The 72,089-nt window shown below is 35.5% G+C and overlaps 1 long non-coding RNA gene across 1 annotated transcript; it reads left to right on the top strand.

Moving 5' to 3' along the window:
- Nucleotides 1-11,896: 11,896 nt before the first annotated feature.
- Nucleotides 11,897-40,756, top strand: Gm32455 (predicted gene, 32455). The gene is made up of 4 exons (NR_153783.1): nucleotides 11,897-12,066; nucleotides 12,606-12,732; nucleotides 19,286-19,380; nucleotides 38,889-40,756. It is a non-coding gene; the product is annotated as a predicted gene, 32455 (long non-coding RNA).
- Nucleotides 40,757-72,089: the final 31,333 nt, after the last annotated feature.

Raw genomic sequence — 72,089 nt, 5'->3', positions numbered from 1 at the left:
TTTATATTAATATCTTGTTATATATACATGGTATATGCTCACTGACAGTGGAAATTAGCCAAAAATTCACAAGATCTATGATACAACTCACAGACCTAGGTGGGAGAGGGCATGAGGGGGAAAAAAAAAGGGAAGCAGGATCAGGTATGAAGGGAGACAGAAGAGAAGCCCAGGGGGCCATGAGAATGAATAGAAAAATGCAGCAGTGTTGGGTGGAATAAGGCCAAAGCACTAGAAAGTCCCAGACACAAGGAATGTGAGAGACTTCCAGGGCCTAATGGCGATTACCTTAGCTGAAATTCCCAACAGTGTGGAGACAGAACCTGAAGAGACAACATACAGTAGATAAACAGACTCCCAGTTGAAGGATGGGGCCACCTACTCATCTTAAAAATTTTTGACCTGGAATTGGTCCTGTCTCAAGAAAATGCAGGCAGAGGTGGGGGGGGGGAGCAAAGATTGAAGACCACCCCACTTAGGGATCCATCCCATCTGCAGATATCAAACCTTGACACTATTGCTGATGCCAAGATATGCTTGTGGACAGAAGACTGGCATGGCTGTCAGATACAGATACTCACAGCCAACAATTGGACTGAGCCTGGGGACCCCAATAGAAGACTTAGGGACAGTCCTGAAGGAGCTGAAGGGGATTGCAACCTTATATGAAGAACAGCAGTATCAACTAACTGGACCCCTCAGAGTGCCCAGGAACTAAGCCACCTATCAAAGACCATGAATGGGCTGGTCTGTGGACCCTGCTACTGCCTTGTCTGGCCTCATTGGAAGAGAGATGCACTTGGTCCTGTGGAGGCTTGACACTCCAAGAGAAGAGGAATGATGTACGGGAAGGTGGGAGTGGGTAGGAGAACACCATCTTAGAGGCAAAAGGGAGGGGGGATGGTGTGTGTGTGTGTGGGGGGGGTTGTGCGGGCATCAGGAAGGAAGACAATTGAAAGGTAAATATACAAAGTAACTAATAAAAAAGAACACTTCACATGGGTTCTCCTAAAGAATTAAAAAAGAGTAACCCAATATGTCTATTCTCTCTTATTAACATAAACCACATTTTTTATATACTGTAATATTTACCTAAAATAGACTTGTGATTATTTAATTAGTTAAAACATATTAAGAATTGAAAAACATACTTGAATAAAGTACAGGACACCTTATTTTATTCCTTTGTTTGATTGCTTGTTTGCTTGTTTTTACCTTTAACAGTTTAAATTATTGGATGTTGACATCCAGGAAAGCTTTAGAAGTTGAACCAATTAATTCTGAGCAGCATATTCTCTTTATTGGTTAACTGACATTCTTTGAGAATGTGGATCATTACCCATACCATTAAAAAATCTGAGCTCAAGCTCCAACATCAGCCTTTTGGGCTAGCCCTCTGCCCATTCACACACCAAATGCAGATTTGAGAAGCACTTCAGCTATCCCCTGTGCCTTTCAGAGCTTCTTGCTCGATTTTCAGCTTATTCCGGTGACCTCTTTGATGCTTTTTGAAACCTTCATCTTCTTTCAGACTTGATCTCTTGCTTCATATTCTTGATTCTGGTATCTTCCTCTAGCCCTTGATTTCTTCTTGACTTTGTTCTCTCTAGGCTGGGTTTTCAATGTATTAACCCCAGATTTTCTGTTAAATGGCATGTTTTCTCATAGCCTTTGATTTCAAATTCCTAAAGTCTTTTGTCTTGCTGAGCTAAATCTCTCAGAAAACTGAACCATGTACATTCTTCTCCCAGGATCAAGTTTTAAAATGTAGAAAGAAAGTGCAAATATATATATTTTTTTCTTAACAAAATGTGAGCTATGCTTAACTTACATGATATAAAAATAGTATTTAGGAGACCTATCTACAGTTGTCATGGTTTAGATGGGAACTATCTCCTATAGGCTTAGGAACTTGAATGTCTTGTACCTAATTGTATTTCTGCTTAGGGGAGTTTAGGAGCTGCTGACTTGATGCAGGAGGTGTGTCCCTGGGGAGGGCTTTGAAGTTCATAGTATCTCCCTGTTTCAAGTTCTCTCTCTCTCTCTCTCTCTCTCTCTCTCTCTCTCTCTCTCTCTCTCTCTCTTTCTCCCTCTCCCCCCCTCTCTCTCCTCCGGACCCTCTCCCTCTGTGTGTGTGTGTGTGTGTGTGTGTGTGTGTGTGCTCTGTGGTAATAGTTAAAGATGTGATCTCTTGTAGTTGCTTGCATTAGGAATGCTAATTATGCTCCCACAAAAACGGCTTGGCTTACCTGAGTGTATCTGCACAAAGCTTCTGGGAACTTGCTTTCTGTTGGTTCTGATTGGTAAATAAAGATGTCAATAGTTGGGCAGGGCAGACAGAGGCAGGATTTTAGGATTTCCCAGGCTTGGTATAAGCAGGAAAAGGAAGGAGAGTTCTGCCATGATGTGCAAGTATGGAGGGAAGAAGAGACACCATGCCTGAGAAGAGTGCTGGACACAGAGGCATGGCCACCACTTGAAGGAGCTGAGAGAGATTGGCCCAGACTGCGACCCAGATAAGCAGTCCTCTAGGTCCAGAATAACTAAGATAGAACACAGAATTAGTAAGCAATAACTGGGGATGAACCACATGGAGGTTAGGCAGTGGCCCAGCTATTAAACTGATTAAGGTATATTAAAATATAAAGGCTGTGTGAATGTCTTTCATTTGGGAACATAAAGCAAGTAGTGCATCCACAGCCAGGATTTATTAATAAAAAGTTCAATAATCTCTTGGCTTCCTGTTCCTGCTGCCGTGCCATCTCCGAGTTGCTGAGCCTTCACAGCATGATAGACACCTATCCTTCCAGAACTATTAGTCAAAATAAGCTTTTCTTCTATAATTAGCTTTTGATCATCGTGTTTTACTCCAGCAAGAGACAAATAACATACATATAGACTTTCAATTCTTTCACAGGCATTTTTTATTTCAAAAAATATACTTTCTTAGATTATCTAGTTAATGGAATAAAGGGTCATAAAATTACCCATGCCCCAATTCAAATACTTAGTAACTTATATTGAATGTCAAAAGAGCAATTGCAATTGTGATTAAATAAAAGGTATGAACATGGTAACCATTATGAGTTATCTTTTGATGAATATAAGTGTTTAGCATTTTCTAACTGACCAGAGGTAGATGTGAATGTAAAAATAAGAAACTGGAGATATATATATCAGTTATATATATAACTGATGCTAAAGACAAAGGAAGAAGCTGTCAACTCAAGGAAATGATCATTCTGAGTCTTCAGAGAGAACAGGGTTCTACAAGCATCTTGATTTTTTTATTCAGTGAGATTTGTTTGGAATATTTGACCCACGCAAATGCAATCTTGTATGTGCTATGTTAGAGTACAGCATGATACTTGTGGTGACTTTCACAAAAACAATAGGAATCTAATTCAGAAAAAAATCAAGTTCTACTTAATAGGATGCCAACTCATTTATAAAGGTTACTACTGAATGAATATTTAAACTTTAAAATTTGCTGTCAAAAGAGAAGTGTCAATGCAATAGTATGAGGATGAAGGAGACCCTGGAACATGATTAGTTTGTGGGAATGGAACACTCCCAAATATAATTAGTATTCTTGTAAGAGAAATGTGAGAGTGGTCTTCACCTAATTGTTTATACCTTGTGAAGGACACAGACATAAAATGCCCATGTGAACCAGAAAGTAGTCTTTAACCAGATCACATTCCTCTGTCCACTTGTGTTGAGGTATTTTACAAAATTAGTAGTGGGTAATTCTGTTAGAACCAGGATATCATTATACCCTTTTCTTACACTCAGCATAGATACTATTTATCTGAGTACAAGTAACTCTAAAATAATTAATGTTCACATTTACCCATCATAGGTATATTCATTAGTTTGTTTCTCTAAAGTTTCAATAATAACCATGACCAAAATCATAATAGGAAATAAAAGTTTGATTTATCCTACATGTCTTGATCACAGTCCATCATGAAGGAAAATCAAGATATGAACTCATGAACTCAAGGCAGAAAGCTAGAGGCATGAAACTCAAGAAAAATGAAGACTGAAGTGTGGACACTATGCCCCTCCTTAGAAGTGGGAACAAAACACCCATGGAAGGAGTTACAGAGACAAAGTTTGGAGCTGAGATGAAAGGATGGACCATGTAGAGACTGCCATATCCAGGGATCCACCCCATAATCAGCATTCAAACACTGACACCATTGCATACACTAGCAAGATTTTATCGAAAGGACCCAGATGTAGCTGTCTCTTGTGAGACTATGCTGGGGCCTAGCAAACACAGAAGTGGATGCTCACAGTCAGCTAATGGATGGATCACAGGGCTCCCAAAGGAGGAGCTAGAGAAAGTACCCAAGGAGCTAAAGGGATCTGCAACCCTATAGGTGGAGCAACATTATGAACTAACCAGTACCCCGGAGCTCTTGACTCTAGCTGCATATGTATCAAAAGATGGCCTAGTCGGCCATCACTGGAAAGAGAGGCCCATTGGACTTGCAAACTTTATATGCCCCAATACAGGGGAACGCCAGGGCCAAAAAGGGGGAGTGGTGGGTAGGGGAGTGGGGGTGGGTGGTTATGGGGGACTTTTGGTATAGCATTGGAAATGTAAATGAGCTAAATACCTAATAAAAAATGGAAAAAAAAGAAAAAAAAAAAGAAAGCTAGAGGCAGGACTACAACAGATACAATGAAGGGATGTCTCCAACCTATTCTCTAATGCCGTGCTAAAACACCTTCATTATATGATTCATGGTAATATTCTTAAGGCTAATACTACTAACAGTAGGCTCTCTTGCAATATCAACCAATCAATCAAGAAAACATCCCACAACATTTTCTTGTGCCAATATGGTGGAAGCATTTGGTTATGCTGGATTCCCTCTTCCCAAAAGATTTTGTGTCAATATAATGAGCTTCATCTACATTTTCTCTATATTTTTAAGTTTCTAAGACACTAGAATTCTAAGTCTTCTCATTTGTCAGATTTTTAGTCTTCTTAGGAGTTACCAAACTCATAATTACTCTCCACAATTTACCACCACTTTTTCTGAAACCAAAGAAAGGCACCATTCCCACCCCTCCACCCCCATTGGTGAAACTAACAGATGACTTCTAATATTTGTCTTCCATCATTCTAGGAAATTAGAATAAGGACTCCAGGCTGTTCAGCTTATCAAGGGAAAAGTAACAGCAATGAGTGTGAGAGGAAGAAGTCTGGAATATGTGAAATCCCGAGTGAATGTGAATTTTGGACATAAGCTGCCCATGGAATGTTTATAGCCTCAAATCCATGGAAAATTTGCAAACCTACCACACACCACAATCTTCACCTTATGAGGTTGAGCGGGAAATTGCAAACCTTCCCTTCTGGTTTATGTGTGGATGCCAATAATGTGTTCAAAGCCCATCATAGCTTTCTCCTGATATTTATGGCCGAAAGACTACTTGCAGACAAAGACTGTTCCTATCAAGGATAATAAATCCATCTACTTCATCAATAGGTATACTAAAACTCTGTTTCCTTATTTATCTGCATGTAACAACTCTGACTCCTTGACCAACTGTATGAAGTAAACCCCCTTTTTAATCCACTGTGTATTCCAAGGTTTTGAGGCTTCTCCAGAGAGAGATCCTAGTCTACCCAATCCAGAATTCCTGTGTGTATTTGAATAGGTCTCACTTTTTTTTTTTTTTTTTTGTCATACACTTGCCATTCCAAGTCAGGTAATACTGGGGGCTATGCAAAAGCCTGGGCAAGTGAATTTGCCAAGTGGCTGTAGGGCACCGGGTGTGGGGGAATAAAGGTTGTGGGAGAAAAACTCGTGTCCCACCAGAGTTCCAGTGCTCTGGGTGGGCGGGCCTGGGAGGACTACTGCCCTGGGTGGGTGTCCGGCTGTGGGAGTTCACGGAACCCAGCCCGTTGTGGGGTGGACAAGGAGCAGTCTGAGATCTCTGGGCCTCACTGAAGCCAGAGATAATAGGTTTTCTGTCTCGGGTATCCCAGATGCCACTGGACACTATCGAAGAGCCGAGAACATAATGGGGGCCTCAAGGGCCCAAGGGAGGAGAGGACAGGGGGAGAGGGGGTGCTGGGTGGTTTCCACGCAGGTGAGAGTCCTTGGTCCAGTCCACGGTTAGAGGGTAAGATGGCCTTCTGGCGGGAGGTTAGACACATCTCTTTAGAGGAAAGCCTATCCCATCATTCAAGCATGGTGGGCTTTGATGAACAGAGACAATCTATGGTTTTAGAGCTTTATTGTAGAAAGGCAGGGAGAAAGAGAGAAGGTAGAAAAAGGAAAACCGGCCATGGCCACCTGGAGAGAAGGGGGAAGGGAGGGAGAGAAAGAGGGCTAGAGATGAGAGTAAGAAAGGTGAGAGCTTAAAGAGAGAGAGGACAAGAGGACTGGCCAAGCAGCCCCTTTTATAGTCAGCTGGGCTATCTTGCAGGGTAACTGTGTGAAGGAGTATACCTGGCTATAGTCAGGTAACTGTGAGGATGTAGTCTATCTAGAATGCCAGCAGCTTGGGGCTTTGTCTGTGTGACTAATAGTTACAGAATTATGGAGTTGGGGGCTCTGTGGTGTCAGGCACCTGACTCTGGGAACGTGGCTCACTGTTCTGGTCCCTTGTACAGTTTTCTAGTGGGTCTCCTGAGTAATCCTCATCAACCAAAACTGGCTGTCTTTCATGGACCCACAAGCGGCTATTTATTATTTTCTTAGCAAGAGCCAAATTTATTGACACTGGACTATATTGGTTCAAAAATATAACAAAGCTAAAATATTGAAATGGAATAAAGACATTTTAGGTTTTTTGCTGTTTATATTTAAAGAAAAATGGAATTTATTTTTCCCCTTGTCCAATTACTTAATATTGTCTGATATGACGACATATATTCCTCTGGTTCTTGGCTTCCATATAGTTTGTTTTCTCAAGTCCTGTGTTTGATGTATGTAGTGTCTTCAGCAATTGATTTAATTTTAAGTTCAGTGTGACAACTAAGTTAACAGCAGGGGCATACATGTTGAGGGAGTCTTTATGATGTTCTTGACAAACAATTTGAAAATTTTGGGAAGAGACTTTCCATGTCTGGTATTGTAATTTTGTTCATATATCCATGACTCTTTGGAAAGCATTCTCACCGTGTGAAGTGCAACTATATTTAGTTGCACACACACACACACACACACACACACACACACATATACACACATACATACACACACACACATATATATACATACATACACACACGCGCACACACACAATACATACACACATACATACATACACACACATATATATACATACATACACACACACGCACACACACAATACATACACACACATACATACATACACACACATGCACACACACATGCACACACACACATTCACACACACACATACATACACACACACACATACACACACACATACACACACACATATATACATACATACACACACGAGCGCGCACACACACACACACACACACTTACTCTTCTGTCTTTATACTACCCTTGTTTCCTAGTTATAAAGCCTAAAATCCCAAACAATGACCACACAAGTAATATAATCCCAATGGTAAAATAAAGACACTTTTATCTTGGGGGAAATCAACAGCTACCTAATTAGAATTAAGGCCTGCTCAATTGGAAGTTTTATTGTTGTCTATTTTTCAGCATATAGAAACAGTTCTAGAGACATATAGCTCTGATCAAACTACAGAGAATATCCAAACCTAGAGTGCCAAGATCCATTTGGTAGAGCTATAATGCAACCTTTATATTTAAGGTTCATGGATAATGGAACAAAATAGTAGTGCCAAATGATTGGGATACCTCCTGCTAGAGAATGCCTCCTCAACATTAAGGAGATTGGAAACTTGTGGAATCCCAATAATTTGACTTCAGATACAAGTTCTTCATGCTGAAAACTCTACTCAACATGATAATGTGGATGGGAGAAATTTCACAACCTCTATCAATTCTCCATCTGAAAAACAGTTTCAGACAATCAATAACCACTGAGAGAGCAAGAATTATTTTTCTTCAACGACTAATCTCCTCAGTCTCCTGATCCAATTCCACATATTCTAATTATGTGCACATATAAGCAACTCAAAATGGTCCCTCTCACTCTTGCTCTCTCCACTCTCTTCATATATCGTCAATGTCATATATGTATATGAAAATTAGGAATAATATAACTACACTGCTCATCTACAAAATCTCAAAAATTAAGAAAAACCTAAATAAAGAATTGCCTCAAAGAATGGTTTGGAAAACAATTCTAGCCACCCAAATAAATAAATAGATGAATAAATAAATAAATAAATAAATACTAAAAGAAAAGAAGAGAAAAGAAAAGAAAAGAAAAGAGAAAAGAAAAGAAAATGAAAAGAAGAGAAGAAAAGAAAAGAAAAGAAAAGAAAAGAAAAGAAAAGAAAAGAAAAGAAAAGAAAAAAATCTATAGAACAAAAGCACTAGAGCAATCTAGGTTCTCTAACCTGGATTAGGGAAAGCTCTAACCTTAAAAAGAAATCTTTCTTCAGTCATGTGTACATGAAAGCCTAAATTTAACTTAATTTAAAACAAGAGAATTGCATATACCTAATGAGTACTCCAAGGAAGAGGGCCCTCTAATGTGTCCATAGTGGCCCTCTATTGACCCATACTAAATAAGTGTGCTTTAAGTTAAGTTTTAGATATAAGTTAAATGGTAGTTTTTATCAATGAACATTGTAAAGAAGATTTAAGGAATTCTATGCCATTTATTTCCATTAACATTAAGAATTAATTTGGGACATCGTGGCTTGTGATTCCGATGCTATTTTTCTCCTCTTGCTCTCCCCCTTTGAAATATTAATTTTACAATTTCTAAAATTACTATAATTCCATATCCTTGTGCTTCATATATTTTGTTTTCAAGCAAATCTCATTGATTAAAGTTGTGAGTTTTTACTGGACTTCTAATGCCTTTAATTTCTTAATGAAGATCTCAGATTCTATAAAACTTTCATATATTGGTTACACAAATGTTAAAGTAATGTGTTAAAACCTATGTTAAAATAATACTAGTCTTCTTGGCTGATCCTTATTTTAAAAGAATATTTTCTGTATTACTCAATAAACTATATTAAAAAAAAAGATTTACCAGACTTCATCTTCTACATGTATATCAATGATGTACATATTTACCACTATAAATAACTTTATTGTCCAGAACTATGTGGAAGAATGTGCTTTATTATGCTATAGAAATTAGCACGTAGGCCACCTTGGTCTTATTTACATTAACATTTTTAAGTCTTTTTTCTCCTTCACATGAAATCTGACTGCCTTCTTTATATTATCTTTTGTTTTTCTTTCATTACCTTTTCATCTTTCCATATAATAGAAAATGATACCATTTTCCTGAATCAAGGTTATTTTCTTATGTGATCTTATGATGATTAATAATCCTTCAGACAATATATTATTGTTCTATTGTTTGTTTGGATAATAATACATAATACATATGAACAGATGTGAAACACACAAGTATGTACACTCCGAGTCAGACACACACACACACAACACTCGCACACACATTTGTATATGTATATATACATATATTTAATTTTTATCCTTTCAATTTTTGATAGGTACTTAAAATTTTTGGCAACTTTTTTATTATCTATAGTTCCTTAATGAACTTTATATATATTGATTCCCATTGGATATTGATTCAGTTTGAATTTTACCCTTTAGAAGTATAAACAGGAGTGGTATAAGTGCATCAAATGGTGGTTTGCTTTTTATTTATACTTTTGGATGTGAACTAGAATACACAATGCAAATAACACATGTAGTTCCATTCTAGATACAGGAATTTTATATTTCCAGCAAAATTATATAAAGATTCCTTTTATTATCCACATCCTCACAAGCTATTGTTTACTTGACAAAAACCATTATGTCTGCAGTGAGAAAGAATCTCAATGTGGTTTAGATTTGCATTTCCCTGATGGCTAGACAGACTGTGCCGTTTGTCTTGCATTTATTTGCTATTTTTATGGCTTCATATAAAAAGCATCTGGTCTGTTGATTTGTCCATCTATTGAATGGATTATTTGCTCATTTGGTGATTATTTCTGAGTTCTTACAGATTTGGGATATTAGTACTCTATCAGATGAATGACTGGCAAAGACATTTTCTCATGGTGTCATCTGTTTCATCACCATGTTGGTTCATTTACTATGTTTGAGCTTCATAATTTATTGAAATCCTATTTGATAATGTGTGCTATTATTCCCTAAACTATTGAAGTTCTATGGAGTTAACTCATTTATTATGAGTATATGTTGACATATTTCCATTTGTTTTCCTCTAGTAGGATCAAATAATCTAAAGTTTCCAATTAAAAAATACTGACTAGCTGACAGAATTGCAAAACAAGATGCAACTATTTGTTGTCTCATTTCACCAGCAAAGATACAAATTGAAGATTGAAGATGTCGTTATGAGTAAGTGGTCTTTGGAGGCAAATGAGGAAACTATATTCAAATGTGATAAAGCTAATTCTAAGCCAAAATTACCCTGCACAGATAAAATGTAACTATAAAATTGAACATGCTTTCAAGAAGATAGAAGACTTATAAACATACATACATCAAATATTACTGCATTCAGATTCACTCTACAAATGATAACAAATAGAACTTCTGTAATGCACTGAAGATACTTGAGGTAAGTTTTTATTTGTAACTAATTATATTAAAATTCAGAGATGACCCAAATTAATAATAAAATAATTCGTCTAAGAAATAAGGAAAACAAAAACAAAACAAACTCAAAGTTAATGTAATGAAAAAATATTGATGATGAGGAAGATCAGAGTCTGTATCTGTATTTGTGTTCTTAGATCACATCAGAGAAATTCTTGGTGCATGGTGGCTAACATTGAAACTCACATGAGTTGGGGATCTACATCACAAGGAATCCCCAAAGTATCCTTTTTCTTTAATATATATTACACAATAAAATTATAAATATATAAATACAATAATATGTATTTATAAAATATTATATATTTTTTCACTTTATATCCCACTCACTGTCACCCTCCCAGTCACCTGCTCTCATAAACCTCCCATTCCCCCCTTCCCCTTCTCCTCTGAGCAGGTGTGGATACCCTGGGTGTCCCTCACCTGCATATCAAGTCTCTGCAAGGCTAGGTACTTCCTCTCCCACTGAGACCAGACAGGGCAGCCCAGCAAGTAGAACATATCCCAAATACAAGCAACAGCTTTTAGGATAGCCCCCATTCTAGTTGTTCAGGACTCACATGAAGGTCAAGCTGAACATCTGCTATGTATGAGAAGGGAAAGCTTCAGTCCAGCCCATGTTTGTTCTTTGGACCACAGATCAAAGTTTCTTACAGTAAGGCTTAAAGCACTTACTTCTTACAGTAAGGCTTAAGGCACTATTGCAGAAGAAAATGAGGAAAGACTGTATAAGGCATAGGTCAAGAAGACTAGAGTAAATCAGTGTCTTTTAGATGTAACAGTCAACTGAATTCCTAAACTTAAAGAAAGCAGTTGTGATGACCTGGACAAGATCAAGATATTAGTATTCAAGGATAAAATAAAAGAGGCTCATGAGTATGACAAAGTGAGGATCTTTGGACAGATAATTGTGGGAAGCCATTGCAGAGTGGCAGTTGCAGAGTGGCAGTTGGCTACTGCTGGCCACCACACATACATAGGCAGTGAAGGTTCTTTTGCCAAGACAAGTTAACCAATCAGATGTGAGACACGCCTCTCCTAGGCTTATGTAAGCAGCACCAGTTCTGGGCTCAGGGTCTTTTCGCCTCTACAATCAAGCTCTCCCAATAAACGTGTGCAGAAGGATCCTGTTGCAGCGTTGTTCTTCCTGGCCAGTCGAGCGCGCGCAAGAGATAATGACTACTAAGAAGGGGGTGTCAGTTATTTTTCAGATTATGCAATATGGTATAAACCACACTCCAGTGAGTGGCCCAAAAGCAGAAGTATAACTCAGCCTACATTACAGTTGGTAAGTTCTTAAATAAAAATTGGCAAAATTGGGGGAAAGGTACTTGATTTAGGATGATATAAGGGAGGATTTGGATGGAAAATATGATGAAAATACCTTATATGGAATTCTAAAAAACAAGAAAGGGAAAATATTTATTTAAAAATACAAACAAGATTGGCAAAACTTGAACATGGTTACTCCTTCCCATACTGTCTTCTCTCCCACCCAAGTCACTCACTCCTTCTGCTCCCTGTGACTGCTTTATTCTCCCTCCCAAATAATACTGAGGCATCCTCACTTGGGTCCTTCGTGTTGTTAACCTTCTTGAGTCCTAGGAGTTGTATCCTGGGTATTCTGTACTGTTTTGGCTAATATCCACTTATTAGTGAGTAATTGTCCTTTTGGTTCTGGGTTACCTCACTCAGGATGATATTTTGTAGTTCCATCCATTTGCCTACAAATTCATGTTGTTCTTGTTCTTAATAATATTCTATTATGTAAATGAACCACATTTTCTGTATCCACTCTTCCATTGTGTGACATCTGATTGTTTCCAGCTTCTGGTTATCACATATAAGACCCCTATGAACATAGTGGAGCTAAAGCCCTGAGGGCCAGCAGAAAGAATGGAAACAGGCAACCTCGGGAAAGAGGCAGTTGGGGGACACTCTAGAATGTACAGAGGTGAGAGACTCTCAGGACTCAAAGGGAGGAATCTTGGATGAAGTGCTCTACAGGGGTGAGGGGGAACTTGTAGAGTTCATCTCCAGTGGAGGGACAGGACATCAAGTGGAGGGATAGGGTTGCCATCCCACAGTCAAAAGCTCTGACCCAGAATCATTTCTGTCTGAAGGAACTTCAGGGACAAAAATGGAGAAGAGACTGAGAGAAAGGAAGTCCAGTGACAGGTCCAAATTGGAATCCAGTTCAAGGGGAGGCCCGGGGCCCTGAGACTATTAGGGATGCTGTGGTATGCTTGCAGACAGGAGACTAGCATGGCTGCCTTCTGAGAAGTCCAACAAGGAGGTGAGAGTGTCAGATGCAGATACTAGCACCCAAACAATGGACAGAAGCCAGTTACCCCTGTGGTTGAATTGGAGAAAAGCTGGAAGAAACCGAGCAGGAGGGCATCCCCATGGAAAGACCAGCAGCCTCAACTGACCTGAAACCCTGAGATCTTACAGATACTGAGCCACCAACTAGGAAGCATACACTAGCTGATATGAGGCCCCAGACACATATACAGCAGAGGACTGTTTGGTCTGGCTTCAGTGAGAGAAGATGTACCTAACTCTCAAGAGACTTGAGGCCCTAGGGAATGGGAAGATCTTGTGGGGTCGAGGTGGGTGTGGGTTGGGACATCTTCTTGGAGAATGGGGATGAGGAGGCATGGAAGGTGTGGAGGGGGGCAGACTGGGAAGGGGAGGAAATCTGAAGTGTAAAAAGGGATTAAAGAATATAATATTATATATATATATATCAAAAGAAGAAATGAGACACACACACAAGCACACAAGATTGGCCAAACTTCAGTTTAATTAGTCAAAAGTTTTCATCATGCAAATGCATGTTTTAATGCATTATTATGATGATTTCTTCTACCTACAACCTATAATACATCTTATGTCATACTGATTTTTTGTATTTATTTACAAGTCTTTAAGAAGGAAAGTAAGAAAAAAGTCAAGAATATTAGTCGTTAATATAGCTTTTCATTTGAATGGCCTGATAAGACATTGCCTGTCACAATTCAGTGTATTTATGAGATATTTTAACTGTACTGTGAGTAGCTAGAGTCTGGTTTGTGTTGCCAAAAAGAATAGAGAAATAGGAGCTCACTATTAATGAAAAAGGCAAATCAAACATAAAAGGCATAATAGAAAATATTCTTGTTGCAGATATGTATTCACTGCTAGGAAGTAGTGAACTTTACAAAATGAATGTGGGATTAGCTTAAACCATTAAACACATCCTTACAGTTGAGCTAACTTTGTTGTAGAAGACAATATGTGTCTTCAATTTAAATGGATAGCTTTCAAAAGTAAATTTTGTAACTCACAATATAGGGAGAACATTTATTTTATTTTGCCATTTCTATTATTATACACTCTTTCATAGTGCACTAATTAGGGAAGTGTACACAATATCATATAGAGATAAGAATTCTAGAAATATATTGTGATGAGTGGAATTACAAAGTAAAGACATTTAAGAGATTCTGTATTTAAGTTTATTTCTTGAATTTTTATTACACTGGAAAACTGCTACAAGTAATTGAACCTTTACACTTTTTAGTAACGTGGTTCATGACAGAACTTTATCCACAGTCCTTTTATACTTTTAATTTTAAAAGAAAGAATGACTCTGAACGTCTATGCCCTTCAACTCAATCTGTAGGTTGAGCAGAACTTGAAATTTTAGATATTTCAGCTTCAACCTCCTCAGTAGCTTGGAATACATTTCTGTGCTACCAAGCCAACTTCATTTGTTAAAATTGCTTAGTAACATTTTAAATTTTTTGATTATTTTAAAAATATTATTCACTTTAGTTTAGTTTAATTTAGTTTAGCTTAGTCTAGTCTAGTTTAGTTTAGTTTGCTCCTGTGTATTCATATACACTGCCTGTTTTTCTGTTTACAGAGTCAGGAGACAGAATGGGATTCTATGTACCTGGGTGGTAGACAAGTTTCAGACTTTTCTGTAGGCAATGAGGGTGGGTGTTACTTAACAGTTTGTATAGCCCTGAAGAAAATCTCTCTCATATACAGAGTTATTGACTACAATTTTAAGAAAGAAACAGGATATTATCAGCCTCTCCAATTTTCTTGCTGGAATGCTGACTAGATCAGTCTTCTGCATGTGATAATAGATACACAAACTGATTAAAATACCCCATTGCTGAGAATGACAGGTATGCATTTCAACTAATTGAACATACAGAAGTCAAGCTTTTGTAAGCATAAAGCATTTACACCTTCATGCTAGGATCTTGAGTATAGAAAAATACTCTGCATGTTACCAAAGAGTAAAATAAACACCAAGCCAGGCAGAGTCTTTGATCTACAATAGTATTTTATCTGCTAGATCTGCTACTGCAATGGAGGCACAGAGCTTGTGGGAGTAACCAATCAGTATGTGTTTTAACTTAAAACCTACTCTCTGAGATGGAACTCATTGTCAGTGCTGCCAGGCGACTATGAAGCAAAGATGACATAGCCCAGAGACTTAGGTAAAAGCTACTGGTCCTAAGAAAAAAATGTAGCAATAAAATGACTCCTTTTTTTTTTTTTTTTTTTTTTTTTTAGAGTCCAACAAGTTCACATTCCTCTTTAATTAGAACATATTTTTACATATATTTTCCACTATTCAATTTTTCATAATATATGTGTGCATCTGTCATACTTAAAAACATATCTTAATTTTAGAAATATATCTTAATTTCTTTTTTTAGTTCAATTGCTATTTTAATTTTTTAAATATTTTTTATTATTACATATTTTCCTCAATTACATTTAGAATGCTATCCCAAAAGTCCCCCATACCCTCCCCCCCCACTTCCCTACCCACCCATTCCCATTTTTTGGCTCTGGCGTTCCCCTGTACTGGGGCATATAAAGTTTGCATGTCCAATGGGCCTCTCTTTCCAGTGATGGCTGACTAGGCCATCTTTTGATACATATGCAGCTAGAGTCAAGAGCTCCGGGGTACTGGTTAGTTCATAATGTTGCTGCACCTACAGGGTTGTAGATCTCTTTAGCTCCTTGGATACTTTCTCTAGCTCCTCCCTTGGGGGCGCTGTGCTCCATCCAATAGCTGACTGTGAGCATCTACTTATGTGTTTGCTAGGCCCCGGCCTAGTCTCACAAGAGACAGCTATATCAGGGTCCTTTCAGCAAAATCTTGCTAGTGTATGCAATGGTGTCATCGTTTGGAGGCTAATTATGGAATGGATCTCTGGATATGGCAGTCTCTAGATGGTCCATCCTTTTGTCTCAGCTCCAAACTTTGGTGGCGCATGCCTTTAATCCCAGCACTTGGGAGGCAGAGGCAGGCTGATTTCTGAGTTCGAGGCCAGCCTGGTCTACAAAGTGAGTTCCAGAACAGCCAAGGCTATACAGAGAAACCCTGTCTCGGAAAATAAATAAATAAATAAATAAATAAATAAATAAATAAATAAATAAATAAATAAAATTACTCCTAATGACACCTAGATCAGTGCCTTCCACAGATATAATCAAACCTCCCGCAGCAGATGAGAACAGATATAGAGACCCACAGCCAGACAGTATTCAAAGAGTGAGAGACCTTGAAGTAATTAGTCCTAAGTGGGATGTCTCTATTAAATCCCTTCCTTCAGGGTTCAGAGGCAACTTTTCCTTCTGCTTTTTTTCTATTGCTCAACTTTGATACAACATTTTTGTTTTATCTTGCTACCTCTAATTTTATGATTATCTGTTGGAAAGCCATTTGTTTTCCAGTAAAAGTCATTAAAGGAATGGATTCGAATTGGAGGAGAAGGGGAGAGGAACTAAGAGGAAAACAGTGAGGGCAAAATTGTAACTAGAAAATAATAGAAAATATTATGTGAAAATAAAAATTCATTTTCAGTAAACTGAACAAACACAAAAGCAGCAATAAAGACAATATAATTACTATGTTCTGTTAGGAAGATAACGTTAGGTATCATTTGACCCTTGCGTTGTTACAACACTATGATTTTCCCCTCTGTCAGGTGGGTTTCCAGTGTGTCAGAAGTTGTGACTGTGTGCCCCATTTATGGATATAGATTAGGCAGTGCTGAGAGCAACTCACACATTTTTAACATTTAATACAGAATTATTTCAAACCATATAGCACATATGTCAAAAATCATGAAGGAGGAAATTAACATTTCTAGTGGAGATATGAATCATGTAATAGAATATCTTCCTTTCCAATACTTATAATTAGGATAACACTAGACGGAAGTAGGTATGTCAGATATTTCTGAAAGGGTTCCCTTAAAATTTATGATTATAATTTAGTTATACATACTTTGTCAATCAATCTTGCCTGGAGTTTCTCAGCTCCTAAAATAGAAGTGTAAAATAATTTTGTGTCTCTTTTTATTTTTAATATAATACAAAATAATATATAACATACAGTAAATTAATAGTTTCAGATATTATTTAATATAAAATTATTTATAAATAAAATGTATACATGTTATACACCATACAAACTACAACATCATATAAGTTATTAAGATATAAATATATTCCATGAACAGGATGAACTATAAAATTTTTACATAAAACAGTATTCAAACATTAACAATAGAATCATTTATAATATCTTAAATGTTAAAAAGTCTCAAATGTACTCTGATAAATATATAAAAGTTTTTGATTCTACCAGTAGGGCATTTTTATATGGTACAATGAAAATATGATTTAAAACATTCTTTTATGTGAAATATAATTTAAAAACACAGATAAGGCTTGTGATGGGAAAGAGAGTATCTTAGGTAAGAATTTATGAATGCAAGAATTCTCCTTAAGGTAATAAAACTGCTCAACATTTTGCTTAGAACATTACAGTTTTGTTCTTTAAACCCAATCATAAAAATAGTATTTAATGGCTGTAGAGATATCAAGAGTCTATAAATAAGACCTTGCTCAATCTATCTAGGTATCCCACTGCAAGCTTCTGTCTTAGGATGTTGCTTACTCGCTTTAGTAGTGCTCTCTTACATTTTTTTTAATGTGTCCACAATAAATTCACAGTAATATTTGAATACTTTGGGTATTTGCATATTAAGGATTGAATTATTCATTTTAAAGTTGTTAATTTTATGCTCTATGAATTATATCTCACTAACCAAATTAAGGGACAATATAGCAGAGTCTCTCATAGAGTACAGTAAATTTCACCTTTATTAATATCTTATATCTGCACAGTATATTTTTCAAATTAATGAGAAAATATTGAATATGAAAATTACTAGTACTTATCTATACCTTTTTCTTTAAGTAATTATCTTTACTCCTAATATTCTATGTTATTTTGAAAAGTTTTATCGATGTTGAGTTATTGTTAACTTTAAAATATATTTTGACACTTTTTTTTAGATATTTTCTTCATTTACATTTCAAATCTATCCCTAAAGTCCCCCATTCCCCTCCCGCCCCCACTCCCCTACCCACCCACTCCCCCTGCTTGGCCCTGGCGTCCCCTTGTACTGGGGCAGATGAAGTTTGCACAACTTTAAGTTTTGATAACCTGCAGTGCTTTTTACATATATTTGTCACATACTTTAGACTGTCCCTTTTTGATATGTTTTATCATGGTTAAGCTGCAGTAATGTGTTTTTAAAAGTGGATTACACAGGCAAAGAAACTTGAATGAAACTTCTTCATGGAAGATTAGACACTAACAGAACAGTATTAGGTTCTCAGTCACTGACTTTTTTTTTTTTTCTGGTTCTGTTAAGAGTAATAGGCAAGAGTTCATTCTCTTGGATAGATTCTAACTGCTATCATGAAGCTGTTCATCAACAGTTCAATGTCATAACAGTTGTACCACTATTGCTCCAGTGGGCCTATCTTGTTAAGCCAATCATCATAGTAGCAATCGGGGTGAATGGCTAAGGGCACATAAAATCAAAGTATAACTAGGATAGCAACTGCACCCCTGGGAAATGCCATGGCCAGCTGTCACTTGTCAATAGGACAAATTAAATGAGATACAGACTTTTGGTTTTGCTTTGACAGATTTTGTCATATTGGTCTTTTGCCTGTTTAGTTTTCTTTCTTAAAATTTCTATGTTTTTTTTTTTCTTTTGGTTATTTTTTATGTTCTTTATGTGTTTGTTTGGCATTTTTTAATGAGACTGTCTAGGTTCTATTGTTGTGAAGAGACACCATGACCAAAGCAACTTTTTTTTTTTTTTTTTTTTTTTACACCAAGCATTTAACAGGGGCCTTTCTCCCATGTTTTAAAGTTTAATCTATGGTCACCATGGTGAGAAGCAGATGGGCATCGTGCTAGAGTAGTGGTTGAGAGCTTTTAATTTTGAATGAAGGTAGCAGTCAAAGAGATGAGCAGGAGATGGGGTGAGGGGAAGAGGAGACTTGGCCTGTTACTGGGTTTGAAACCTCAAAGCCTGCTCGGTCCCCAGTGACGTTCCTTCCCCAACTTCACACTTACTCCAATGAGGATACATTTCCTAATCTTTCTCAAATATTTCCACCAACAGAGGACCAAGTCTTTAAATATAGGAGCTTATGGTGGCCATTCTCATTAAAATTACAAGAGAAAGAGAAGAAATCATTAAATGAGTTGTGGACAGAGGTAAGGCATTGAAGAAGGTAAAATGTTCAAATCTTATGAAATATTTTAGTAAAAATTAAATATGATTATTTTGTTGAAATTGAAGATCATACTTGTAGTTAAAAAGCCAAAAAAGTTTTATAGAGATAAACTAAAATATGAGAACAAATGTTACTATTCCTGTTGTAGGCATTATGAGTGATCTATAGTTATAAAATTTCCACACAGAAGTCTGGAAAGATGACACAGATATTAATAGTATTCAACATTTTCAGAGGACACAGGTTATGTGTTCATCACCACATGACAACTCATAGTTGACAGCAACTTTAGTTCCAGAGAATATGATGCCCTCTTGGGCTTCTGTGAGTACAACATGTGGTAAACAAACATACCAAGATAAAACAATAATAAAATAATAAAAATAAATTAATCTTTTAAAGTTTGAAAATAAGTAGTTAATGGAAAATAGGTAAATGGCAGATTCAACAGGCAGTTAGCATGTAAAAGAATGTGAATTGATCCATTCTTATCTCCTTGTATGAAGTTCAAGTCTAAATGGATCAAAGAACCCCACATAAAACCAGAGACACTGAAACTTGTAGAGGAGAAAGTGGGGAAGAGCCTTGAAGATATGGGCACAGGGGAAAGATTCCTGAATAGAACAGCAATGGCTTGTGCTGTAAGATCAAGAATCGACAAATGGGACCTCATAAAATTGCAAAGCTTCTTTAAGGCAAAGGATACTGTCAATAAGACCAAAAGGCAACCAACTGATTGGAAAAAGATCTTTACTAATCCTAAATCTGATAGGGGGCTAATATCCAATATACAAAAAGAACTCAAGAAGTTGGACTCCAGTAAACCAAATAACACTATTTAAAACATGGGGAACAGAACTAAACAAAGAATTCTTAACTGAGGAATACCAATGGCTGAGAAGCACCTGAAAAAATGTTCAACATCTTAAGTCATCAGGTAAATGCAAATCAAAACAACCCTGAAATTCCACCTCATACCAGTCAGACTGGCTAAGATCAAACACTCAGGTGACAGTAGATGCTGACAAGGATGTGGTGAAAGAGAAATTCTCCTCCATTGCTGGTGGGATTGCAAGCTTGCAAAACCACTCTGGAAATCAGTTTGGTAGTTCCTTAGAAAATTTGACATAGTTTTACCGCAAGATCCAGCAATACCACTCCTGGGTATATACCCAGAAGATTCTCCACTGTGTAATAAGGGCGAATGCTCCACTTTGTTCATGCAGCCTTATTTATAATAGTCAGAAGCTGGAAAGAACCCAGATGTTCCACAACAGAGGAATGGATACAGAAAATGTGGTACATTTACACAATGGAGTACTACTCAGCTATTAAAAAGAATGAGTTTATGAAATTCTTAGACAAATGGATGGATCTGGAGGATATCATCTTGAGTGAGGTAATCCAATCACAAAAGAACACACATGATATGCACTCATTGATAAGTGGATATTAGCCCAGACGCTCAGAATGCTTCTTAGAAGGGGGAACCATATACCCATGGAATGAGTTACAGAGACAAAGTTCAGAGCAGAGTCTGAAGGAATGACCATACAGAGACTGCCCCACTTGGGGATGAATCTCATAAACAACCACCATGCCCAGACACTATGGCAGATGCCAACACGTGCCTGCTGACAGGATTCTGATATAACTGTTTCCTGAAGGCCTTTGCCAGTGCCTGGCAAATACAGAAGTGGATGCTCACAATCATCCATTGGACAGAGCACAAGGGGTCCCCAATGAAGGAGCTAGAGAAAATACCCAAGGAGCTGAAGGTGTCTGAAGCTCCATAGGAGGAACATCAATGAGAACTAACCAGTACCCCAAGAGCTCCTTGGAACTAAACCACCAATTGAAGAAAACACAGGATGGGACATACAGCTGTATATGTAGCTGAGGATGGCCTAATTGGTCATCAATGGAAGGAGAGGCTCTAGGTCCTGTGAAGATTCTATGCCCTAGGACTGGGAGGGCTGGGGAGCAGAAGAAGGGGGAGGGGAAAGGGGTTTTTCGGAGAGGAAACTAGGAAAATGGATAACGTTTGAAATGTAAATAAAGAAAATGTCTAATAAAAAAGTCTGAGATAGCTTATAAAAATGTGCCAAATGTGTTCTGCATACAACGTTCACACAAATGTTTTATGACTAAATTTTCTGAAATTACTCTCTAGTTCTCTTATCTTTCCCAACAAGACCCACTATCAAAGTCAATCTACTTCCATTGCGTATGTGTGGTTTACCTATTTGTGTTTTTGTGTGAGTGTGTGTGTACATATACAGATACATGGAGAAACATGACCCACTACATATAATTTGCATAGCATGTAATATCTAATGACCTTGTCGAGTGAAGTGAGACTTCACTAGAGCAAGAAATAGGATGGAACAATGTATATGGCTATAATAATAAGGAATGTCCCCCCCTCCTCAGAAACCATTACCTTTCTGTATTTTCCCTGTGGTTAGTAAGGCTTTACAGCATTCCTCATCTATGTTATTTTTGACACAGTGTTGTTCAGGTAGCCACTGATTCTGTGCAAGCTTTACATGGCATCTATAAGACAGCAGTGTACAGCACTCTTTCCACTCTCTATTCGTAAATTTGCTCACCCTCCTCTTTCCCAGTGTTTAAAACCAGACACATAAACACAATTCCATAGTTTGAAGTTTTCAAAGATGGCAGTGTAACAACTTTTTGGTTTTCCTGGTGAAAAATAGGTCTTTCATTTAAATAGTGACTTTATCTACATCTATGTTCAGTTAAGTACTTTTCTTTTTAAATATTGAATCACTTTTGTTAGAAAAATATACACTTGAAGGTTTTATTTATGAACCTTTCACTTGGTTGGTTAGAGTTGTTCCAAAATATTTTATATTGATTGTGGCTATTGTGAAGGGGGTTGTTTCCTTACTAGTTTTCAGTTCATTTATCATTTATCTATAGGAGGGCTTCTGATTTTCATGAGTTAATCTTGTACCCATCCACGCCACTAAAGAGGTTTATTAGCTGTAGGAATTTCCTGGAAGAATGTTTGGGGTTGTGAACGTGTACTATCCTATCATCTGCAAACACTGATTCTTTGAGTTCTTCTTTTCCAATTTGCATGTCCCTCAGTTGTCTAATTTTGTAACTACTGGGACATCAGTTACTATATTGAATATCTATATGGAGAGAGTGGATAACCCTGCCTTGTTCCTGATTTTAGTAGAATTGCTTTGATTTTTCTTTCCATTTTATTTAGTGTTGGCTATCAGCTTGATGTATATTGCCTTTGTAATGTTTAGGTATGTCCCTTGCATCCCTATTGTCTCAAAGACTTTCTTTATTAAAGTCTGTTCTATTTAGTCAAAGGCCTTTTTTCAGCATTCTTTGAGATAGTTTAAGTTTTTTTTTTTTAATTTAAGTTTGTTTATATGGTGGATTACATGGACTTACTTTCTCAATGTTGAATTATCTCTAGGATACAGCCTACTTGACCATGGCAGAAGATCTTCTGGATATATTCTTGAATTTAGATTTTCAGTATTTTATTGAGTATTTTTGCACATATGTTTATGACAGGAATTGATCTGTAATTCCATTTTGTTGTTGAATCATTGTGTGATTTGGGTATCAGGATGACTCTCCACTCATAAAATCAATTTGGCAATGGACCTTCTTTCTATCTTGCAGAATAGTTTGAAGAGATTTGGCATTAGAAATTGATGAGTATGTCAGAAGATGCAAAGATCTTCCCTGCTCATGGGTTGGTGGGTTAACAAAGTAGAAATGGTCATCGCAGTAAAAGCTATCTGCAGAATGAACAGCATCTCCTTCAAAATTCCAACAAAATTCATTACAGAGCTTCAAAAGATCATATGTAACTTCAAATGGAAAAAAAGTTCAGGATAGATAAAACAATTCTGTGCAATAAAATTGAACCCAGAGATATCACCATCCCTGAATTTAAGATATATTATAGAACTATTAAAAACTACATGGCATTTTAATAAAAACAGATTCATTGATCAATGGAATTGAATCAAAGGCCTAGACATAGACCCCCTATGTAACCTATGTAAACCCGTTTTTTGATAAAAGCAAAAAAAGAAGGATAAAACATAAAAAAGTAAGCATCTTCAACAAATAGTGCTGGTCTAACTAGATGTTTTCCTTTAAAAGATTGCAAATAGATCCATGTCTATCACCCTTCAAAAAATTCAAGTCCAAGTAAATCAAAGATTTGTATATGAAGCCTAATAAAAGAGAAAATGGAGAATAGCCTTGAAAATATTGACACAGAAAATATCTTCCTGGATAGAACACCAATAGTCCAAGCACAATAAGCACCTGTCAATAAATGTGACATCGTGAAACTGAGACGCTACTATAAGGCAAAGGACACCATCAATAAGACAAAATAGCAGCAAATAGAATGGACAAAGATTTTTACCAACTCTACATCTGACAGATATATAAATGATTCAATAAACTAGACATCAACAAACCAAACAAACCAATAAAAGAGTGAGACACAGATCTAAACAGAAAATTCTCAACAGGAATCTCAGAAGGCTGAGACACAAACAAAATGTTCACCATCCTTATCCCTCAGAAAAATGCAAACCAAAACTACTTTGAGATTCCAATTTATGAAATGGATGGTAGAATGGATAAGATCAAAAAGAATGGACAGCTCATATTGGCATGGAAGTGAAGCAATAGGGGTACTCCTCAGTTACTGGCAGAAGTGCAAACTCTTCATTAAGGAATATGGCAGTCTCTTAGAAAATTGACATCAGTTCTACCTCAAGACCCAACTATACCATTCCGTGTAAATAGCCAAAGGAAGCTCCATCCTACCGAATGGACACTTGCCCAGCTATGTTCATAGCAACTTTGTTCATAATATCCAGAAACTGGAAACTATCAAGTTGCACTTAAGCAAAACATTACTTAAAGAAAAGGTGGTACATTCATACAATGAACTATTATTCAGTTGTTAAGAACAGGGACATCATGAAATTTGCAGGCAATTGGATGGAATTAGAAAAGATCCTCCTGAGAAAGGTAACCTAGACCTGGAAAGACAAACATGATATAAACTCAGTTATAACAGGACATTAGCTGTTAAGGAAAGAACAATCGTGCTATGATCCACAGACCTAAAGATGTTAAGTAAAAAGGAGGGCTCAAAGAAGGACATATCAACCTCACTCCAAAGGGAAAGTAGATTTTTCAGGTGGTCTGTAGTACATGGGGATGGAAACAGAAGGGAATCAGACAGAGAGAGAGAGAGAGAGAGAGAGAGAGAGAGAGAGAGAGAGAGAGAGAGAGACAGAGACAGAGACAGAGACAGAGAGAGAGAGAGAGAATGAGAACATGCCTGGAATTTGAGGGCCAGGTGGTGATGTAGAAACTTACTTCAGTGGGACATTTCCTGGAATCTCTGAGAGTGATGCTAAGAAAGTCTTCTACTAATGTGGAGTCACAGAAACTGAGGAAACATGCCTAGACTCTCTCATGCTTATGGATCTGACCTCTGACCTAAGTTCTGCATATACATTACTGTTGTGTAACTTGTTATTTTTTTAGGACTGCCAATATTGGAAATGAGATGTTTCTGACTCTTTTGCCTGTGCTTGGGACCCTTTTTCTCCTAGTGGGTTTGTGTTTCTTCTTATTCTGTCTTTAGGCCATATTTGGTGTAAATTCCCTGGGAGATTCTCTCTCTCTCTCTCTCTCTCTCTCTCTCTCTCTCTCTCTCTCTCGTGTTTCTGTATATGTGTGTGTGTGTGTATGTGTGTGTGTGTGTGTGTGTGTGTGTGTGTGTGTAGGTCTGTCTGTCACTTTTTAAGAGAAACAGGAGAAGCTGATCTGGGGAACAGAGGAGGTAGTGGAGGGAGTTGGGAAGAGTGAAGGGAGGGGAAACTGGTCAGTAGTAATGTATGAGAGAACAATAAAAGTAAAACAAATAAAAATAATAAGTACTTGAAACTCTCACATACTATTAAAAGATCAGACATATTTCATAATGATAACATGTCTATTTCTTTGCTAATTTTACTTGAAATATGCTTTCTATGATATTAATGTACTTCTAAACATTTTCTATCAATTAGTACTAAGATTAACTGATACTCCTTTCTCTCTCTCTCTCTCTCTCTCTCTCTCTCTCTCTGTGTGTGTGTGTGTGTGTGTGTGTGCTACTTAATTTAGATTTTTTTCCCCAACCGTATTTTACCTGGTACTTCTTTTTCTATTTATGTTCAGCCATTGTATAAATTATATCTTTCAAAAATGTTTTTTTTCTGAAAGGCAGGTTGGAGTAATACATATGGTTTATTCACTAGACAGTGTCCATAGAGCAGTCTTTATCCATGATAAAGCTGAGTATTGTGATGTATACCAGCACTTAGAAGATTAGTGGGTATTGTAAATTCATGGCAACAGTGTAAAATCATATCAAACCAACCAATCAACTAACAACCACCAACACCAACGTCTTATAAAGAATATTAAATGAGAATAACATGCAAATGGACAGACTGTGTGTCTTTGTATGAGTCATTCAGATAAAGTATTTGTGATATTAAATGTTTTGTAGTTTTAAAATGTATGGTTGATATTTTTTACCCGTGTTTATTAATATAGAGTGATCCTGTAAATACTTCATGGAAAGTTAAAATGAAATCAAATAATATCCTTAGCAGAGCCTTAGTGATAGAAATGGAAGTTCAATAGTCCCAGTAACTGGACTGCTTGAATGAATTACCTCAGTTCACCTTGCATTTGGAGTTATTAAAGGTATATCTGAATAACAATTGCAAATTAAAATTTAAAATCTATTAGGCAGGAGTGGGTGGGTGGTGGAGCACCGTCATAGAAGCAGGGGGGAGGAGTGGGACAGTGGGTTTTCAGAGGAGAAACCAGGAAGGGGGTAACATTTGAAATGGACATAAATAAAACAACCAGTAAAAAATTTAAAAAAAATTAAAATCTGCCAGGCATGGTGGCTCACACCTTTAATCCCAGCACTTGGGAGGCAGAGGCAGGCGAATGTCCAAGTTTGAGGTCAGCCTGGTCTACAAAGTGAGTTCCAGAACATCCAGGGCTATACAGGGAAACACTGTCTTAAAAAAAAATTAAAACCTAAAAAAATTTCAGTATCAAACCCATGAGTACTTGAAACTCCTAAACAATTTTGAATTTAATTGACCTATTGAGGTATATTTTTCTCCAGCATTGATTGCTGTGCTGATACGTCTTTCTCCTTTTACACCTGCCACTTTAGCTTCCAAATTATTTATCCATGCAATCTACTGCTTAGTGATATTGTTCTTAATTAGACTGTATGTGCATCTTGAGTTTTCAGTTAACACAGCAAAAGCCTATACCCTCATAAGTCATTTTCATGACTTGTCCCCTATCATTATAATGTAGCAATTAATTAAGAGCCTAATAAATCTCTACTTTATCATAGCATGCTGAGTGTAGGAACCTAGATATGTGAGTCAGCATTTTACTTTTTGCTGTCTCTTTAATTCTTATTAATTATAATGCATTAATTTGCTTTGGATAAAAATGTTGAAATGGCTTGAATTCCACTAACAAAATGTTCTTAAGAGATAACATTAATCAATTTTAAGCATGATATTAGGCAGCGATCTAACTAAATATCATCTTCATAGTTCCAAGTTGGTGTCTGCCTATACTTTCAAATTTTTAGTATGCTTCCAATTTTCCTAAATTCTTTTTCTATTATTTTGCTATAGCATTTCTGAAAATATGTTTTAAAGATAATTCTTATAAATGCAGTCTCTATCAGGTTTAGAAGTTCTCTAGTAGAATTTTTGGGGTCATTTAAGTATACTATCATATCATCTGCAAAAAGTGATATTTTGACTTCCTCCTTTCCAATATGTATCCCTTTGACCTCCTTTTGTTGTCTAATTGCTCTGGCTAGAATTTCAAGTACTGTATTGAATAGTTAGGGAGAGAGTGGGCAGCCTTGTCAAGTCCCTGATTTTGGTGGGAATGCTTCAAGTTGCTCTCCATTTAGCTTAATGTTGGCTATTGGTTTGCTGTACATTGCTTTTATTCTGTCCAGGTATGGGCCGTGAATTCCTGACTTTCCAAGACTTTTAACATGAAGGATTATTGAATTTTGTTAAATGATCATATGTTTTTTTTGTTTTGTATTGTTTTGTTTTTATGTAGTGGATTACATTGATGGATTTCCATATATTGAACCATCCCTGCATCAACTGGGATGAAGCCTACTTGACCATGGTGAATGATCATTTTGATGTATTCTTGGATTCAGTTTGTGAGAATTTTCTTGATTATTTTGCATTGATGTTCATAAGGGAAATTGGCCTGAAATTCCCTTTCTTTGTTGGGTCTGTGTGTGGCTTAGGTATAACCGTAATTGTGGCATCATAGAACGAATTAGGTAGTATTCCTTTTGTCTTTATTTCGTGGAATAGTTTGAAGAATATTGAAATTACGTCTTCTTTGAATGTCTGATATAATTCTGCTGTAAACCTACCTGGTCCTTGGCTTTTTTTTTTTTTTTTTTTTTTGGTTGGGAGACAATTAATGACTGCTTTTATTTCCTTAGGGGTTATGGGACTGTTTAGATCATTAATCTGATCCTGATTTAACTTTTGCCCCCTGGTATATGCCTATAAATTTGTCTGTTTCATGCAGATTTTCCAATTTTGTTGAGTATAGGCATTTGTAGTAGGATCTGATGATTCTTTGGATTTCCTCGGTTTCTGTTGTTATGTCTCCCTTTTCATTTCTGATACTGTTAATTTGGATACTGTCACTGTGCCCTCTGGTTAGGCTGGCTAAGGGTTTAACTATCATTCTCATTTTCCAAAGAACCAGCTCCTGGTTTGGTTGATTCTTGGTATAATTCTTTTTGTTTCTTTTTTTTTTTTCTTTTACTGTTGAGGCATTTATTTCTTTTTTTTCCATTCTTTATTAGGTATACCACTCCTGGGCATATACCCAAAGATGCTCCAACATATAAAAAGGGCACATGCCCCACTATGTTCATAGCAGCCATATTTATAATAGACAGAAGCTGGAAAGAACCCAGATGTCCCTCAACAGAAGAATGGATACAGAAAATGTGGTACATTTATACAATGGACTACTAATCTGCTATTAAAAACAATAAGTTTATGAAATTCTTAGACAAATGAATGGATCTGGAGGATTTTATCTTGAGTGAGGTAACCCAATCACAAAAGAACACACATGATATGCACTCACTGACAAGTGGATATTAGCCTAAAAGCTGGGAATACCCAAGATACAATTCACAGACCAGAAGAAGCTCAAGTAAAAGAGTGACCAAAGTTTGGGTGCTTCAGTCCTTCTTAGAAGGGGGAACAAAATACTCAAGAGAGGAAATACAGAGAGCAAGTGTAGATCAGAGACTGAAGGAAAAGCCATCATCTGGGGATCCATCCCATATACAGTCACAAAATCGAGACACTATTCTGTTTGACAATAAGTGCATGCTGACAGGAGCCTCATATAGCTTCTCCTGAGAAGCTCTATCACTTCCTGGAGAATACAGAAGTGGATGCTCACAGTCATCCATTGGACAGAGCACAAGGTCCCCATTGGAAGAGTTAAAGAAGAGACTGAAGGAACTGAAGGGGTTTGCAATCCTATATGAAGAACAACAATATCAGCCATCCAGATCCTCCAGAGGTACTAAACCACCAACCAAGGAGTACACATGTAGTGATCCACGGCTTTAACCTCATATGTAGCATAGAATGGCCTTGCCTGGCATCAAAGGAAGGGGATGCCCTTGGTCCTGTGAAGGTTAGGTACCCCAGTGTAGGGAAATGCAAGGGCAGGTAGGCAGAGTGGTTTGATGGTTGGGGGAACACCTTTATAGAAGTAGGGGGAGGGGATGATATAGGGGATTTCTGTGTGTGAGGATCTGGGAAAGAGGTTAACATTTGAAATGTAAATAAAGAAAATATCCAGTTTAAAAAAATAAACGCAGTCCTTTTTATTATAACCTACTTGTATTACCTTATAATAATATCATACAATTTAATTCACTCTTTTATTTATTTGTTTATTTGAATGAAATTACACAAATCCAAAGCTTTTCTAACACCAACAAAAATATCTGTGAACACAGATTGTCGATACACTCACATTTACAACATCATTAAAGAAAATGTAATTTCTTGAAATAATCAAAACAGAGGAGGGTAAGGTCACTTACAAGTAAATATTTTAGCCTTTAAGAAAATAAAATATTTTGGAATAAACCCAACCAAGGAGGCAAAATTCTTTAACAATAAAATTTTAGTCCCCTGAAGAAGCAGAGAGAAAGATATTAAAAGATGGTAATATATCCCACATTTAAGGGTTATTAATGTTAATTCTGTCAAAATGACAATAGAGTTGATAAGCCTTTATAGACTTAATGAAATCCCAGTGAAAATCCCAATATCATTATGCATAAAATTTTGAAAAGAGTACTGTTCTCCAAATCAATGGGAATCACAAACATCACAGATCACCAAACCAATGCTGAGGTAAATAAACAAAGCTGGGACAATGACCATTTCAAATTTTCAGATAAATGACTGTGGCTTCATAGTAAATGAAGTATATGGTATTGACACATAGAGCAATGGATCAACTTCACTGGTCCAAATATGTGTACATACAACAACAGTCATTTGATATTGGAAAAAAAATTCCAAAAGGATGACATCTTAAAGAATATCTCTAATTTTAAAAAAATCACAAGAAACAGAGTAAAATGGAGACAAACCTGTATATGATGGTACTGTGGATTGTCATCTAAGAGCACAGATCCTTGAAGTGAATATATAGGCAAGTACTTTATTTGTGTGAGGGATGATCTGTGTGTTAGAGAGCTGAATGAGAACTAAGATGTTTACAACCATAATTTCTGAAATACTGTGAGAATGGTGGCTTGAGACACTAAGAAACAGAGTTGAAAATAAACTTGTTAAGGTATAAGGATGGTCCTTACTGTCTTCAAAACAATAGACAAACCTCAGAAAGCTAAAGATCTGAAACACTTATGCCTTCCTTATTCAATTAACTCTAAGAATCAGGAATGCACAAACAAGAAGGCAAAGGAGAAAATGTCTAAAGTGAACCAATATATGCAAAGCAAATACCAGCGTTTGATTACTAGAGAAAAAAAGAGACTCATATTAAAATTGGCTCAATGAATAAGAATCCTCACAGTGTAATATTCCTTAATCTAAATATAAGACTTGAGAAAAATGATTATCTCAAAAGGATTGATATGTAGAAAACAAGTGTATTTTCTGAGTAAGAGTTCACAAGTAAAGAAGAAAAATATTAAAAGAGGCACAAAGAAATATTTCTTAATGGTGAATAAGAAATTTTCAGGGACAAAGGGTATAAAGAAGTATACTGAAAAAATAAAAATTAAAAAGTGTCCAACCTCAAAACGTGTATGTGTATGAAGTTTTAAACAGCAAAATACACATAGAGATGTCTAATCTGTTGTGAGTGAAAGATTATATAAATAGCATTGGACGTCTAGAAAACATCTTAGAAACAACTGGGGAGACTTTTAAACTTCGTATTGAAATAAGATGATTAAGACTGTTATTCTAATTAAATGGCAGAAAAGACAAGTAACTTATTTTATTTTGAGCTACAAATTTAAGAAGTTGTTTCCTGTAGACCTAGTTTCATGGATTCATGGGTAAATTTTCTTAAATAAATGCAGAAACAGAGGGGCGAATGCAGTATTGTGTTTTTCAGGAAACAACAGAAAGGACAAGATGAGAGAGAAAGAGAGAGAGAGAGAGAGAGAGAGAGAGAATCAAGAAGGCAAGCAAGAAAGCAATCATAATAATATAGCAATCGAGAGTAACTATTACTTCAACACTACTTTGAAAATAGAAAATATAGTCCTTAAATTATTTAAAATATAAACAATTTATATTATATATATAATAGTAATATATTATATAACAGAATATATTTGTTATTATTTAAAATATAATACCTCACAACTGTCATATCTCAGGGCTAACTCAGTGAAGACATTGTTAAATTATTTTATACAAAATTTAAAACCAAGCCAGTTAAAATGATAATATTATTTCTAGTAGAGAACATAGACTATTGACAATTTAAGAAGGTTCATTACATTTTCTTAGGATTTCACTCTGCCTTTCTCTGTCTCTGTCTTTTTCTCTCTGTGTCTCTATCTCTGTGTCTGTCTGTCTGTCTCTGTCTCTATCTCTGTCGTCTCTGTCTCTGCCTCTCTCTCTCTCTCTCACACACACACAAACACACACACGTTGTATAATGTTTAGGTGATTATTTATGTATTTTCTTTAAAAAGATGGTTCATACCATTATTGGAAAAAGAAGAACTTAAAATTAAACATGGTAAAAGTAGTATAATTCTGAGACTTATAAGTAAATTGAATGTTTCTACTTGAAATTACTGCATGATAGATTACCCCAGCCAGCAACCTAAATTATTTTACTATTTTCATGGATTACATCCATAATTATTAAGAAAGCATCATTTGATAACATTTTTTCCAGGTGCCATTTCTTTCCTATTAGCATCCTGGCTTCTTTCCATTTGTACTGGGATTTCAAATGTGTATGCATTTTGCATCAGTTTCATTCTGTTCTATATTTATATAATAACTTTGGATTTTAAAATGAAAATATAACAGGCAGAAATCTAATTTTCTAATCCTAGAAAGCAGAGGGGATGGCAATTTAAGTAATATTTAGACAATTTTATTAACTTTATTCAACATAGCATATATTTCATACTAAGCATGGCATAAAGATGAATATTGTACTCATTTTTAGATAGAACAATTTACATTGTTTCACAGTATTTATAAGTACATATATTACTTATAAGTACTGAGATGGCTTAGCTTATAGAAGGGGTTTCTGTGCAAAACTGATGACTGAGAATCTTTGAACTGAGTCTTTATTATCTACCTAAAAACACCTGATGGAGATTGTGGTACCCATATGCAATATCAGTATTCCTATTGTAATATGAGAATCATAGATAAGAACATTTCCTAGAAGCCTGAGCCACTAATGACCAGATGTATTTAACCATGCAAAAATAATAGGAGACCTCTACTTCAATGTGGTAGAAGAATAAACTAACAAAAATCATGTCCACACACGTAATAACACATCACATTCACAGAAACACACACACATACACACTTAATTTTAACTTTAAAAATAAGAAAGCATTCACTTAAAAATAAATAATTATAGAACATATTTTGTTTAAGTTTAAGAGACATTTGCTAGATGAATTTTAAAGGAATCATGGACTGCTAATGCAGAACACATTTCACTATAGAATGACTGTCTTTAGGATTAGAAATCAGACACATTGGCATGGTGATTATGGAAAATGTGTTGAGGTACTTCATTTAGTTCCAGATCTATCCAAAACAAAAGATATTAATAAATGCCTTGCTGCTATATTTAATTGAATACAAAATGGCACAATGATTGTGCTACTCTATTGTTGATACAGAAATTTTAGTTAATACATAATTCATGCACTTTAAATTTGTTTTCACTTACTAGGCACTATAATATGTATTACTTCAGCAAGTACATGGAGATTTTATTCTTGCAAAGTCCAATTGCCTTTTAATAAAATTTTCCCATGATTGTAGTTACTTTATCTTGGAAACAATTTAATGGTAATGTTATTTTTAAAATAATAAAAATATTCCAAAGTCAATTACACCTTTCGAAAATGAGATTATAAGAATGAAAAGCATTGCATTAAAATGGTATATTTCAATAATTCATAATTCCTTAAACATTCCCATCGATCACAACAGTTTAAAAAGCAGTCTGTCCCTACAGCTCTACTGGAAACATGTTTATTGGTTTAGACAGATGGGCATGCCCCGCGGATCATTTTCAAGCTTAAATTCAAAATTGGCTTTATGCTTTTAAGAAACAGATGATGGCAAAGAATTGTCCACTCAACAGCTTGTTTCTGTTCTTCAACAATGGAAAAACCAATAGAACATGTCATTAAACAGGCCTAACATTTCAAAATCAATTAAGGTTTAAGAACATATTTTTTATGAACATTATTCAATTACAAATAAAATGATTTTTATCATTAATAAAAAAACTCAAGGTGAATACAAGTTTTGGGACTTAAAATGTGTCTTTCAAGAGAAAAAAATACATATACAACATCATCTATACCTAAGTAGTAATAATGAATTTGGAGTCTAATATAATTGATATAATTATTCATAACCATAGTAAATTATTTTATGCTAAGAAGAGTTCTGATTACTCTACATACTTTTCATAAGTACTTTGAAAAATGCTTGGTGAAATTCTACAAATATAAAACTTACAAATATGGGTAGTTTAATAACACAGAATAATTATGTCAAAACAAAAATTACTAAATTACACAAAACCTAACAGTGGAAAGAGAGAAGACTTCTGTGAAAAACCCAAAATTGTATATAAGGGACATACAAATCCTTACAACAGAATGGTAAACATGAATCCTTCTGTGGCATACATTGCATAACTAGAGATCAGTTATGAAAGTCTCCTATATTCTTAGATACTACGTGTTTTATTTTTTTAGTTTCCATTTATTCTTTCCTCATATAATAATCCTGATATCAACCTCCCTTGCCTCCATTCCTCTCTGTTCCTTCATCACCTCTCCTCTTCCCTAGATTTTCTGCCTCTCTGATTCCCTTTCAAAAAGATTAGGCTTCCATGGCATAGCCATGGAACTCTGTAAAACAGCATGCAATGAGACTAAGCCCACACCTCATATCAAGGCTGATGAGGAAAAGCTAGTAAGAGCTGAGAAAAAGTCACCCCACTCTGACAGTTATATGTTCTTTATTATGGAAATATTTAATGATTCTTGACCACCCTTCATCCTTTCTCTGATTACAATTTGTATTTTTTTTATTAGATATTTTCTTCATTTACATTTCAGAGCTATCCTAAAAGTTCCCTATACCCTCCCTTGTGCGACCTGCTCCCCAAACCACCCACTCCAGTTTCCTGGCCCTGGCATTCCTCTGTACTGGGGCATATAATCTTTGCAAGACCAAGGACCTCTCCTCAGATTGATGGCCTACTAACCCATCCTCTGCTACATATGCAACTACAGACACAAGACGGGGGTACTGGTTAGTTCATATTGTTGTTTCACCTATAGGGTTGCAGACCCCTTTAGTTCCTTGGGTACTTTCTCTAGCTCCTTCATTGGGGACCCTGTGTTCCATCCAAGAGATGGCTGTGAGCATCCACTACTGTATTTGCCAGGCACTAACATAGCTTCACAAGAGCCAGCTACATCAGGATCCTGTCAGCAAAATCTTGCTGGCATATGCAATAGTGTCTGGGTTTGGTGGATGTTTATGGGATGGATCACCGGGTGTGGCAGTGTCTGTATGATCCTTCCTTACTTCTTAGCTCTGAACTTTGTCTCTGTAACTCCTTCCATAGATATTTCTCTCTATTTCTAAGAAGGAACTAAGTATCCACACCTTGGTTTTCTTGAGTTTCACATGTTTTGCAAATTGTATCTTGGGTATTCTAAGTTTCTGGGCTAATATTCACTTATCATAGAGTGCATATCATGTGTGTTCTTCTGTGATTGGGTTACCTCATTAAGGACAATATTTTCTAGTTCCATCCATTTGCCTAAGAATTTCACAAGTTCATTGTTTTTTGTTTGTTTGTTGTTTGTTTTTGTTTTCTTTTTTATTAGGTATTTTCTTAATTTACATTTCAAATGCTATCTCAAAAGTTCCCTATACCCTCCCCCTGCCCTGCTTCCCTACCCACCCACTCCCACTTCTGGGACCTGCTGTTCCCCTTTACTGGGGCATATAAAGTTTGCAAGACTTAGGGGACTCTCTTCTCAATGATGGCAGACTAGGCCATCTTCTGCTACATATGCAGCTAGAGACACAATCTCTGGGGTACTGGTTAGTTCATATTGTTGTTCCACCTATAGGGTTGCAGACCCCTTCAGCTCCTTGGGTACTTTCTATAGCTCCTCCATTGGGGACCTTTTGTTCCATCCTGTAGATGACTGTGAGTATCCACTTCTGTATTTGCCAGACACTGGCGAAGCCTCACAGGAGACAGCTATAACAGGGTCCTTTCAGCAAAATCTTGCTGGCATATGAAATAGTGAGGCAACCCAATCACAAAAGAAGTCACCTGATATGCACTCACTAATAAGTGGATATTAGCCCAGAAACATAGAATACCCAAGATACAGTTTGCAAAACATAAGAAAATCAAGAAGGAAATGTGTGGATACTTCAATCCTCAGAATAGGGAACAAAATACCCATGGAAGGAGTTACAGAGACAAAGTTTGGAGCTAAGATGAAAGGAAGGACCATCCAGAGACAAACCCACCGGAGGAATCATCCCATAATCAGCCACCAAAGCCAGACACTATTGAATTCATTGTTTTTAATAGCCGAGTAGTACTTCATTGTGTAAATGTACCACATTTTCTGTATCCATTCCTCTATTAAGCAATATCTGGGTTCTTTCTAGCTTCTGGCAAGTATAAATAAGGCTGCTATGAACATAGTGGAGCATGTGTCCTTATTACAAGTTGGAAAATATTCTGGGTATATGCCCAGAAAAGTTATTGCTGGATCTTCCTGTAGTACTATGTCCTATTTTCTGAGGAAAGGCCAGACTGATTTCCAGAGTACCACCTTGTACCACCTTGCAATCCCACCAGCAATGGAGGAGTATTCCTCTTTCTCCAGCATCTGCTGTCACCTGAATTTTTGATCTTAGCCATTCTGACTTGTGTGAGGTGGAATCTCAGGATTGCTTTGATTTGCATTTCCTTGATGATTAATGATGTTGGATATTTTTCAGGTCCTTCTCAGCCATTCAGTATTCCTCATTTGAGAATTCTTTGTTTAGATCTGTACCCCATTTTTTAATGGGGTTATTTAATTTTCTGGAGTCCAGCTTCTTGAGTTCTTTATATATATTGGATATTAGTCTCTAGTTTCTAGTGCTCTCTCTAGTTTCTTTTTGGTGGCACTCAGAACTATGAGTTTTCCTCTTAGATCTGCTTTCATTGTGTCCCATAAATTTGGGTATGTTGTGTCTTTGTTTTCATTAAACTCTAAAAAGTCTTTAATCTCTTTCTTTATTTCTTCCTTGACTAAGTTATCACTGAGTAGTGTGTTGTTCAGCTTCCACATGAATGTTGGTTTTCTATTATTTCTGTTGTTATTGTAGAGCAGCCTTAGTCCATTAGGATGCATGGGATAATTTCAATATTTTTGTATCTGTTGAAGGCTGTTTTGTGACCAGTTATATGGTCAGGTTTGGAGAAGGAACCTTGAGGTACTGAGAAGAAAGTATATCCTTTTGTTTTAGGATAAAATGTTCTGTAGCTATCTGTTAGATCCATTTGTTTCATAACTTCTGTTAGTTTCAATGTGTCTCTGCTTAATTTCTGTTTCCAGGATCTGTTCATTGATGAGAGTTGGGTGTTGAAGTCTCCCACTATTATTGTTTGAGGTGCAATATGTGCTTTGAGCTTGAGTATAGATTCCTTAATGAATGTGGATTCCCTTGCATCTGTAGCATAGATATTCAGAATTGAGAGTTCATCTTGGCAGATTTTACCTTTGATGAGTTTGAAGTGCCCCTCCTTGTCTTTTTTGATAACTTTGTTGGAAGTCGATTTTATTCGATATTAGAATGGCTACTCCAGCTTGTTTCTTTGGATTGCTTGCTCATTGCTTCTGAGGCCCACGTGTTCTCCTGAGAGGACTGATCTCTGTGGGACCTGGATCCAAGATGGTGCTCTCACCTGAGTCCCGTGGGCAGAGCCCTCTCTGGAGACCAACTCTCCTCAGTGATCCTATGATCCTGCATGTGCTAGGGTGCCTGCAGCATGGAGAGTCCTCTGGGGACTGTGGGACCATCTGCTGGGTTTTTGCCCAAGATGGCTGATGGCTGGCGCAGACTGGAAGGAACCCCAGCCACTGGTCAGGCAGGTTTCCTGTGTCCCTGTTCCTGCTGGCACAGGTTCCTCCTGGTTGTTTTGGTACAGATGTTGCGTTCCACTCACCAGCGATCCTAAGATTCTGGGCGTGTTAGGATGCCTGTGGTGTGGAGAGTCCTCTGTGGACTGTGGGAACATCCACTGAGTTCGTGCCCAAGGTGGCCCCCTAATTACAATTTGAAAGGCAAATATCCAGAATTCTTTAATCATTATAATCACACTACTATTTTATCAGCATTTTCCCATGTAGTTCAATATGGCATTAAATATAACTAATTTTAAATTGAATTTCTCTTCCTTTTGCTATGAGAATATGTTTGATAAGGCTGAAGATATGAAATTCAAATTGTAATACAAGCAAATTGAAATGTTTTAAAGATAGGACACAGCTATTCCATCACCATCCTTCTGCCATTACTTTGGCTAGATTTCATTTCATAAAAATTCATTAAAAGAATACAGAATTTTTATTCATGGTTAGGAGCTACATAAGGAACATGCCTTACCTTTTGAAGGTTTTACAATTTATATTTATTTGCATCATAATGCTTGGGAAATTCTGCCTGGTATTTGATTTTTTTCCTTAGAATTTCTTATAATTTATTTTAAATATAAATTTCATATTTTAGAATTCTATGAAACTTACTCATCACACACAATTATTTATGCACAGAACCCCAATACATTATCACCATTGACAATAGATCATCTTTATTTCTCAGTTTATCTAAACTGCCACTGTTGGCTGTGATCTCACACTCATAGTTTTGTCATTGATATTAATTTTAATCTTTTTCTTTCTTCAAAATCTCTGAGGGTGCTAAACTGACTTCTTAGGGAAAAGTAAGCAAGAAGGAATCCCATGAGGATAATCAGGAGTGCAGAATCACACTATTATAGCTCTCTGATTAGACCTATCCAAGATCACTTGATAGTTTACAACTCAAGCCAAAAGTACTATATCATGAACGACATTTCACTTTATTGAGAGCAGTCTTCATTTTCAAACTAAATAACTATCTCTTCCCGTACTGGACCTTTATGGCACCTAGCATTTCTCACTGTCCTTACTATAAAGAAGAATATTGTTTGTCCATATCATCCTGGAACACTAGAGTTGGAAATCGAAAGCTCATCAGCTTTGTCCAACTCATTGCTAGATTTTACAGTCCATGGGCATGATAATTTTAACAGTACAAAAGTTTCTTGGCAACTAAGTAATGCCAGACTACTATTTTGCCAAAACATTGGGTTTCATAACTCCATAAACTTACGGTACTAAACTTGCCGTTGTGGTAAAAACACTATTCCATGATAGACTATAGACTGGATTGGCTTCATTTCTATCATTCAGTTCTTGTGTGTTGTGATCTATTGCTGCAGGAAACCGGGGAGCCTGAGATGAAGAGCAGTGAGCAAAGGAGAGAAAGGTGATTTGAAGGGAATTAGCTGTGACAACAAAAGCATATGAACTAATACAAGAATGTATCATTTGTATTCACTCCTTAATTATAGCTCATTAGGAATTATATCAAATTCCAAGCTTCTAAAGTCTCTCAAGTATTTTAGTAATCCATTGCCATGTTTGGTAAGTAAATTTTTCTAGATGTGCTTAGATAGATAAAATTAATCATAAAAATTAGAGTATTGCCTAGTAAATTTTGAAAGAAACACACAAGCAAGTCTACTTAGACTCAAACTATGATTAACTTGTCAGCAATTTACCCAAGGGAAAAGACAAATGTTAAAACAAGTAAGAGGAAAATTACGAGACCTGAATACTTTTAGAATATGTATTCTCTTATGGCTACACATGCTTTGAGTACTAAGCACCACATTTTATTTTCACATTTTATTTAAATAGGTTTTTAAGAAATAATAAACTATTCCTCAATGACTTCCTTTTGTAAAAGAATGACACATTTTAATGTTAAACTATGTAATGAATGCTTCAGAAGAATTCACACAACCCAGATTCTTCCCTGGTCCTGGATACCATGGATTCAAGAGGCCCTCAGCTGTCAGATCGCTCAGACTAGTGGAGGACTTCATGGTAAAAATATATATGACTCGGGTAGTATACACACTAAAACACATGGAAAGCAAGAGAACAGAATAAATGTTCAAGTGAGATCTTACCGTCTTATATCTAGACTTAATTGATGAGCTAAAGTTAGGGGATTTTTTTTCCTACAAATGGTTAAGATTTTCCCATGTTTGAAAGTGATGTCTTTTGCTGGAAATGAATCTGAGTGGAAATATGCGCAATAAGTGAAAAAAATTGGATGCAGAAAGATAAATATTGCAAAAACATTAAAAAAAAAGAATCCAAGTGAAAACATAAATATTTCACTGAATACTATGCACAAGAAACTGTTGATGGTCTGTAAAATTTAATACATTTACTATGTGGGCTGGTCTTGCATCAAGAGGAAAAAAATGTTGTGCAACACTGTTCTACAAAGTAATACGTTATTCACACATAGATTTTAAAAGGTAAATTAACAGCATATTTTCTTTGAGGATGATGTTGTATTACAGAAAATATAAAAGATACAAATGAGATTTCTAAGTCCTTCTTAGATTCATCACATGAAGAATGACCATCATTCCAGCATTTCTACCAGAGACATAAATTCATTAAAATCAATGAACATATATAGTACATAAAGTCTCAGAACTTAGAGTTTTATTTAGGCTGTTATTAATTTGAGAGGTGTAATACAAATTATATATATACATATGTATGTTCGTGTGTGTGTTGGTTTTTTGAGACAAGGTTTCTCTGTACAGCCCTGGCTGTCCTGGAGCTCGTTCTGTTGAACAGGCTGAACTTAAACTCAGAAATCTGCCTGCCTCTGCCTCCCGAGTGCTGGGATTAAAGGTGTGCGCCACCACTGCCTGGCTACAAGTCATTATTATATCTATTTCTCCTTTTGGTGTGAAGTAATATTTCCTGGCCCTAAGAATTCACTCTGGTCTAAAATTCTGAGATTCTTCAACCATAATTATTGACTTTTCACTGTCTACATATTTTTGCCCTTTTTTGACAATGTATAACTTATCGATATTGGTGTCTTTAACTCAGATTAAAAAAACTTACTTCCCACTCTACTCTTTCAGTGAATAATATGTGATTTACTTTTAGCACTGGTTTAGCATTACAGTGCTTAGATTTATTATGGTTTATTTATTCATTGCAAGACTGTTGGTGGCTTCCAGATTTTGGCAATTATGAATAAAGCTGCTCTAAACATCTGTGTTTAAGATTTTATGTAGATATAAATTTTATTCATTTGGCAAAATGCAGAAGTGTCAATGATAGACAATATGATAAAACTTTGCTTACTTTGATAACAAAAATCAGTAAACTATATATTACTTCCCCACTGCTAATTTTAATTGCTCTTGATTTTATGTTTATTTATTTAGAAATAAAATATGCCACAAAACATCCTTCATTTCCTATTGAACATATATAGTCTAAAGAAAATTAGAACTGTGTTATGTCTATTTTCTCTAATTTAGTATATTTTGAGTAGTCACATTTTAGCCGTATTAATGTTTCTATAATCAAATTTTATCAAAACAAAAATATACTTAATTATTATTCAAATTATCTGTACTTTATCATTAGTTTTACAACTTAGAAATAGAAGACAAAAGAAATCTTCTTTTAAAATCACACTTGTTTTCAGTGTTTTAATCAATACCTTTGATACCGTGGTATCATAGGTTAATCTTAGACTGCAGCTGAGCTGCTGGCTCTGCTTCATAAACTGTCAAATATGCAAAGACTCTTGATCTCCTTTATGTTAAGCTATAGGGAGAACAACAGCCACATCACCAAATGATTAAAGCTACGGAGTGGTATTTTGAAAATCAGTTTGAATAAACTGAATTTATCCTTCAAAACCTTCTTACAGGTATCATTAGGCTTACTGTTCAATTTTCCAACAGCAATCAATGCAAAGCTTGATTAAAAGGTTAAGTATTAAATCTTTCAGACAAATATTAGAAAATGGTGAATTCAAAACAGATGGATGAATAAGTCAAGATTATATCATAATGGGATATTTGCTGATATCTTTGGGCATGAGTTTTTTGGCTTATAACAATGACAGTTCAAGGAACTGAAATCACATGTAGTTAGATGTGATTGTCTCTTTATAGAGCTTCTTTGGTCAATATTTCTGGAAAAACAAAATATGAGACCAAGATTTGTGAGTAAATTTTGTTAGGAAGTAGGCTTAGAAACAATGTATGGGAAGGGTTGCATGGACTGACGAGCAGGCCTTATAGAACCGTTTGATTTTAGGCATCAGAAATCAATCACTATATTTCCAAGACTGTTGGGCAGAACCGAGGTGGTCCCTGAGAGTTGGTGAGAATGTACCTGAAGGCTAGTTCTTTGGATAACCAAATTAGTTTGCTGGAGGCAGTAAGCAGAGTCTCACAAAGAGAAAAGCACAATAAAAAAGCATACCTAAATACCATTAGCAGTCCACAGTCTATATATAGAGTTGAATCCAGTTGACAAAGGGAAGAGTATAGCACAGCTTACACTATAGTCCATTCTTTCATCTGTCAAATAGTATACCTTTAAACAATGATCTCATCCTACCTGGAAACTTTAAAATCCTGTGGTTTTATGTGGTTACCCCCAGAAGGGATCATGTTGTAGGAGATTTATTCAGAATTACAACTACTAATTATCTGTAGCTCAGTATTTATTTCCTCCTGGTCTCCACAATGGTACTCATGCCTTAAATGTGGCCAGTGTTTTGGCAGATTTACAGTACGTACCTGGTGGGATGATATAGACTCTCATTACAGCTAGATGACTACCATCATTCAATGTGGATCATTGTGATGGTAAGGAAACTATCCCAGATGGTAACAATCCTTCACTGATTTCCAGATTAGTGCTGGTCCTTGGATGTTCATCATTGATGAGAGTCTTAGGATACTTGAGAGAAAAATTTGATTCTAGGTAAGTTTGAATGAGTCCACAGTTCTTTTCCATGGAGAACTATAACAATCTAAGTATAGCTAGAAAATAGTAGAGATTCTCAGAGATTACCAGCAATGTATCATTATCAATAACATGCATAAAAATAACATATCAGTAGCATAAAACAAAACAACAAAAAATATTGAATAGAAAGAAAAGAAACATTGTTTGGCCATTTTACTCTCTACTGGAAAAAATACATTATTAATGAAAATTAGATTCTTGTACATTAAAAGTATAGGTTATAAAGGAGAAAACATTGTTCAGCAGATGCAAATACTTAATACCAATCCTGACAACCTGAATTTAATCATCAGAGTCTCCATGATGGAAGTTCAGAAGAGTTATATCCTATTCTCCCCTTCTCTCTCTCTCTCTCTCTCTCTCTCTCTCTCTCTCTCTCTCTCTCTCTCTCTTGCTCTCGCTCTCTCTCTCTTTCTCTTTCTCTCTCCCTCTCACACACACACTCAAACATAAATGCATGTAATAAAATTTGAATAAAATTTTGTATGCAATTCATAGGACACTGTGACACAATATGAAACAAAAAATTGCATTAAAATTTGAATTTATACAAAACTATGTGAAAATTAATAGAAATTTAGTGAGGTTATAAAATACTTTAAATGTTTTCAGCCACATTGATAGTGCTTAACATAGCACTATGGAGGCCAAATAAATGCCACACATTTCCTATTGTGCTTAGAGTATTCATAACTGGTGGAACATCTTCAGAGCACATCAGAATTTTCTGTACATTTTAGATAATTCATATCAGCACTCTTGGAGAATTTTTAAGTGACTTTCTATCAATTATGTTCTCTGTCTTATCCTTTTTTATTGGCTATTTTATGTATTTGCATTTCAATTGTTATCCCCTTTTCCAGTTTCCCCTCCAGAAAACCCCTATTCCATCCCCTCTTCCCCTGCTTCTATGTGGGTGCTCCTCCTCCTACCCACCCACTCCCACCTCTCTGCCCTGGAATTCCCCTACACTGGGGCATCCACCCTTCACAGGATCAAGGGCCTCCCCTCCTATTGATGCCAGACCACGTCATCCTCAGCTATGTATGCAGCTGGAGCCATGGGTCTCTCCATGTGTACTTTTTGGTTGATGGTTTATTCCCTAGGAGCTCTGGGGGGTCTGGTTGATTGATATTGATATTCTTCCTATGGGGTTACAAACCCCTTCAGCTTCTTCAATCGTTTCTCTAACTCCTCAGTTGGGGACCAGTGCTCAGTCTAATGGTTGGCTGCTGCAAGCATCTGCCTCTGTATTTTTCAGGCTGTGGTAGAGCCTCTCAGGAGACAGCTATAACAGGCTCCTGTCAGCAAGTACTTCTTGGTATCAGCAAAGGTAACTGGGTTTCATGTCTGCATGTGGGATGGATCCCCAGGTGGGGCATTCTCTGGATGACCTTTCTTTCAGTCTCTGCTCCACTCTTTGTCTCCGTATTTCTTTTAGACAGGAGCCAGTCTGGGTAACAGATTTGGAGATGAGTGAGTGGCCCCATCCCCCAACGGCGGACCTTGCCTAACCACTGGATATATTCTCTACAGGTTCTTCCTTTCCTTTGTTGCACATTTCATCCCTGTTGGGACCTGTGAGCCTATTGCTTTCCTGGCATCTTGGACTTGCTGGTAGCTACTCCAGTTCCCCATCCCCCATTGTTACACACCTCTGTTCAAATTCCTGACCTTCTGTATATCTTCCCTGTCTCCTCCCATAACTGATGCTACCACCTTTTTTCCTACATCCCTCCTCTCTTCATCCTAAAGTAATTAACATGGAAGGGAAACATCAGTATAAGAAATATAAGCCTGGTACTGTGGATGTACTCAGTAGTTTCAATATTCCTTGAAGCTGAAGAAGGAGATCATAGGTTTAAGAACTATATTGGGTAATGGATAACCTCCCATATAGCTCAACAATCTGATAAGACTGGCTCTCAAAAGCTATAAACAAAGGCCTGAGGATATAGATCAATAGTAGAAAGTGGAAAAGTCAATATCCAGTATCTTTCCCAACAAAAGAGATAGGAACATACAAGAATAATTCATTACTATACACTTATCATATGTACCAAAAGATAAAACAGTGGTCAATTTATGAACGTTTCCTCTTAAGGGTAGTTTGTATCAATCAAGACAAATGTAGATAATCCCGGGGTGACCAGCATAGGAGGTAAGATCTTTTGCATCACTGTTTATCTATATTGTATTAATCCTAAACTATATACATTTTGTTTTTGTAAAATCACTAAAATAGATCTTTAATTTTTTTTTTTAGAAAAAAGCAATTAAAATTATATTTTCTTGGAAAACAATTGCAAAATGGTTAGTTTTTCTTATGCATCATTCAGGAATTATTGAATGCATCATAAAATCATAAATTAGTCATCTACTTCCAAACTCTTTATGAAGACAGTGGAATATAAGGCAAATAATGTTGCAAGTACAAATTACTGAGAATGCTGTACTGAAATAATCATTGGAATACCATCAAAACTGCACTTTAGCCTAACTCTGATACAAAATGCACTTTACAAGATGTGAACATTAAAGAGCTAAGAAAGTATAATATGATGCATTGTTGCAACTGTTGAATAAAGGAAGCAACATATGCTGGAACTTATAAATATGTATTTAGTTCAATCCCTAACAGGGCAAATGAATCATGCATTATAAAAAAATATTTTAGAGCAAAATGCACTCATATACTAGGCTCATTATGTGTAGTAATAAGGTAACACTTGTTTTAAGTTTAGCAAACTGCTCTATATTATATAAATTTTATACTATGTAAATTCATATTCTTGGAATAAAAATAAGTTCATGTATATTACAAATCAATCTTAGGTCTATATAAATAATTGCAAATGACTAGAGCATAGGCAGATATTGCTGATCGACTTGAACATCAATATGAATTTTCTGATGTTAGCAGCAGAATTTCAGTTTGGGCTTAAACAATAAAAGTGCATTGTAATGGTTTCTTAATATTTTATAAAATAAGGACATAAATATCTGGCAGCTATACTTCAAAGTATTCGAATATAATATTTTACATTGTTTATAAATTTCAAAATTTGGGGTGCCATAACGCTGGGAGCCTTGCCAGATTACCAAAGACGACTTCTTCAGGCTTGGTATCTTCCGTGACTAGGAGTCCTCTTTAAGGTCTCTCACATAGGTTTCCTGGCAAGAATCCTAGTGCGGGGGCCAGGACACCAACCCAGCTACAAACCTTCATTCCATAACTGTCCTGATTGCAAGGTGCACTGGGGCAATTGGTATCTCTGAGCTTGTGGGAATGGCTAACCAGTGGATGTTCTAACTTGGATGGGAGCCCATCACCACACTGCCTGGATGTCCAGGAACAGGAAACTCAAGAGACCAAGCTTCAGACAAAAAAAAAAAAAAAAAAAATCAATGAAATCGTGAAATTATTTCTTCTCAGATTGGTGCCTAGCCCTACTATCATCAAAGAGGTTTCCTCTGTCAGCTGCCAGGAACGCATACTGAGACCCACAGCCAAACATTAGCCAGAGTTCAGGAAACCTTGAGGAAGAAGGAGAGGGAGAGAGTTTATGAGCCAGAGGTGGTGAAGATACCAGAAGAACACAACTGTTTTCTCAAGACAAATGGAGAAGCAGTGGGTCTTGGGGAGAGTGCTGGTAGAAGCAAGGAGTTAGAGGAGTGGAGAAAGAGGGGGGATTGCTGGGTTGTATTATATGAGAGAAAAATGAAAAAACTAGAACGACATAAATGGGTTCTGAGGTATAAAATCATTAGCAGAGGTATCTTCTCGACCCATTTGATTATTCGAAAATAAAATTTGTTAAATTCCTTAAAACATGCCACTGAGCTGTACATTTAATTTAGTCAACAAATGGTTTACTGTGGCGCCAGATACAATTAATGCTTGTATGGCTCTGGCTTCTGGTTGTTTGTTATCATAGAAGACATTTCTATGTCTTTTGGGGTTATTATAAGAATTAAATTGAAGACAAAAAACAAAAGAGAAAGCATTATGCTTATGAAGTGTACACAGCTTAAAACAGATTTAAGAGAAATGAAGAGCACATGAAATACAAAGGAAAATGGTCTGTCTAAACAATCTTAAAGGATTTTTCATTCCCCCCCCCCCAAAAAAAATTCACAAGAGTATCATCATTCAAAAGGAATACCTACTCTCCCTTATCAGATTATTGAAAAATAGGTACAGGTAGGATTCTCATTTATAATCTATTTGAACACAATTTAATTTTGAAGTGCCTAAAAGTTTCATATGTATAGGTTGATTGGGAGATGATTATACATTACAGATTTAAAAAAAAAACCCTGTAAATTAACATAGCTTGAGAAAATATAAATGAGAAATAACTTGCATACCCTTGAAAGAAGAAAGAATAGCAAAGTCACAGTGAGATTCAGTCCTCCAAACTGGGTAGTTCTAGGTGATTGGCTGGTCTCTTAATCTGCCTTTAGTATGGAATCTTCCCAGTAGTTTATTAGTCATTGGAATATGACTAGAGAAAGTTAAAAGCAAACAGCTAATGATGATAGAGGACTTTTACAAGAATGTTGTGAAGTTACCGTGCCAGCGCTTGGCACAAAAATTTTGTAGCAAATGTAATTTCATTTAGATCTTTTACCTTACTTTTAATACACATAAATACCATCCATGAAGGTGAAAATATCTGACCCCACAGATAATGGTTTTATTTGTACACTTTTGATCTATTCTTACTATACAATTTTGAGTAGAAATATTCTAAATTGTTTTACATGATACACATGTACAGGGTTATATTTAACTTAATAATGTAACTAAAGGTTATGATGTTTAAATCATCCTTGATATATTTGGAACATATCAAAATTTACTTCAAAGATTTAACACAAACCATTTATAGAATTTCTTTTATGTTTTGAAAGTAGAAACTGAAAGGTAAATTTATAGTAACTGATGATCAAAGACACCATCAGCACCTCACTTTCTGCTGTTTATGGAACAAAGGTTACATTTTCTCACTTTGAGTATGAGCCATCTTTCCAAGGTCTATTTATGAGATGATTTGATCAATATAAAAGAAAGCTGACTTCAGTTTGGTCACAAATGCAAGGACATCTCATTTTCAGAGATAAATAGATGTGAATTGTCCTATGTGTGAAAAGCTGTTTTTCAACTAAAATAGGAAAAGACCGAATCAGACCACCTGTGACCGTGATCCACATCTAGCACAAATAGCCCTGGTGAGTGAACGAAATCAGTTCATTTCTTCTTAAGAACATGCTGTATTAGACAAAGGTGTGTTGTTCTGGCTCACTCACTGACTTACAGAAATAATAAGTGAGATTTTCTCCAGTGCCAACCTCACTCAATAGTCAGGTTGGGCACCATAACAGCATGAGCCTGTTTTTCCATGAAATTACATTATGAGCTTCCTTACCCAAAGAAACTCAGAAACATTTAGGAAAACCATTAAATGTACTTTTTTGTTGTGGTTGTTTATTTTTGCTAGTTATTTTATTTATTACGTTTCAAATGTTATATCTTTTCTGATTTCCCCTCCTTAAACCCCCTATCCTGCCCCCTTCCCCCTGCTCATAGGGGGGTGCTCCCCCATCCACCCATCCACTCCTGCCTCACCACCCTAGCATTCCCCTTTTTAATGGCTGTTTATAAAGTTGTCATATACATTCATGTGTGGATAGTATATGAAATAGTAGTACATATAACATATGATGATAAGATTTTTGCATCTATTTGCTCTTTAGCTATTTATATTTACATTCAACTGTGTAATTATATTTTAGGCATTTGGGGATAGGAGAATGGCTCTGTCAATAAAGTGCTTGTCACATCAGTGAAGGAAGCTGAGTTTGGATCCCCTGGAACTATGTAGAAAGCCAGTTGCTGTGGCATAACTTTAGTACCAACACAAGTGAGATAGAGGAATGAAGACCCTTGAGGTAGTAGCCAGATAATCTAGCTCATTACATTAGTTACTGCTTCAAGGACACACTGTTTCAATATCAAATGTGGAGAGAGATTAAAGCATGCACTGAATGTAAATCTCTGGCCTCCACATCGATGCACACCCAGATGCACCTGCACCTGCACATAGAGATGCACATCTGAAAGTGGGGTTGTATGCCCGTATCTATCTACCCACCTATCTCTATCTATCTATCTATCTATCTATCTATCTATCTATCTATCTATCTATCTATCTACCTACCTATCCATCCATCTATCTAATTTTTCATCTATGTTATTAGCGCACAAAACAGTGCATTCCATTGTGACATTTTTAGATTTGTATTTTATTGTTTATAATTATGGAGATGTATGTGTAGATAGTCCTGGAAAAGCTCAATGATGTAGCAAATAAAACAATTAACTAATTAAAATTTCAGAGTAAATACACATATACAGTATCAGACATTGTTATATAAATTCTACTTTTATGTTCAAATTAATGAATCTAAGAGGTTTCAAACAACTTTTATGCTCTAGAATAGGTTCACATAAAATAATTTGGAGGACCACTCTAAAAGATTTATTTGATATGATGCTAATAAATATAAAAATCATTCTGATTTTTTTTTCTCAAAATAACCCATGTCTTAAATAATTCCAGCTACAAAAACACTGCTTTATCCTCAGCAGGAAAAAAAATAGTACCTATCAGTAATTCCCTCTCAGGAAGAGAACTTTCATGGTATCAAACTTGAAGTTTGCCTTTATAAAAATTGAGTAGAATTTATGTATAATGTATAAACGATTTAATTGGTTTCATGTACTTTACATCATCTCTAGCTTACATGCATTAACTAATAGCATGTAAATAATATGCAAATTATTGGCACACTGTTTAAAGAATAATGGATAGTACAAGAAGCTTGTGTGCAGCACAGACTTTTATTCATTAAAATAGTATTCAGAACTGAATTTATTTCATTCATTAAAGTAGTATTCAGGGTTTTCAGAATTAAAAACTCTGTCGCATAAAATAAAAATTATTGACATTAGAATAATCTAAAAAACAGAAAATCATGCATCATGATAAGTTGTCAGATGTCCTTGAACTCGGTCTTTTCCTAGGTTCAGTATCATCCTACTGTCATTAAACAGACTGAATGGTGTCTATCACTCTTCAGAATAAAAAGGGTTTTTTTTTTCCCCTAAGACTGTGGCTGAAGTAAATAACTATAATTTATGTTATGTTTTTAACTTTTCATATTTTTTTAATTCTGAAAAAATTAAAGTGTGGATGTTTCAGTCCTACTTAGAAGGGGGAACAAAATAATCATGGCAGGTTGAAGGTGGGAAAGACTTGGGAGAAAAAGAGGAGGGGGAGAGGAAAAGGAGGGCAGGATCAGATGTGGGAGGAGACAGGGAGATGTATAGAGGATATGGAAACTGAACAGAGGTGTATAGCAATGGGGAATGGGGAACTGGGGATAGTCACCAGCAAGTCCAGAGGCCAGGAAAACAAGGGGCTCCCAGGATGCAACAGGGATGACATTAGCTTAAATGCTCAACAAAGGGGAGAGAGAACCTAGAGAGACCATATCCAGAGGTTAGTTACAGCCCCTGGTTAAGTGATGGGGCCACCCACCTATTTCAAAAATTTTAACCCAGAATTGCTCATCTCTAAAGGTAATATGGGGACAAAGAGTGGAGCAGAGACTGGAGGAAAGATTATCCAGAGACTGCCCCACCTGGGGACCCATTCCATATGCAGCCACCAAACCCAGACAATATTGCTGTTGTCAAGAAGTGCTTACTGACAAGAGCCTGATATAGCTGTCTCCTGAGAGGCTCTGCCACAGCCTGAGCAACACAGATGCTGATGCTTGCAGCCTACCATCTGACTGAGCACAGGGACCCTAATAGAGAAATTAGGGAAGGATGAAAGGAGCTGAAGAGGTTTGAAACCCCATAGGTAAAACATCAATCAAACAGAACCCCCAGAGCTCCCAGGGACTATACCACCAACCAAAGAGTACACATGGAGGGACCCATGACTCCAGCTGCATAAGTAGAAGAGGACGTCCTTGTAAGACATCAATGAAAGGGGAGGCCGTTGGTTCTCTGAAGGCTTGATGCTCCAGCATAGGGGAATGTTAGAGTGGTAAGGTGGAAGCAGGTAGGTGGGTGGGTGTGCACCCTCATAGAACCAGGAGGGAGGGGGTGGGATAGGTGATTTGTAGAAGGGAAACCTGGAATGTGGATAATATTTGAAATTTAAATAAATAAAATAACCAATAAAAATGAAATACTACTACTACCGCAACTACTAATCATTACAATATTAAATTTCCAACCTTCCTTTTAGAATAAGATTTTTAAGATAAGAAAAGAAATCATGTTCAGAAATTGTCACTGTGCTTAAAATACTGAGATTAATCCCGGGTTTCTTAACAGGTCATATTGAAATTACATAAAGAAACTATGCAACTAGAGATTAAAGGTTTAGTTCAGTGGAGAACTACAGACATGTAACAAGAAATCTGAAGAAGTTAACTCTTTTGAGGGACTAAAAAATCATTAACTGAAATTATTTCTGTCAAATGTTCTCTATATACTAGAAACTATGTCCTACAAAGAAACTAAAAATGCCTCACAAAACATAATTTTCTAACCACATTCGTATTGGTTGTTATTATTATGCAAACATGGTCATGAAATATAAAATAACTCATTCCATTTTCCAAACCTTATGTCTAATGATTAGTGACTTTAATAATTAATAGGGAAATGAGACTATAATACACCAGACTTTCCTAAGTACTAAGTATTTATGAATAAAATGACTGAATCTAAAATTTTGCTATCATTTAACTTTTACCATAACATAAATGTTGGTTGGTTTGTATCCAGCAACCAAAAATAACTTTACTAGTCGGTACTCAAACACTGGAATTAGGTAGTTATCAACAATTGAACTCATTGTCTAATTTTAATAGTCATAATGGAACTAAATTTATTAAGAATTGCATACAAGCATATAATTTTTCTTTTAAAATCAAATCCTCCAATGTTTTATTCCCTTCAGGCATTTCCTCATTCCCCTCCAAACTACATAGGAGCTGATACTTTTATTTCGTTTTAACTCACGGAGTCCATTTAGTGCTGACTGTATGTGCATGGAGGTAGACTCTTATACCGGAACATGAGTAGCTTTTCAGGAGACAAGTTCCTGAATAAAAACTACCTGAACCTCTTCCAGCCACCATTAATTGTCACTAACTTCTGACCTAGTTTGGGTATTTATGATTCTCTCCTTCATTCATACAGCAACTGTGACTATCTTGACCATGTGCTGGCCTCATGCATGAAGTAACAGCCACTTTGAGTTTCTTTGTACCATTTTTTTTTAACCATGTCTAATAAAGATTTATGTGAAAATAAACTTTGTAATATTTTCTCTATATATTTTTAGAATGAGCAAAGTGGTGTCCAAACTGTTCCCCAACATTGTAAATTGTTAATGATAGACTATTTGTTACATTGTAATGGAGAGTCTAGCCTCTAATTTTGAAAAAGCATTGACTTCCTGAAAAAAAAAAACTTTCAAAATTAGGTTATTTACTGAATCCAATTTTACTGAAAATAAGGCCATGTAACTCAGATCTGGATTAGCCTTTGCACAATTTTTAATCTGCAGTCGGATGACCTCAGGACAGACATCTGTTTAGACATCTTGGACATGCTCTCATGCTGCCATCTGTCCTTGGAAGAGCACTATCCAGTATTGGTCAGAACCTTTGATGAGTGGTAGTCAGGCCATATTGTTTTCTTTATTTTAATTGTATTCTCTTTTTATGTTGCATTGAATCAGCGTCAACAAATCATGTACTTTCTAAGAGGTCATTGATTCATTGTTAAGTAGCCGAAGTAGTTTAACTACTGCAAAAAAAAAAAAAAAAAGCTTACCTTTGGTACACATAAATATTAAAATGAATACACAAATAAAATCTGATACTTAGGAATTGAATAACTATCTCAAAACAGCACAATAAATGTTAATGGATTTAAAAAATTCTGCTTATAAAATCGTGTCCATAATTTATTATATTTTTAAAATAGGTAATGAAACCACCTCTAAAACAAATATAGCACATTGATACAGACTAAGGTGCATGTGTTATATTATACATTTTATATATATGCAATATATATAAAAAATAGTCATCAAGGTGATTCAAGTCATGAACGGGTTAATTTTCTATAAAGCAATGAAGATATCATAATATACATATTACATATTGTATATCATATATATACACTCAATATATCATATCCTTGAAAAATAATGAGGTTTATAATAATCTTCTCATAACATACATTAGAATTAAAGCTCATGCTACTTTTACTTATGAACAGAGAATGTCTACTCTAAATATTTTTTATGTTTGATTTATATAATCTAAATAAATTCTAATTTCAGCATGTAACTCTCCAAATAATTTAAGTAAGTAGCATTTTGAAAGCAACTTGTATATGCTGTGGTTGAAAGAATAAAAGCATCAAGGCATGATTTTATTATTAGGCTTCAAAAGCTCAATAGATGCAAATCAATGTCAAAGTGATTAAAATCATGAATAGTTTAAGATTTCTGGAAAGCAGTGACGGTATTATAATAGTTAACTAAGTCTTATAGTTTGAGAATTACTTTTTCCAGATATATTTTATTCTTTAACTTCATGAATGAACCTGCAACATCTTTGTGTTAAGATATATCATAGATGTGCTGTTTTGTTTCCTGCACTGTTATTGTAGTTAATGAAGTGAACACTAAAGTTGATTATAGCCAGGCGGTGCTTGTGCATGCCTTTAATCCCAACACTTGGGAGGTCTCAGAGGCAGGTGGATTTCTGAATTCGAGGCCAGCCTGGTCTACAGAGTGAGTTCCAGGAAAGCCAGGGCTACACAGAGAAACCCTGTCTCGAAAAAAACTAAACTAAACTAAACTAAACTAAACTAAACTAAACTAAACTAAACTAAACTAAACTAAACTAAACTAAAGATAAAATAAAATAAAATAAAATAAAGTTTATTATAACTATATATGTATCTGCATATAATATTTGCATTTAACCTCAATAACAATACTGCAAAGTCTAGTTTTTGTTTATTTGTCAGGATTTTATTTATTTGGACTTATACTTTTGTAGTTTGTTTTGGTTGATAGAAAGATCAGTTCTGGTCTAGGTTGTCAAGGGAGCATTTTTCCACGTTGTGGTTCCAGACACCAAAAATCCCAACAATATCACCACAAGATGAAAACATTTTCTTCAATCACTGAATATGTCTTCCAATTTATTGCAATATACAATCTAGCTAAACTATGGGATAGAAGTTAAGAGAAAATAGATTATAGATTATATATAAATGCATTACCTTACAACTTAAATAGATATTAGACAAGGTACTCATTGCTGAACAAATTTGCTACTTGCATATATACATATGTGTATATGTACAATATATTTGTAAATGTATAGTGTAGATATACATGCATATATATAATTTTGCTCCTTTTTATCTGTTATTGTCATCTCTCTTAAAGTCTTGTTATATCAAGGAAATATTAAATCTGAATTCCAGTCATATAAGAACATTGTCAGAGGTATTTTTTTTCACTTTTATAGAAAGCACATAATTAAGATTCAATTCATTTTTGTAGAATTAAAACTTTTTAGACAGAACTTTTATTATGGTGATTTAATTTTATTGTTTCAAACAAATAAATGATATTACTTTGAACTGTGTCAAACTTTCAGATTGTGGCTTCCTAAGTTGCATCTCCATATGTCAGGCAAAGTTGTAAGCATGTAGCTGTACTATTTTTTTTATATCTTTCACATCTTTGTAAATACATTATGTTTTTTTTAAATATTCACTCCATTGTTAGGTTTTATTATCTTTACTCCCACATCCAGACTCTATCTATCTGTCTGTCTGTCTGTCTATCTATCTATCTATCTATCTATCTATCTATCTATCTATCTATCTATCTATCTACCTACTTACCTATCTAATTTATTTACATTTCAAATGTTATACCCTTTCTCGATTCCTCCTCCCAGAAACATCCCCCCTCCACCTACTTCTATGAGGGTGCTCCCCATCCACCCATTGCACTAGACTGGGGCAATGAGCCTTCACAAGACCAAGGGCCTCTTCTCCCATTGATGCCTGACAAGCTTACATATACAGCTGGAGACAGGTGTCCCTCCATATGTACTCCTTGGTTGGTGATTTAGACTGTGGTAGCTCTGGGGGTACTGTTTGTTTGATATGGTTGCTCTTCCTATGAAGGGTTTGCAAACCCCTTCAGCTCCTTCAGTCTATAACTCCTCCATTGGGGACTCTGTTTTCAGTTCAATGGTTGGCTGTGAGCATCCACCTCTGTATATGTCACACTCTGGCAGAGCCTCTCAGGAGACAGTTATATCAGGCTCCTGACAGCATGCCCTTCTTGGCATCTACAGTAGTGTCTGGGTTTGGTGACTGTATAAGGGATGGATCCCCTCTCTGAATGGCCTTTCCTTCAGTCTCTGTTCCATACTTTGTGTATTTGTTCCAGTGAGTATTTTGTTACCCCTTCTAAGAAGGATAGAAGGACCCACACTTTCGTCTTCCTAGAGTTGTAGATTTTTGATAAATAAACTCTATAGAGAGAGAAGAAGCCAGAAGATGTATATGATGATTGCAATAATAATTCTAATAATGCAATAACAGGAAACTAGTAAGGATTCATGCACTCCATTTTTCTTAGATGGATAGAGTTTTATTATTTAATAATTATTAGACAATTAATAAGAGTTTTGGTACAAGAATATATATACATACACACACACACACACACACACACACACACACACACACACACACACACATATATATATATATATATATATATAATTGAAATTAAAAATTAAAGTACTAGTTCTTGGGTGTTTCAGTCAGAATAATTTTTTTTAAATTTTTTATTAGGTATTTAGCTCATTTACATTTCCAATGCTATACCAAAAGTCCCCCATACCCACCCACCCCCACTCCCCTACCCACCCACTCCCCCTTTTTGGCCCTGGCGTTCCCCTGTACTGGGGCATATAAATTTTGCGTGTCCACAGAATAATTTTTACATTCCATTCTTAACTATATAATTTTAGCAGAATTAACTTTTGGCAAAAGAATTCACATATGCAACCTCAGTTTGAAATGTTTGAATTTATTATTCAGTAGAGTGAGATACACTAGTCCAAGCACCTTACGTTTGTAGAATAGCACTGGTTTTCAAAATGAGGGGCTAAGGGCTTTGGTTCAACAACCCATGAATACCAACACCTGGATTAAAAGTCACTCCTTACTTACATAGCTTCTCCCATTTTAAAGCACCTTTTACAAGGTTACTACTTGAAGTATTCCTTTTGTGGCTGGAATTACAAACATGTCTCAGACCTCTTTATCTGTTGCAGCCTCTGTCATTTACAACCATGATTTGTTTTATGGTCCAGTTTTATTAAAGTATTGGTAAACAAGAAAAAAATTACTGCTCTAGGGTGCTTTAATTATAGTGGGAAAAATCTATACTTTTTCTCTATCCTCCAGATTTCTTACTTTCCTTTTTTTGACTGATTCACTATCAGATTTCTCCAGACTTCCTAGTGGGTAGGTAAAACTGTTGGAGAAAAATCACCCACTGAGAAGATTGTTAGCAATATAAATTCATAGTCACTGACCTCAGCTGGACCTCAATACTGCCTCGAAATTTTATTATTATATTTGTTTTGAACAGCATCTAGACTCAAGTATTTTTCATCCGTACTTTTCTACCTGAACATACAGACCAGCATACAAACTTGCCTCCTAATTCATAGAGCTAATATAGTGTGCTAAGATGAGTCCTTCCAAATACTACCTCTGGGATCTCCAGCTTCTTGTACTTGAAATTATTCATTAATTATGAATTTGTGTAGATTATATTTTGAAATAAAATTTGCTTTTTCTTTATATAAACACTAAAGGACTATCCATTTTGGGACAGTGATTACTGCTGGCATAAATGTGTGTCTGCGTGATGTTGGTTATTTTGAGCTGTATTTTCACACCGAGGATAGCAACATGCTTTTATAATTTTATTTCTCCATGGATATATTTCTGAATGGCTCCAACATCCATTAAACTAAATAATTATATGATAAACCTATACAAAACCATACATTTAAGAAGCAAAATTTTATTGTGTTATACACAAAGGTAGACGGTCTATCTGTTCATTCTGATTTAGCAAATATAATTCAAATTATGTTAATAATTTCATTCTAAAGTTTTTGTTTCCTTCAACTCTTATTAAACAGACATGTTTAATCTGAATCATAATAATTTCATGATCCTTTAAGTACAATAAATTCTCATTTATTTTCAATAGCATACATTTTGCAAAGGACTTTCTTGGGGTAATTTTATGTCTGTGTATGTTTCTTATGTGGATGTATGTGAATCCAGGCACAAGGATGCCCCATCACTTGTGTGAGTAAGAAGGTCAAATAGCATCTTCTGGGTGTTGGTTCTCACATTACAACTTGGGTTTCCAGAATCAAATTGAGGTTTGTCATGCACGCACTTTTCCTGCTCAGCCATCAGGCTGGCCCTTTTTCTTTAAATTTTATAAAGACTTTTATTTTTCTCGACATTTAAAAAGTCATTTTCGTAATGTAATTAATATTATTTGTTACATATAACATTACCTAAATTACAATGTTACCTTACTCACTTCTCCTCTCAGTGACTAAAATCTTGAAGACAACAACTATATTGTATGTATATATTTTTATCTTTTTAATTACACCGAGTTTTCTATTTCATGTGTTTTATTAATGCACATATTCATATCTCACTCTTTAAGTGCACCTAGTTCAGCTTTAATTTTGAAGCCTTTTTTTATACTATACTTTCAGGCACATCAGCCTTCATGTGTTTAATACCTGTGCAGAATAAAGATAATAGGTGTATTTGTGCATATTCCTGTGGAGGCCAAAGAGAATATTGGGTGCCTTTATTATCACTCTGACCTTATTCTCTAGGGACAAGATTTCTCACTGAAACTGCAGGTTATCATTTTGGAAAAGTTTGCTATACACTGATCTCCCAAGATCAACCTGTGTTAGACCCATCGCTGAGGTTATAGCTAATGATATTTATACTCACTTTTTACAAGGTGGGTATACATTCTAACTCACTTTCTGATGCTTATACAAAAAATACTCTTACACACTCAGCCATCTCCTCGGTTCCTTTTATAGTTTTTTAAGGCTGTGTGAGTTTTGATTTTTCTTTTGAAAATATATGTTGGCTTTTATTATGTATAGGTAATAAGGAAAATATCTTTAAAAGAAAAATAATGATAAATAAACCTACATAGAAATAATCCAATGGAAACCTGCCAGGTAGACAGGAATGCTTGTAATTTCTCTCATAAATATTTTATACTACTAAGGTGTCTACTGGGAGTTGATTTACACTAGCAGTAATTTCATGAGTATATTTTTTTAGCTTTTTTGAAACCGAGACTCTCTTTATGCTATATGATTTTGGACTCATTTTAGGTGCTCATAACTATTTTATAATTCTATTACAAATTATACCTGGACTCTATCATGTTCAATTTTTAATTCTATGAACACTATTTCCTTATCAAGTTTTCATAAGCTGCAATTAGTCTGATTTCCATTACTCAACAAATGTCTAGGTTTTTTTTTTTTTCCTCCAGTTTCCCCCTGAAAGACAAGTTTAAAATATTAGTTCAGTATCTCGGCTGTTAAAACTTCATCATTAATTTTACTCCCACCTTAATTTATAGCTGGCTATTATATGTTCAGCCTCACTCCCTTCTGCTATGCTCCTTGCTCTAGCTTTCATGCTGTGTCCCCACTTATTTCCCATTGTTTTCAAGTATTAATTAAATAAGTATATGCATACACGTGATACATCTTTTTATGCTTGCTTTTTATTATTGACTTAGTGGGGTCTGACAATTTTACCTTTATTATTTCTATGGTGTATATTTGTCCTAGAAATGACTATGTCATGGTTTGAAATACAGCCTTTGGCAAGAGTGATTAAAAAAAATCTTGAATCCTGAGATATTGAAAATCACTCAGAAAAAAAATCTGGTTTTTGTTTGCTCATTTGTTTATGTCCTTTCAAAATCATTTCCTTTTCAATAATTTCCTCTTGGTTAATAAAAGCAACTTAATTTCAAAGATAATGTAGTTGTATTGTTATGGCAGAAATAACGTAGAGAGAAGAAAATAGCAATTATAAGACAGGTAAAAGATAGGATCCATACACTCAAATCCCTGCAGTGGTAAGAAATACAATCTTTCACATAACAAAAGAAGTTTCTGTGAATGTCATTCATGAACCTTAACAATTAATTTTAAAATTTATATTAGTTTCTTTGTAATTTGTGTACAGAAGAAAGAAAATGTATTCCTAAATTACCTTAAAATTTTGACCCTTTTTAGATTTTTGACTAAATTATAAACAACAGAATGGAATTCCAAAATGTTAAGAATGTTCTTTATATATTAAAGTAATATATCTTTCAAATTTTTAAGAGGTCATAACTAATTGAATATCCTTAGGGAACTATTTTCAAAATTCTATCAATATTATTGAATTGAAAGTAATATTTTAACAAATTAGTCTTTCAAATCCAGGCTAAACTTGAGTATATTAATATTATGTTAATTGATAAGCAGTGATCAATGTATTATTCCTTGTCACTCTCTGATTTTGCAGAAAAAACAAACAAGCTTTCTTCTGTTAATTATATATAAATTTTGTCCACAAGGAAAATATGTGCATTCAATGATATATGTGATAATAGGAAAAACCACATTGGCTTTCCTGTGAAAGGGGGTGAGAATAGGAGAAATCACGGAAATATAAAAGTCCTTGAGTGTCACATTGACATGGCATCGCTAAGCTGAAATTGATGATTAAAGTCTCAGGAATCTAAAATATGTGGTATTATTAAAAACTGTGTTTTCCAATTAGGAAAATGACGCTGAATTCAACAGACCTTAGCTGAGTTTTATTCCAATTCTCTTTATGCAGTATTTCCATTACCTTGTTTAGTAACCCTAAAAAACTTTCTTTTCCAAGATTTTTTTTTTTTTAATCAAACACCGGAAACTGAAAATTCATCTAAAGCAAATATATATCCAGTGGAATTGAGTGGTAGATATTCAGGAAAAACATCTGTTTAGCCAAGATCACATTTTGGAAACAGACTGACAACACAACTGTCTTCTTGTGAAATCATTTCTCTGGCACAATGTGCATGGCACGCAGCATCAGTGTCAGGTCCAGATAAGCTGAAGGCAAGATGGCTGCAAGGCACATTTGCTCATCAACTTCTGGAATTATATTTGACTCCTGGTATGGCTTCACATATGACCTAATTATGAAGCATAGGATTCCAATAATTTCCTAACAAAAAACAAGAAAACGAGTCATTTAATTCGTGGGAAATGGTCGTTGTGGTTATCACTGCTGTGATACTTCAGTGAATTTCAGATATATTGTTTGCTTGAATGCATCTTCTGCTTTGAATGTGGTAGACACCAATTTTTGCTGATCTCGCTTTCACACAGTACTCTACTATGTATATTTTGCAAGTTCTTTAAATTATATATTACAGCAAATCCTTTGCTTTTTCCCGAAGGAGTAGTTGGCTAATGTCTTTATAATTGCATTTATCTCCTATATAGCCAGCTGGATTACTTTCTTAATAATGAAAGGTGAAGTCATAAAAACTCAAAAATAACATGCCACTCACCTAAGTGAGAATAAACCTGGAAAATAGAGCTTTTATTGTGTGTTCAATGCTAAAAAAATAAAGCAGCAATTTTATATTTATATTAATCTTCCTTCTAGGTCCTGTTCCTCTCCCCTCCTTCAACCTTCAGGTATCTGAGTATATGAATCTACTTGTGGAAGATATAGTTATTAAGGAAAGACTGGTAACTCCAGTTGAATCTAACATATTTGAAAGTAACAGACTCTGCTTCTGAAACAAAACTTAGTTTGTTCAGGGAACTAAATGACTAGAAGATAAATGAAAATCTTGAAGGCTACTCATATTATTTGGTAATTATAAAAATTACAATACTAAAAGCACACACACACACACACACACACACACACACACACAAACCCACACTCACAAAACCTCTATATGAGAGAGAGAGAGAAGGGAGAGAGAGAGAGAGAGAGAGAGAGAGAGAGAGAGAGAGAGAGAGAGAGAGAGAGATTGAGAGAGAGAGAGAGAGAATCCTGTTTTGGACCAGTATCCTTTAGCATCAGAATGTGAAAGATGGAACAATCATAGATAACACAGTACTGATTTACCTTTTTCATACTTTTGTCCTAAGAAATATTGTTTCTGTCTGAGAAAGTCCTAGGACAAGAATCCTCCATTGATAAGTAGACAATAAGTCTTTTACCTCTTTGAAAACAATTTCAAAATTCAGGGGATTTTCCAGAAAAACAACTACAAAAGACAGTGTAAAACAGTGCAAACATAAGAATGTTTGTTCTATATCAGGGTCCTTTTCAGTAAAATCTTGCTAGTGTGTGCAATGGTGTCAGCGTTTGGAGGCTGATTATGGGGTGGATCCCTGGATATGGCAGTCTCTACATGGTCCATCCTTTCATCTCAGCTCCAAACTTTGAATCTCCTTCCATGGGTGTTTTGTTCCCAATTCTAAGAAGGGGCACAGTGTCCACACTTTGGTCTTCGTTCTTCTTGAGTTTCATGTGTTTAGCAAATTGTATCTTACATCTTGGGTATCCTAAGTTTCTGGACTAGTATCCACTTATCAGTGAGTACATATTGTGTGAGTTCTTTTGTGATTGGGTTACCTCACTCAGGATGATGCCCTCCAGGTCCATCCATTTGCCTAGGAATTTCATAAATTCATTCTTTTTAATAGCTGAGTAATACTCCTTTGTGTAAATGTACCACATTTTCTGTATCCATTCCTCCGTGGAGGGACATCTGGGTTCTTTCCAGGTTCTGGCTAACTTTATATGCCTCAGTAAGGGGAACACCAGGGCCAAGAAGTGGGAGTGGGTGGGTAGGAGAGTGGGGAGGGAGGGTCTGGGGGACTTTTGGGATAGCATTTGAAATGTAAATGGCGAAAATACGTAATTAAAAAAGTAAATTAAAATAAATTTAAAAAAAAGAATGTTTGTTCTAATCATAAAAGCTGTGGCTAAACCAAACCAAACCAAAACAAACCAAAACAAACCAAAACAAAATGTTTAGTCTACATCACGCACACTGTTTAGAATTTGTATTAATTCTAATTATATTTCTATTATACATTAAATATTAAATAACTAATATAAAAGTATGGTGAGAAGAAGTAGATATCATGTTCATGGTATCATTTCCTTTACTATCTAACTGCTTTTCTTTTTTTCCTAATTTGACATTACACTCCATTGGTGTGAAGCAGTGCTGTTGCTACAGCTCTGCGTGAAGTTTCTCAGTATGGCTTCATATCCCTGTCTCATGGTAAAACCATTCTTCAGTAGTGTTGCTTGCTGCTTCAAGGAGGCATCCCCAGTTCTAGCATTCTCAAAGGAGAAGAGGTTGAACTTTTCACCTTCAGCCAGGAGTACTTCTCAGAAATCTCTTTGTAATTTAAACCAAAAATGTATCTTGGTAAATAAACCTAAATTTTCTAATAAATTAATATGAGAAGGATAAAGAGAAGAAAACAGATAATATATTAATATGTTAAGTATTATATATTCAATAGAGTATATAAAATACATATAAGTACATTATATACAAAAATGCATATCTTATATTATTTTGTATTATATTACATATATTATGTCTAAATATATCATATCACATTTCATATCTTCTATATCCTATATAATAAATCCTATATCATATGGGGTATATCATATAATTTGCATCATATATCCTTTATCATATGTCCTGTATCACTTATAATATATCACGTATCATGACTTATCATATATGGCATATTATATAGTGTATACTCTATATTATATATTATATAGAATATATTTTATATTACTTTATGTATAATACTTATGTATAATATATCATATATTATATTATATGTATTCTATATATACCATATATTAATATACTATAATTAATAGACTCTAATTAATTAATTAGTATATAACTGTAGTATATTATAAACATACTATATACAAAAGATAATATATATATAAGTTTATTGGATTTCAGTTTAAAAAAAATACACTTTACTTCCACAGTTCCTGTTCTTAAATTGTGTTTACAACAGATTTAATACTATATCATTTCTTTGGATTTCACTTATTATATAACCACTTAATATATATGATCCAAAATGAATTATCTGATTTTGATATGTCTACACATAAAATAAACAGACTACAGGGACAAACAGATCTCTATATGTATGTTGATATGGATTTATCTTTATGTGCCCATGTTCTATATTTCTGTTCATAATATGTATCTCTCTTTTCTTCTTTTCTCATTGATGCCCAATGGACACGTGTCTTTATCATCCCACTTGTCTTTACTGGAATTTGTGTGTACTTGGCAACTGGATGGATGTTCCATTTCTCCACTTATAAGTTGACAGCACGTTCCCTTTGTTTATCCATTTTTAATTTTTACTTATTTTTTTGGAAACAAAACATCTTTATTTCTTTCAGTTGTATCAAACCCAAAGTCTCACATGCTCTTTACAGTGCTTTGGTGCCGAGTCATACCTACAGCTGCAATCTCCAACAGCTCGCTCATTAGATTCCTGCCAGTTAATCATGAATATCAACCTCCAAACAAGTGAGATTATTGTGCAAGTCAATTTTTACTTCATGGTTGGGCTGCTTATTTTTCACAAATTAATGAAAAGAGTAAGACTTGGACAGTTTGTGATTTACCCAAACTTTATACATTATGAACTATGTAAATTATTTATAATAATTATATAAAACATAAAAGTAATCATTGACATTGTCCCTATAATCAAATTCCCACTTTTTCTTACATTTTAATTTTTTATATAATTACAACTTGCAATTAGTTGATCTTATTTAATTACAGTAAAGCAATATTTTCATGTATACTTATACTTCTATATACTTATATACTATATATGCTTGTTATACTAGTTAATTATAAATCACCTTTTACATTCTGTTACTTCTGCAAGCAAAAAATGCTTAGTAGATTTAGGGACTAAATACAGAAACACACTGCCAGACACAAAGAAAGTGAGAGACCACGAAACACAGACCGTAAATGGAAAGTCTCCATTAAATCTCTTTGCTCAGAATGCAGTAAACCATGCAGAAGAGGAGACAGAAAAAGTGAGAAGCAAGAGGAGAGAGAGAACAACATAAAACATGTTCCTTTAAATTAACATGATCTACACACATATGAGCTTAAAAAGACCAAGGAAGCATGCACAGACTACACAGACCAAGCCCTCTGCAAATAAACACATGGGTTTCAATCCAGGGTTTTGATGGAATTCAGAGGTGTAGGAAGAAGTGAGTCTGTGTTCCCTCAGGCTCTTTTTTTTTTTTTTTTTTTTTTGCTTGTTTTGTTCAATTTCAATATGTTAGGTTTTTAAATCTGCCTATTTTTTAATGAGAGCCAGAAATAGTAGATGTAAGGCAAAGTGGGAGGAACTGAGAGAAAGTGTGAGGTGAATTCATAGTCAGGATATATTATATGAAAAAAATTATTTCTAGTTAACCAAAAAAGTACTTCATAATGGATCTAAACAAAACTGTCTCTTAATTGGTACTGTCCTCATCATCACAAGCTGCAAAGCAATGTCAGGTTGTCACTCAAATTAGAGAGGTCTTCCATTCAACTACAAATTAAGATATAATCTTTAAGCAAGTAGTATTATTAAACGTATCTAAGAACATGGTGGAAGATGTAGACAGAAAGATAGAAAATGTTTTGGAGAGTTTCTTCCACTACAGTGGTATATAAGGAAAGGCAACTCAGTAAAGTTCATAAACTTCTTGATGAGAGGTAGTAGCTACAATTGATTGAAGATAAGAGAATATGATTAAAATGTAGCACAAAATTTCAATTATCTAACAAATTGTAAATATTTTATGAGATTAAGATATTCAATTATTTTCTGAGGGCCAGGACTATACTAGAACCAGGAAGTTTTTAAGCCCAGATTAGCTGAGACTGCTGGTTTAACTACTCATCAGCTTCTTCCAGCTTTTTCTTAATTCAACCATAGGGGTCTGCTGTTTCTGTCCATTGGTTGGGTGTAAGTATCTGCATCTGACTCTATCAGTTGCTTGTTGGGCTTCTCACGAGGAGCCATGCTAGGCTCCAATCTGTAAGCATACCATAGCATAAAGTAATAGTGCCAGGCCTTGGAACCTTCCCCTGAGCTGAATTCCAATTTAGGCCTGTCACTGGACCCCTTTCCACTCAGGCTCTTCACCATTTTTGTCCCTGCAGTTCTTTTAGACAGGAACAATTCTGGATTATTAAATGGTACTGGTCTAACTGGCAGTCTATATATAGAAAAATGAAAACAGACTCATATTTGTCACCTTGCACAAAGCTCAAGTCCAAGTGGATCAAGGACTTCAATATAAAAGCAGATACACTCAATCTAATAGAGAGAAAAAAAAAACAAGTGGGAAAGAGCCTTGAACTAACTGCCATGGGGAATGGGACAGAATTCCTCAACAGGACTCCAATAGCTCAGGGATCTCACAAAACTGAAACCTTCTATTTGGCAAAAGACATAGCCGATAAGACAAATTGGCAACCTACAGATTGAGAAAAAAGAAAAAAAAAAAAAAAAACTTCACTAACCCCACATCCAATAGAGGGCTAATATCCAAAATATATAAAGATCTCAAGAAGCTAACCTCTAATTTTTTTTTTAAACAGGGGTATAGGGGTATAGAACTAATCAGAGAATTCATAACAGACGAATCTTGAATGACTCAGAAATGTTTAAAGAAATGTTCAAAGTCCTTAATGATCAAAGGAATGCAAATCAAAATGACCCTGAGATTCCACCTTACACCAATCAGAATGGCTAAGATCAAAACCTCAGGTAACAGCACATGTTGGTGAGGGTTCGGAGAAAGGAAGTTTTCCATTGCTAGTGGGATTGTTAACTCGTACAAGTACTCTGGAAATCAATCTAGAAAATCCTCAAAAATTGGAAATAGATTTACCTGAAGACCCAGCTATTCCATTCTTGAGCATATACCCAAAAGATTCTCCAACATGCCAGAGGGGCTCGTGTTCCACTATGTTCATAGCAGTCTTATTTGTTATAGCTAGAAGCTGGAAATAACCCAGATATTCCACAACTGAAGAATGGATACAGAAAATGTGATCCATTTCCACAATGGAATACCACTCAACTATTAAGAACAAGGATATCATGAGTTTTGATGGCTCATGGACAGAACTAGAAAATATCATCCTGAGTGAGAGAACTCAGAGTCAATAGAACATGCATGGCCTGTACTCACTAATAAGTAGTTATTAACCAAAAACTACAGAATACCCAGGATACAGTCCACAGAACTCAAGAAAGTTAACAAGCTGAAGGGCCCAAGTAAGGATGCTTCAATCCACGTAGAGAGGGAGAAGAAAGCAATCACAGAGGCAGAGGGTGGGAGTGACCTGGGTTGGAGAGGGGAATATGAGGGGAAAATGATTAGGTATTGGTGGGTGGAGGAACAGGACTGAAGCCCTAAAGACCAGCAGAAAGAATGGAAACAGGCAACCTCAGGATGTAGGAGGTGGGGGTAACCCTATAGAATGTACAAGAGATCTGGTAGGTAAGAAACTCTCAGGACTCAAAGGAAGCGACCTTAGATCAAATGCCCTACATTGGAGAGAGGGAACTTGTAGAGCCTACCTCCAGTAGAAAGACAGGGCATCAAGTGGAGGGATGGGGTTGCCATCCCACAGTCAAAAACTCTGCACCTCCTTTTTTGTTTCAGCACACTCTGTATTTTTTTTTCCTTTCCTCTAAATGGCAAACATTTCTCTAAAACATACCTGTACACCAATATAAGACAATAATGTGAACTATTCATATTTGAAATTGTTTTGAAAGATATTGGATCTAGCAGATATTCCATTTGCTTTACTTTAAGTTGAAACCTATAAGTCTTTTAAAAATAATTGTAAATAATTTTGGATAGCATTACATTGTAATCTTTAATATTTATTACTTAGTTCAGCCATCTGGGAAATTTTGTATCACAGGTACAATAATAAGAAAGCAAAATACATCCCCTGTGGAATTTATCTAGAATGAAGTCATTTTTTATTCAAGGTGTCATCTATATTCATGCATCCTATATTTGTATGCATTTTAGATGATATATTATTTAGTTTGTATTATGACTTACATATACTGGACATTAATACTTGTTTTTTATGACTCTCTTTTGGCGGTTCAGAGTAATGACATACCCCAGGTTCAGTGTCAGGGGGCGTATAAGATAGTAGTAGTAGAAGACCCTCATGAGTGAACAACATATAGAAGAAAAATAGTTACCTTTGTGTCTAAACTGAGAGATTCATAACCAGTGAGTTATCACTGTTAATCTCCTTTTAACATGTTCATTAGCTCTTAAATCCTATGTTTTACTAACTTTCATAGAAACACCTTGGGCACCAAGCTTCTAATGTGTGGGATTTTTGTGAGCCATCACAGTTGGTGAGTAATTCCAACTAAATCAAAGTAATTTTTCTCTTATAGTTATGTTAGCTTTGATGCTATGAAGATGAATTCTCTAAAATAAGACCCTCTTGAGAACCTTCGTTTGTTAAGCAATGATCACTCTGATCCAGTAATTATTTTTCATATGCCTGCTCAATCTTTGTCAATGAGTGAGGATTTGTTTCAAGTGACCTTGGATCTTTTCTTTTCTTTGGTAATTTCAAAAGGATATTTTTTCCTCCTCCTTTTCTTTCCTCTTCCTAAGTTTACAATCAGAACATTTTCATCTTTCTTTTTCTCTCTCTAAATCCTCTCATATAACCCTCTTTGCTCTTCAAATTCATGGCCACTTTCTTATATTAATCATTGTTACAAGTACACACACACATATTGTGTGTGTGTGTGTGGATACATATATATATACATGTATAAGTGTGTTTACATATTTATTCTTAAATACACAAATACAGATTCCTCCCTCTGTGTGTAGAATGGTGCTAATATGTTTATAATTATGGGCAGAACATTTTGAATTGCATAGTAAATTGGGGTGCATTTTTATAGGAAGAATATTTTTCCACTCTCAGTATTTCTTAGTTGCTTAGAGACACTTACATTTTAGTTTTCTTTACATTAAGTGATCCTTACATTTTCCTAGACAGTACCTTTAACATTCAATACAATGCACACATTTGTTTTAAATTCAACACACGACTTTTTCTTTATGAGACTTTTGTTTTGTAGTCTTTAAAATTTTTATGAATTTTGAGCAAATGATCATCTATTCAAGTATTGTGTCTTCATGTTTAGAAGTGAAGAAATGTCATTGCATTCTTTTTCATTTCTATGAAAATAACTATGCTTGACATCTCCTTAGTCAATTCGAGTGTCTTGAGGTAAACTTATCCACTACAACTTTTTTTTTATACAATCCAACCAGAAGGATTTTAGAATATCTGTCTAAATCTTTTATTCAATAAGACAATTAAACTAAGCTCTCTTAGCTTGGCTCTGCAGCATATGGGAAAAATAGAGATTTACAGCCAGATAGTATGCAGACAATGAGAGAGCTTAAAATACTCATCCCTAAACAGGATGCTGGCATCAAACGCTTCTTCGCAAGGTTAAAAGAAACCTGCAGAGGTGCAGATAGAAACAATGTGAAAACCAGAGGGAGTGGAAGACACTGAGAACACGAGGGCCTCTACTTCAACATGATCCATGCACATAACAGCTCACGCATACAGAGACAGCATGCACAAAGCCTGCATGGCATTACACCAGGTCTTTTGTGTACATTTTGGCTTCTACTATAGTGTATTTATAAGCTTCCTGGGTGTGCAAATAACTGGACCTCTGTTTCTTTTGCCATCTATTTGACTCTTTTCTTTTTATTTGTTTGTTTTGTTCCATTCCAAAGAATTTATTTTATTTTATTTTATTTTATTTTATTTTATTTTATTTTATTTTATTTTATTTTATTTTATGTTAACCTTAGCAAGCCTGTTTGTTTTCTAAAGAGAGACAGAAAGAGAGTAGATGCACAATGTTAGGGGAAGTGAAAGGAATTAGAGAAATAAAAGGAATGAATATCATAATCAGGATATGTTAGAAAAAAAAAGGATATGTTAGATGGTAAAAAGAAATCTATATTCAGTGAAGTAAAAAAAAATACAGAAATCACAACAGAGGAAGTTTGAATGCCCAAGAAGCAATTAGAAATGTTCAAAGTCCTTAGTGATCAGGGAAATATAAATAGAACACGGAGATTCCACCTTACACCAATCAGAATGGCTATGATCGAAAACTCAGGTGACAGCACATGTTGGCAAGAATGTAGAGAAAAAACCCTTCATGCACTGCTGGTGTAATTGCAAATGGGTACAACCACTCTGGAAATCAATTCGGAGGTTCCTCAGAAAATTGGAACTAGATATACCTGAAGACCCAGCTATACAACTCTTGGGCATATACCCAAAAGATGTCCCACCATGCCACAGTGGTAAGTGTTCCACCATGTTCATAGTGGACTTATTTGTTATAGCCCAGAGCTAGAAACAACCCAGATGTCCCAGAACAACAGAATAATGCATACAGAAGATGTGATTCATTTACACTATGGACTACTACTCAGCTATTAAGAACGAGGACACCATTAGTTTTCCAGGCAAATGGGTGGAACTAGAAAATATCCTGAGTGAGGTAACTCAGACCCCAAATGACATGCATGGTGTATACTCAGTAATAAGTGGATATTAACCACAAAAGTACAGAATACTGAGGATACATTCACAGAACTCAAGAAGGTTAACAAACTAAAGGGCCCAAGTGAGGATTCTTCAATCTCACTTGGGAAGGATAAGAAAGCAATTACAGGAGGCAGAGGGAAGGAGGGACCTGTGTGGGAAAGAGGGTGAGGTGAAGGGGAACATGATTAGGTACTGAGGGAAGGGGAGATAAGCTCTATGGGCCAACAGAATGATTGAAATATGCAATCTCGGGGTATGGGATGTGGTGGTGGTGGGGATCTTCTAGAATGTATCAGAGTCCTGGGAGGTTAGAGACTCTCAGTTCTTAAAGGAAGGGACCTTAAATAAAATGCCCAACTTTGGGGAGAGAGAACTTGTAGAATATACCTCTAGTTGAAAAACAGGGCATCCAGATCAGCCAGTGGAGGGATGAAGTTGCCATCATACAATCATACACTCTGACCCAGGATTGTTCCTGTCTAAAAGAACTGCAGAGGTAAAAATAGAGAAGAGACTGAGTAAAAGGAGGTCCAGTTTTAGGCCCAAATTGGGATCCATCTCAAGCCTCTAAGGCCTGACACTATTAATTATGCTATGGTGTGCTTACAGACAGGAGCCTAGCATGGCTGCCCTCCAAGCAGCTGACTGAGACAGATACAGACACTTACAGCAAACCAATGGACCAAAGTAGGGAACCCCTGTGGTTGAATTAGGCAAAGGCTGGCAAAAGCTGAGTAAGAGGACTACCCCATGGGAAGACAAGCAGTCTCTGAGATTTCTCAGACACCGAGCCACCAACCAGGCAGCATACAAGAGCTGATCCGAGGTCCCTGAACCATATACAGCAAAGGAGTGTTTGTATATATGTATTTACAAACCTATATATATGTAGGTTTTTTCGAGACAGGGTTTCTCTGTATAGCTCTGGCTTTCCTGGAACTCACTATGTAGACCAGGCTGGCCTCCAACTCAGAAATCCACCTGCCTCTACCTACCGAGTGCTGGGATTAAAGTCCTGTGCCACCAGGCCCGGCTACAAAAATATTTTTATCGTAAGTTACCATATTATGTACAAACCAGTATTGCAGATAAAATTATTTTGTTTTTAGTAGGCAATTGAGTTACTTTGTAAATATGCTCTGAACGATTACCTACCAGTATTTCAAGGTTCATGTGTGGAAACATTGGATCTAAATTTTTCTCCAATCATTAGGAAAGAATTACATTATGAAAGCTTTGACTTAATAAACACCTGTATAAATTTGTGATATACTAATATAGTACTAAACTATAGAGGTTTTTAAAAAGAAGTAAGACACTCGTAAGTGGTTTATTATTCTCTGTTCTTTTTTGTTATTTTCTCCCACTTCCTTTATAGCTGCATCTTAGTAGCTCTGCTCTGTCACACCACAAGCAGAGGAATATTAGAATGTATGAACTTTGATTCCTCAAATCATGAGCCAAAAGAATTTAAATGTTCCATGCTTGTAAAAGGATTAATGGACATTTGTTTGAGCTATATGAAAGCCTAACAAAATTTGCTACAAAGGATGGAATTTTTGTATAACTGACAATATGGTTCAAAGTCATTTGCAATTGGTTTATATGAGGATTTTGGAAACATTTGAAGTTTCAAGGAAGATCAGCCTTCAAAAAGTAAAATAAAGCAAAATGGTAAAATTTATTTGGGGTCTCAAGGATTCTCAGTGCTTATAGAAATGTCAGTAGTGAAATATATTTATGAGGTTCTATGTGGGAACAATGATTCTTGATCATTGAAATTGAAATCATTCATATAACTTTTTTTTTTTTTTTGCTAAGACTGTGCACATATGTTCAGCATGACTTTGTGGGAAGCCGATATTCGAGCTGATATACAGCTGTGTTTGTGTATGATAGTACATTCTTGAATTCCTAATGGGTATTTCTTTACTTTGGGATGCATGGTCTGCCTCAAGGAGTTAAAGTACTTTTATTTTACTTCTTTAGATTTTTATTTTAAATATATCACAAAATGTAGCAAATAAAAAGAATCACAAGCCAAAATTAACCAGACTCAAATATTATACAACTCTATGAACTTCTATATATTTATAGTAGCCATTCAAATGGAAACTATGAAACTTCACATTCAAATTTATATTTTAGCTATTGAATATATATTTCATATACTTGTTCACCACTGAAAATGAAAAATCTATGATTGTCAAAACTATAAGAGAACTTCATTTTATATGCTTTTTTATAACTCTTGCTTTTTAAAACTTGAAAAGAGAACGAATATATAATTCTGCTCTTTCACTTCTTTGAATATATCCAGAGAAATCCAACCATACCATAGAGATATTTGCAAATCCAAGGTTATTGCTGCTATGTTTACTGGAGCAATTGCTTTCAATCAACCACCTTCCCCTCCTTCCATCAACAAATGAATGAGTAATGAAAATTTGGCATGTATATACACTCATCTATTTTCTATCCACCTATCATCTATTTATCATC

Source organism: Mus musculus, chromosome 14 (assembly GCF_000001635.26).
Source record: "Mus musculus strain C57BL/6J chromosome 14, GRCm38.p6 C57BL/6J".
In the NCBI taxonomy this organism is placed as follows: domain Eukaryota; kingdom Metazoa; phylum Chordata; class Mammalia; order Rodentia; family Muridae; genus Mus; species Mus musculus.
This window is presented reverse-complemented; position numbering and strand designations above follow the sequence as displayed.